This window comes from Centrocercus urophasianus, unplaced genomic scaffold, assembly GCF_019232065.1.
Source record: "Centrocercus urophasianus isolate 14NV4802_14NV808 unplaced genomic scaffold, USGS_Curo_1.0 seq_43, whole genome shotgun sequence".
Taxonomy (NCBI): domain Eukaryota; kingdom Metazoa; phylum Chordata; class Aves; order Galliformes; family Phasianidae; genus Centrocercus; species Centrocercus urophasianus.
In genome coordinates, this window is record NW_024885011.1 from 633,881 (window position 1) to 700,988 (window position 67,108).

The 67,108-nt window shown below is 55.0% G+C and overlaps 5 protein-coding genes across 8 annotated transcripts in view; 2 read left to right on the forward strand and 3 right to left on the reverse strand.

The window, feature by feature from the left end:
* Positions 1-5,488, forward strand: part of HDAC1 (histone deacetylase 1) — a 12,113-nt gene extending 6,625 nt beyond the window's left edge. The window contains exons 5-14 of the mRNA XM_042834035.1: positions 888-1,026; positions 1,596-1,737; positions 2,309-2,401; positions 2,695-2,803; positions 2,980-3,120; positions 3,590-3,698; positions 3,778-3,908; positions 4,636-4,782; positions 4,897-4,945; positions 5,325-5,488. Of these exons, the coding sequence (XP_042689969.1) occupies positions 888-1,026; positions 1,596-1,737; positions 2,309-2,401; positions 2,695-2,803; positions 2,980-3,120; positions 3,590-3,698; positions 3,778-3,908; positions 4,636-4,782; positions 4,897-4,945; positions 5,325-5,352 (1,088 nt within the window). The 3' untranslated portion in view covers positions 5,353-5,488. The remainder of the gene's footprint in view (positions 1-887; positions 1,027-1,595; positions 1,738-2,308; positions 2,402-2,694; positions 2,804-2,979; positions 3,121-3,589; positions 3,699-3,777; positions 3,909-4,635; positions 4,783-4,896; positions 4,946-5,324) is intronic.
* A 3,002-nt stretch (positions 5,489-8,490) lies between these two features.
* MARCKSL1 (MARCKS like 1) lies at positions 8,491-10,173 on the reverse strand. The gene is given in 3 exon segments (XM_042834029.1): positions 8,491-9,609; positions 9,611-9,697; positions 10,066-10,173. Coding segments are annotated over 3 exon segments (645 nt in total). The 5' UTR covers positions 10,162-10,173; the 3' UTR covers positions 8,491-9,147.
* A 10,471-nt stretch (positions 10,174-20,644) lies between these two features.
* Positions 20,645-27,328, reverse strand: TMEM39B (transmembrane protein 39B). Its single transcript, XM_042834144.1, has 9 exons — positions 27,243-27,328; positions 26,253-26,461; positions 24,337-24,556; positions 23,972-24,055; positions 23,308-23,462; positions 22,308-22,644; positions 21,817-22,004; positions 21,294-21,414; positions 20,645-20,986 (listed from the first exon to the last, which is right to left on the reverse strand). Exons 2-9 carry the CDS (start codon positions 26,378-26,380, stop codon positions 20,750-20,752), a joined length of 1,470 nt encoding a protein of 489 aa, XP_042690078.1. The 5' UTR covers positions 26,381-26,461; positions 27,243-27,328; the 3' UTR covers positions 20,645-20,749.
* A 305-nt stretch (positions 27,329-27,633) lies between these two features.
* KHDRBS1 (KH RNA binding domain containing, signal transduction associated 1) lies at positions 27,634-48,209 on the reverse strand. Of its 4 annotated transcripts, none has more exons than XR_006171279.1 (11): positions 47,777-48,209; positions 42,058-42,185; positions 41,404-41,520; positions 40,228-40,374; positions 38,318-38,520; positions 37,312-37,531; positions 36,633-36,700; positions 36,296-36,354; positions 33,994-34,186; positions 31,378-31,430; positions 27,634-28,373 (listed from the first exon to the last, which is right to left on the reverse strand). XR_006171279.1 is itself a non-coding variant. In XM_042833962.1 (9 exons), exons 1-9 carry the CDS (start codon positions 48,207-48,209, stop codon positions 34,089-34,091), a joined length of 1,473 nt encoding a protein of 490 aa, XP_042689896.1. In that variant the 3' UTR covers positions 32,895-34,088. The 4 variants fall into 4 exon arrangements, 2 of the variants coding, with proteins under 2 accessions (XP_042689896.1, XP_042689897.1); XR_006171278.1 differs by having other exon boundaries at positions 27,634-30,339; XM_042833962.1 differs by lacking the exons at positions 27,634-28,373; positions 31,378-31,430 and having other exon boundaries at positions 32,895-34,186.
* Positions 48,210-50,338: 2,129 nt separating this feature from the next.
* The window catches only part of PTP4A2 (protein tyrosine phosphatase 4A2), a 16,950-nt gene continuing 180 nt past the window's right edge, over positions 50,339-67,108 (forward strand). Inside the window, exons 1-6 of the mRNA XM_042833959.1 lie at positions 50,339-50,424; positions 57,929-58,599; positions 60,062-60,154; positions 64,764-64,894; positions 65,715-65,789; positions 66,884-67,108. The exon at positions 66,884-67,108 is cut by the window's right edge and continues 180 nt beyond it. Of these exons, the coding sequence (XP_042689893.1) occupies positions 58,504-58,599; positions 60,062-60,154; positions 64,764-64,894; positions 65,715-65,789; positions 66,884-66,992 (504 nt within the window). The 5' untranslated portion in view covers positions 50,339-50,424; positions 57,929-58,503 and the 3' untranslated portion in view covers positions 66,993-67,108. The remainder of the gene's footprint in view (positions 50,425-57,928; positions 58,600-60,061; positions 60,155-64,763; positions 64,895-65,714; positions 65,790-66,883) is intronic.

Below are 67,108 nucleotides of genomic sequence, written 5' to 3' on the forward strand. Positions count from 1 at the left end.
TCTTTATTGCTCTGAGCTACTTTGATGACGCTGAATAGGTGATAGATAGACCTAATGATTAAAAAAATGATGTGAGCTGCACAGAAAAAAGAAAAAAAAAAAGATAAAAAGTGTTGCTTTGTGTGGGTGCAAACTAAAAAGCCAAAAAAGTTACTTTTTCTTTCTTTTTAACAGAAAGCCAATTGTCTCTGGCCCTGAGGCAAGAGCTGGGACATTTAAAGTACTTTGTTGCAAGAAGTCGTGGTGCTGCAGGGCTGTGTTACTGTGCATCTACATAGAGCTGTGTGGCTACTGCTCCCACAGTGACATCTAAAATCTCCATTTCCTGTCACAGCTCAGCAGTACCTACAAGTGCTGACTGCAGCACTCTTATGTTGTTTCTTGACATAGCTGTGCTTTGTGATCCCAAGATTGTATACAACAGAATGTATCCCTTGTTTTGATCCTTGGAGACTTGCAGAATTGCAGAAAGTTTATGAAGGAGGCAGGGGGAGAGGATGCTCTTTGTCTGAATGCATATTCAGTGACAGCCCTAAGTATACATTGGGTAAAAGCTTTCCTTGAAGTTCTGTTGTTTGGCACCTTGGGAATTCTAGGCTGCCCTCAGGTGTGGCCTGGGTTAGAAAGCAGTGCATTGTTTGTGCAGATTTCGTGCTCTCAGGCGTGAGTGGGGGAAGCAGTCAGAAGTGTGTGCATGGAAACAGAGGCTGCGTTTCTCTTCCCTTTCCTTTGTTTGTTTGTTGAGACATCCAGTGTTTAAATGCTGGGACTTGGGCTGGTGCCCAAAAGCACAATGATGGGATGACAGGAGACCTGTGCTTCACCCCGAGGCTCTGCCGTTGGTCCTTTGCCCTCGTGCTGACATTCTGTGATTCTTCTCCCACCAGCCAGCGCTGTGAAGCTGAACAAGCAGCAGACAGATATTGCTGTGAACTGGGCAGGAGGCCTTCACCACGCTAAGAAGTCGGAGGCTTCTGGCTTCTGTTACGTCAACGATATTGTCCTGGCTATCTTGGAGCTCTTGAAGTAGGTGCAGTCCTCTGAGTCTTTGTCACTTCCCAGTCTGTTGTTATGGTTGCTTTTTTTTAGCTGTATTTTCCAGGGAGGTCTTAATCAGCCGTATTTTTGGGTTGCAGTAGCTCTGTGCAGAGGGGTTTGTCTAACCATGGCACTGTGCAGGAAGCAGAAGGCTTGGAGCATTTTGTAGTTGCTCTTTGGCCCTTCTCCTCCCTCAAGAGAAGGGTGCACAGCTGTAAGATGTGTCTGTCTGCTGCTTACCACCCTGGTGGCTGTTGGCTCCAGGGAGACCTCAGTGAGAGGCTTGGACATAAAGATGTAGACTCCATTGGCTGGATCCGAATAAACTGAGTCAAGCCTGCCTTCAGAGATCAGCTGCAGCAGTAAAAGGTGCTTTGTGGCGCAGGGATTCTGTTCCACTGCTGAGCAAAGCATGTGTCCATTCTCCACGCTTCTTTTGCACCAGAAAGACAACTACTGTGCAGCCTGGGAACCTGTGCAGGGTTCTTTGCCCACTTCCCATTTGCTCTGGGCACGCTCTGAAGAAATGCAGCATTTTGACTCCTTTCTGATCCTAGGTATCACCAGAGGGTCCTGTATATCGACATTGATATTCACCATGGAGATGGTGTGGAGGAAGCCTTCTACACCACCGACCGAGTGATGACAGTGTCCTTTCACAAGTATGGAGAGTACTTCCCTGGAACAGGGGACCTGCGGGTGAGAGCGAAACCTTAGCAGAAATGTGATCACTTTCTTCTATTTGCTGTCATGCTAATTGAGCTAAATCCACCGCTCTGTAGCTCCTTTTAGAGGGTGAAAGTATATGTGGCAACTGGCTTGGCTCTTAGAGAGGATGCTTTGTTCCTATGAGCTTGGCCTGTGCAGTAATAAAATAGTAATAGATCTGTGGTAATAAAATCAAGGCTTAGATATCAGCCTTCTGATGGCATCTCGGTCACTTCAGTTACTTCCAGTGTACACAGGCTTTCTGGTGAAAGTTAATCAGCAGTTTATCTGCTCTAGTATGTGTTGGTGCATCTTGTTGACGTTTCCAACAGTGATGGTAGTGGGTTCTTCTTCCCTGAGCAGAGGCCAAATGCTTCCACTTCTGCCAAATACGTCGCTGTTGGACTCAGCTGGCTCTTGCCTTCTTACACCATGGCAGCATCCAGCCACGAGAGCTTATGCTTACGTTCAGATTACACCAACAGACTCCTGGACTTCCGTTCATAGTTTGCAGTGCAGTTTGTGGTGACCTTGTGCTCTGTCCTGTCTTTCCCTCTAACAGGACATTGGTGCAGGCAAAGGCAAGTACTATGCTGTCAACTATCCCCTCCGGGATGGGATTGATGATGAGTCCTATGAGGCAATATTCAAGCCGGTGAGTGCTGAGTGATTCTTTGTGCATCGTGCTTTGTTGCTGGGTGGCTCGTGGAGCCGTTCTTCAGGGAGACTCAGGCTGCTGTTGTAAGATTCCTCAGTGGCTGTGTTCCTCCCTTACAATTGCAGCCTGTCATCAGTAAGTTTTTCTTGGTGAGAGCCTCAGTGTCACCAGTATGTGAGAGCCAGCAGCTGTGGGAACACTGGGGATGTCTTCGTGTCACTTGCTGGATGTTACTGTGTTGCTGTGACGCTGTCCTGTGGAGAAAGCGTAACAATGGGTTTCTTGTTTAGGTGATATCTAAAGTGATGGAGACATTCCAGCCTAGTGCAGTTGTCCTGCAGTGTGGGTCAGATTCTCTGTCCGGAGACAGGCTGGGTTGTTTTAATCTGACCATCAAAGGTAAGAATACAGTGTTTCCATCAAAGCAGTGGGGCTGGGGCTGTGATGCCGAGTAGCCAGAGCTGTACAGCAGAGTTCCTGTGTTAAATTGGCGTAAATCATCTTAGTGCTCTTCATTGAAAAGTTTTCTCTGTGCCTTGGGGCTCTCACCTTTTTCCCCGCTGCCTTTGCTGCAGGTCATGCCAAGTGCGTGGAGTTTGTCAAAAGTTTTAATTTGCCCATGCTGATGCTGGGGGGAGGCGGCTACACGATCCGCAACGTGGCCAGGTGCTGGACCTACGAGACTGCTGTGGCTTTGGACACTGAGATCCCAAATGGTAACTTTCCCCTGGAGCCTTTGAGGCAAGATAAGGGACAGTGACTGCCTAGCGACAGGGCTGAGGGAGGTGGAGTCAGGAACCATTAGATGTTTCATTAGCTTTTGACTGTTATTGTGGAAGAGCTTTTTGGGCCCATGGTTTGCAGTAGTTGCTCTTGTTTGTGTTGTAGCCCTGTAGTTTTCTCCTCCATCAGGAGATGCCCACAGTCCTGCTGTGTGCTGAGACGAGGCGACCTTCTGCTGCAAACTTTTGTGCACACTGATAGCATTTAACTGCCACGTAAGCTCAGACTGCCCTGTTGCTAAGCCGTCCGTTTTGATCTGAGTCTGGCTATGAAATGGGCAGCTCCTGCCCGCAGGAAAATGCAGCTGTGCTCTTATTTAGCTCTGAAATCAGCTGTGTATGAGGCATTTCATTGCTGGTCCAGAGGTGATTTGATTTTTGTTTTATTTCAACTTGTCTGCAGAACTCCCATATAACGACTATTTTGAGTACTTCGGACCAGACTTCAAGCTGCACATCAGTCCCTCAAACATGACGAACCAGAATACCAATGAGTATCTCGAGAAGATCAAGTAAGCCTTTGCCCTTCCCCACAAGGCTGGCGCCCTTTACTGGCTAAACACAAACGATTCCTTTCCTGGCTGGCTCTAGGCAGCGTCTCTTTGAGAACCTGCGCATGCTGCCTCACGCCCCTGGCGTCCAGATGCAGCCAATTCCTGAGGATGCTGTTCAGGAAGACAGTGGAGATGAAGAGGAAGAGGATCCTGAGAAGCGCATTTCAAGTACGTGCTTGCCTCTGGTGTGGCTGCCTTGCACTGCTGGGAAGTGTGCTGTGCAGGGCCTGTGCCAAAGCTGAACGGGGTCGGATTGCTGGAGAGGCATGGAGGCACTGAACTGAAATGCCTTATGAAAGAGAGAAGGATGTTTGACTGAGATGGACCTCAGTTCAGGGGTTCTTCAGTTTGAACCTGAGCGTAGTTCGGATGGGTTTTGTAAGATCAGGCAATGATGTGAGCTGCAGGACTGGTGGAGTTCTTCTGCCTGGGAGCGTTTTTGCCAGTTTCCATAAGGAAGAACACAGGCATTCGTGTGAGGATTTAAACAGTTCTGTGGCACGGGTGCTGTGATGGATTACCTTCTGGGAGGCTATCAGGTGTCCCAGAAGTTGCTGCCTCAGTGAAAATGCTGGTCGTTATCCAGATTGGCCGATGGCCCTCAGGTCTGGCAGTCAGATTCTCTCAGTGCGAGGTTGGTTAACCTGCTCCTGCTGTCAAGTCTAAACATCACACTGCCTCTGATCCGCGTCCCACACGTGAGCTTAGAGGAAGCAAAAGCAGTCAGGAGCAGTGAGTCAAAAGGCACGGCAGGTAGATGAGGCGTTTGTTGCGATCTCACTGTGAGTTATGTGGGTTTATTGGCTCCTTCCCGTGTGTGTGGATGTGCACAGAGGGTTCATCTCCAAGCATTCGTGTGCACTGTCTTCTGACCTCTTCTCCCCTTTGCTCTCAGTCCGCAATTCTGATAAGAGAATATCCTGTGATGAAGAATTCTCTGACTCTGAAGATGAAGGGGAAGGAGGGCGCAAAAATGTTGCTAACTTTAAGAAGGCCAAGCGTGTGAAAACAGAAGAGGAAAAGGAGGAGGAGGAGAAGAAGGGTGAGCACGAGAGCTGTGGCTGGAAGCCCTCCTGGCTCTGTAGAGCGCTGCCTGATGTACGATTTCCTACTGCTCTTCCATGCCTTCTTTTTTTCTTTTTTTTTTTTTTCTTAGATGAGAAAGAAGAGGAAAAAGCAAAAGAGGAGAAAGCCGAACCCAAGGGGTGAGCCCACGTCCCTTGGCTTGGCAGTTAACTGCCTGAGTTTGTATTTCCCTGTGCATTTCCCCCTGCCCCTGGTGGGGTGCTGCACAGCTTCTGGGGTTGGAGAAGAGCTGGTTTGGATGGCTTGTCATGGGCTCTTAACAGGGGGAGTCAGCGTGGCAGGGGCAGCACTCCTGATACAGCTCTGAGAGCCTCCAAAGAATAGGGCTGAAAATACTACGTATTCTGTAAGGTGTCACTGCTCTTAGAGGCAGGTTGACACCAGAGCACGTGGAGTGTTCCCAGGGTGGAGCATCTCAGTGGCATTTTTATGCCTACAGCTTGTGGTGCAGCCTGAGCTGCTTGTTTCAACCGAATTTTCCACTGCTTCCTCCCACAGGGTGAAGGAAGAGACAAAATCCACCTAAGATGGCTGCAGCTGGACAGTGCCTGTCAGTGCACAGTTATCGTAGGCTAGCTTCTCGGGTTGCCTCCCATTCCACAGGATTTATATTTTATATATGTTTCTGTATATATTTCTATATAAATATATAAATGACTCGAGGACTGTAAATTATTCCTTGCTGCACTCTGCTGGGAGCAGACAGGGAGGACTCTGCAGAGTAGAGAGACCTGCACTGCCCAGGATTGGTGACTGGGAAGCTTCACTCTTTGCCTTCCACTGCCTCCTTAGTGTGTCTTTAAAAAAGAATCCCTTCCTTTCTTTGCTCTCCTCTGAAGTAACCACCCTTGAAAATGAGTAATTTAAGTAGAAGTAGTATCTGCATTTCAGGTTAGGTGGAAGGATGGCCATGAAACTTTTTTTCCCTTCTTTTCCTTTCTCTTTCATTTTATTTTATATTTTTTTTTGTGGGAGATACGAATTCCCAAATTAAGCCTGTGAGAGACTGAGTGTTCCTTTGGTCTTCAGTCTGATTCCACCATGGCAAGTAACTGCAAGCTGGTGCCGCTTCTCAGGGTCAAATAGTGCAGTTTTTGAGCAGAGTTGGCCACCTCCCTGCAGCAAACCTGTGGAAGGAGGCGAAGCAGCTTACAAGCAGATCAGAAAATGGCATGAGCGAATCTGCCCCAGAGCCCTGCAGGTTTAGAGCTGGGAAATGCAGAGTGCAAATCAGCTGCTGTGGAGGCGGACGCTTTCCAGGACGCGGCAGATCTCGGATCTCCTGCAAGCAGGAGAAGGGACGGCATCTCTGTGCGCTTGTTTCCTACAGCTGTGCCCCTCGTTGCAGGGGGAGGTGAGTTTCTGCCCCCCTGGCTGCCTGCTTCACTCCGCTTCTGCCCTCAGCTCCACGTGCTGTAATTGCTTCTCAGTACGGATCTGTGAGCGAGCTGAAAGCACAGCAGGACGGGACAGACGGACAGAGCCCAGCTGCTGCCTCTGCTCCTCTGTGTCACTCACAGGAACTCTGAAGCAGGCGTGTTTTCAAGGAACCTTTCCTCTCTTTGCTCTCAAGGCCAGCGAATGCGGAGAACCTTTTTATCAGCAGTCTGAGCTGTTATCTGTACGAGGAAACAGCAGATGGGGCTCTGCACATTTTTATAACTACTCCTCTTCCTACTCCCACACGTTATCTCACACCCAAAGGTCCTTTGTGATCAGAGCTGGCCTTTCTCACACCTCGCTTTGTACGGCTGAGCGTGAGAGGAGCGTTCCGTGAGGTGCTGCGCTGAGCTCCAGCTTTGCAGAAGTTTTGCAGGCAGTTCTGACTGCTGCTCTCCTTTCTCAGGGGGATTCCTCTGTCCATCAGAGGGTCTGTACCTCCCACGGAGCGCTGCAGGTGGTTTCAACTCTAATAATGCTGCTAACTTAACACAGGTTATTTTTAAAATGTTTTATTTTTTTAAGTGCTTCTTTTTCCCCCCTTTTCCACCGTAAGTTTTGTAGTCTCTTGGAACCTGAGTGACATCTCACTCCTGCTCTTCAGTGTTTGTATGTGAAGCGAGAGAGATCAGTGTATCTTTGTGTCTCGGGGAGGGGGGGGGGGAATACATTGTGGTTTTTTAAAGATGCTTTTATTTTAAATTTTGAGAATCTTTGTAATAAAACGTACATTTCTACGGTTGGTCTGAGTTTGCACTGCTTTCTGCACGGGGTAATTCACAGTGTGGGGCAGGAGGAGCCTCCCCTTCCTTCAGGAGGGCCGTGGATGTTGCGCTGAAGCGCTGAAGCGTTGTGCAGAGCGCTGCACGCGGCTCCTTTTGGAGGTGCTGACATTGCCTTTTGATTTCCCTGACTTCCATACCAGCCTTCAGCCCTCCCCACCCCTCTGCACTGAAGTCCTGCACGTTCTCTGCTCGCTCCCAGCGCTCTGGGCCGTTCATCGCTCGGTTCCCCCCCGCGGTGCTTTGTGTGCTGCCAGCGCTGCGCTGCCTGCTGCTCTGAAGGCGACGTTGATCTGGAGGGGGAATCCTAGGTTAAGGAAAAGGAGCTGTGTGTTTTCTTCTTGCATGAGCCTGTTTGGGTTTTGGGTTTTGTAATCTGTTGTTTAGTTAATTAGAAAAAAATCATTAAACGAGCAGCGTGATTTTGCGTCGCGTGCTGAAACGCACGGGAAAGGTTCGAGAGCCCAAGCTGCTGTGAGGAGAGGAGGAAAAGCCTCGAGTGCCGCAGCCCCTCGCTGCCGCAGCGCTGCCCCAGAGGCCGCAGCTCGCGCTCAGCCCCCCTGCGCGCAGCCGCTTCCCCTCGCGCTCGTCGCTCCGCGCTCCACGCCGACGCGCGGCTGCAGCCCTTCTCCCTCCCGGGCTGCCTTAAAATGGCTGCCACGGCTGCACGGCCGCAGCTCCCGCAGCCCCGCGGCTCGGCCGGGCGCACGGAGCGCAGCGGAAACAGCGGCTGACAAAGCGCAGCGCCCGCACGGCACGCGCCCGGCTCTCATCCCTCCCTCCGCCATCGGCGGGGATGAATCCCTCCTGCGCGCAGCGTCTGCTGCCGATAGGAGGACGCGCTGCACGCAGACATTTTGGCTCTTATCTCTACTCGAGGGCTGCGGCTCGGCACCGCCATCCCTTCCCTGCCGGCGAACCCCGCTCCTCGCTTCCCCCCGGCCCCTCGCCCCCCGTAGGGCAGGATTTGGAGCAGGGCCTTTGGAGCCGCGGGATGCGGAGCACAGGAGCTGCTGCCTTTGGGCTGCGGCATTGGGGCAGAGCGCGGCTCCGTGGCGCGGAGCTCGGCAGCACCCGCTGCGCCCCATCGGGCGGAGATGTCGGCACGTCACTCCCGTCACCCTCGGACACGGTTTGGGATCTCACACCCGAAGAGCTCACCGGAATTCACAGCAGGGAATTCCTCCAGCAGCCCGCCTGGGTTGCCCTGACGAGAAGGGGCCCCTCCGCCCCCAGCAGAGCCCATCCAGCCCCGCGATCGCAGCACGGAGCCACGAGCCCCCAGAGGCAGCGATCGGAGCTGAGGAAATCCTTTGTGACCACAGCTCTGCATCTGCTGTGAGTCAATTAGCGAGAGCAGGGCAATTAATGCAGCAGCTGCTGAGCTCCATAAGCAACTGCTGCCCTCCCCGTGTGGGACAAGAAGGACTCGAGCTCCCCCGTGAAGGGATCACCATTTATTCCTTTCAAATGTTACAATAGAACCCATACAGCCTTTTTTTTTTTTTTTTTTTTTTTTCTTCCTTCAGAAGTTAGAAAATCGCAAATCGTGTGTTTTGGCCATTAAAAAAATTATTTACAGAGGAAACAGCATCGCTTCACATTATACAGCGGGCAGCGCCCCCCCTCCACCCGGCCCCAGCAGTTCCCCCCTGGAAGCAGAATTAAACACAGCGGACTTACAAAGCGTTACGGATTTTAAGCCAAAAGTAAAGACTTTATAAAAAAACAAAACCAACCCAACCAACAACCAACCTAAGCAGATTAGCTCTTAAACCATTCGGTTTCTATAAAAAGCGAGAAATACTTTAAACGAAGGCAGAACCGGGGATGTAAACGGAGAGAAAGGATCCGAGCAGCCCGCGGTGTGGGGCTCCGGGCTCCTACAGACTGTAAATTCCAGTTCTGGCCACGGGCGGTGGATGCGGGCTGCAGCTGTCGGGGCTCGGCAGCTCCGAGCGGCGCCGGGGGCGGGGAGGAGGGGCCTGGCGGGGGGAGCGCTGTCAGTTGAGCGTCGGCTGGGCGGTGCGGGAACGGCAGAGTCCGTGCGCGGGGTCGCAGGGCCGAAGGGACAAGAAGTCTTAGGGGAGCGCGGGGCTCTACTCCTCCTTCTGCTCCGCCGCCGCCGCGGGCTCAGCTGCCGTGGTCTCGGGGGGCTGCTGGGCGGCGGCCGCGTCCCCCCGGTTCTCCGCGGGCGGCTTCTCCTCCTCCGCGCCGTGCCCTCCGTCGGGCCCCTTGGGCTCGGCCCCGCTCTGCCCCTCGCCGCTCCGCTCCTCCTGGGGGGCGGCTCCGCCCGCGGGGTCCTCCTCGGCTTTGGGCTCCGCTTTGCTCTGCTCCTCCGTGGGTGAGGACGCGGCGGAGTCCCCGTCGTCTTTCTTGTTCTTCCGAAAGGAGATCCCGCTCAGCTTGAAGGATTTCTTGAAGGAGAACTTCTTCTTCTTCTTGGGGGTGTCTTTGGGGGCCGCGGCGCCTTCGGGCTTCGCCTCCCCGCCGTCCGCGGGCGGTGCCGGCTCGATGGTGTCCTCACCGCCCGCCCCGCCCGTGCCGTCCTCCCGGGGGGGGTTCGGCGGAGCCGGCGCCGTTGAGGGGCGTCGGGTCACCCCCCGCTTTGGGCGTCATGTCCCCGTTGAGCCGCACGTGGCCGTTCTCCTGCGGGAGCAGCGCGGCGTTAGGCACGGCCGGGACCCCCAGCCCGCATCCCTCAGCCGCCGAACCGATGCGCGGGGGGAAATGGGGTCCCACCGGGAGGGGGTCCCCGCGCTGCCACCGGGCGGCGCCCGCGCTCCGTCCCCGCTCGTTCCCACCCCCGGGGCGCGGCCGCGGACGGAGCCCCGCGCGGTACCGGGGCGCGGCTCGGGGGCGGCGGGCGGCGCCGCATCGCTCGGTGCCCCCCCGGGCTCACAACCTCCCCCTCCCCTCCTCTCCATCCTTCCTTTCTTCCTTCTTTCCTCCCTCCCCCCTCCCCACCGCTGCCGCCTTTGTCCGCCCGCCCCCACGGGGCCCCCGCCGCTCCCTACCTGCCCGTTGGCTTTGGAGGGCTCGGTGACGGCTGCGTGCCCCCCCGGCGGGTCGCTGCCCTCCGTCTTGGCCGCCTTCGAGCCCTGGCTGCCCATGGTGCGGCGCGGACCCCCCCACCCCCCGCCGCAGCGGTGCGAGCGGCGCCGAGAGGCAGTGGGCAGAGCCCCCCGCCGCCGCCGTAATAAAGAGCGGGGAGAGGGCGGGACGCTGCGCCGAGACCGCCCCGGGGGCGGGAGACACGGCTGAGCCACCGCCCCGGTGGGGTCGGAGGTGCTTGACGGCCGCCAGCAGCCCCCGACGGGGGGGGGGGGGGGGGGGGAGGGGGGGGGGGGGGGGGGGGGGGGGCGGGGGGGAGGGGGAGCGGGGGTGACTCTTGGAGGGTGCCCTCTTGTCACAGCTCCATCGCCCCCCAGGACGGCCCCATCACCTTCTTGTCGTGTCCCCACCGTCCCGGGGCGCCGCTTCCCCCCCCGGCCCCATCTGCCCCTCCGGAAGTTCCCTCTGGGACGGTACCAGAAGTTACACCCCAGCTCCCCCCATACGACCCGGTGGTTTTATTTTTTGCTTTCTTTTCTTTTTCTCGTTTCCCGGAAAGGGGCAGTTTAGGAGAAGAGTGACGAAAGTGATGTCCACCAGGTCAGTGCCCTGCAGTGCACCGTGGCCACAATCAAAGCACCAGAGCAGAACTGGGCTGGCACAGATTGGGGCCCTGCAGTGCTTTGGGCAGGGCACCCCGGGGCGCTCAGCTCGCTTGGCATGCAGGCACTGTGGTTCTGACAGGGGGTCCCCAAAGTGTGATGGTGGGGCCACAGCTGTGTGGTGAACCGAAGCTGCACCAGAGCCCCCAGAGACGGGGAGAGCCCCTGGCACCAAGATGCAAGAAACAGACCCAGCACCCAACCCCAGCTCCCAGTCCCAACCCCAGCACCCAATCCCAGTCCTGAGACCCCAGCCCCCAACCACAGCACCCAGCACCCGGTTCCAGCCCCCAACCCCAGCTGCACCCCGCAGCATCAAGGCCACCATCTCCAGGGGGTGGAAAAGAAAACAATGTGCCGCTGTTGCCTCCACCAACAAGGTCATGTTTTGTCTCCAGCCTCCCTCCTCCCCCCAGTGCACATCATCTCTGTGCAAATTTTCTCTGTTCATTAAAACAGGCAGCATCTTCCTGATTGACTTTTGGGTGCCAGTTGATGAAGCCTTCAGCCAGTCACCGGGCAGCTGCTGCTGCTGGAGCCATCTGGGGGCTGCAGGGAACGCAGGAAGCCTCAAAGGGGCTGCACAGCATTCCAATTCTTGGGTTTTGAGCCCAGGGAGGCTGCTTGCTTTGGGCTGAGCCCGTTGAATCAGAGCCTGAACACATTGAGCCTCGTGGCGTTTGTTCTCCAGCTCCAGCTCAGTCCCCATCAGGGAGCACAGCCCCCAAATGGAGCACCCCGGTCCTGACCTGTCTGCTCCCACCATGGAGGGTTGGAGGAGCTGTGAGGCCGTTCTGGGGGTGACCAGGATGGGGTCCCAGGGTTGGGGCTGCTGACCATCTCTGCTGTGTTTTGGTGGAGGGAAGGAAACGCTTCTCAGCGCCGCTGCCCTGCCATCGGAGCGCGGAGCTGAAGGGGTGGGAGGTGATGCTCAGTGTGACCGCAGGTCGCAGCGCAGCCCCCCTTCAGCACCAGAAGAAAGGCAGAAAATCCCACCTGTGCTTTCCTGGTGGCTTTCATCTCAGCAGCACACGTTGCTCCCAGCCCCATCCCTCCTTGAAATCCTCCTTCTCCTGCAAAGCTGTGGCACAAACTGAGCCCGAGAGCCCCGTGCCACCTCCTGGGCTTCGGGAAGCAGTGAGGATTTGCAGATTATGGGGCAGTTTGCTCCCCAGCAGATGGACAGGCAGCCAAATCTGTCTGCTCCTGCCCAGAGGGCCTCGGGAAGGAGAGATCTTCACTGATGTTATTTTCCACTTTCCAGACCTACTTAAACCTCTTGCTGGTTATTAATTTAGGTGCTAAGCACTGACAGCCGCAGGAGGGGGCATCCCCACCCCACAGAGTGCCCCCACCCCGCTCACCCCAACACCAACTGTCACGGACCGATGGATCAGGGAGCACTCGCTCACCCTGCGGCCCTTAGTGGGGCCCCTCCAACAGGGGCAGCCAATGGTGCTGGGAATCAAGCAGAGGGATTTCCATATTGATTTATAAATAGTGAAGGAATTAGCTAATTAGAGCTCTTCTGGGGGGAGAATTCCAGCAGGCAGAGCGCAGAGGGACGGGGATGGCTGCTGTCAGTGCTGTGCATCCCATGGCTGCAGTGAGTTCGTGGGGTGGGCTGTGGGCTGCTGCACCGTGTGTCACCTCGTGTCACTGCGTGTCACCACGTCTGTGTGCTCCCCAGCAAACACTGCCCGGCCCACAGGGCTGTATGCAGATACAGGAGAAAAAGCTGCCTGGTGTGGATCAGGGGACTTCAGGGGGAAGGGGTCAGCATGGACAAGAGGGGGAGGTGGTGATGAGGGCTTTTCTGTCCGTCCTATGAGCAGACATCTGCCACCTCCAAACCTGTGACCTGCTGCTGGGTCACTGCCGAGCCCCTGCCTGCTGCCTGCAGGGAATAGGGGTCCTGGGCCCCAGCAGGGGTCTGCTCAGGGCCTTCCATTACTCTCGTCCCACCCTGGGGGACCGCATCCCCTTGTTCTGTGCTGTGGGGACGGGTCCCTGCTGCTCTCCCAGAGCCGGTTCCGAATCTGTCCTGCCCTGGGAAATGCTCCAGCCCTGGAGGCTGCAGCGAGGTGCTGACTTCCCATAGAAACACATAAAAGGGCCCGTTCTTGTATTTGCCAGAGGCCCGTCATTTTTGGTTGTGAAGATCCCATGGCAACCAGTGCCTTGTGTAACTGCGTCTTCTATTTCTGGGGCTGCTTTTCACTTTGCTGACATCCTCCTCTCATCCCCCCGTCCTCCCCGTACCCCATTTCCCATTTCCCATTTCCCACTCCCCATTTCCTGGGATCGCAGCTCTGGACGGGCAGCACAGCTGTGCCCATCACAGCCCCCTGTGTCCCCACAGCCACCCCTCTCACGTCCCAACCATTCGGGGCAGATTAAGGGCTCACCGACCCTGAGCCACGGGTGCCCATTTGGCCATGCGATGAGCGCAGGGTGCCACCAGCTTTGTGTGGAGGGGAAAGGCTGAGTCCCGATGGAGGGTGGCTGAGAGTAGGGCCTGAGCCGAGAGTGCGCTTTGGAGCTCTGTCCTCACTGGAAGGGAAGTTTATAATGGAAACAAAAGCATCTCTCTGTCCAAGCGCAGCTTTTCCCATCCCGTTTCCTCCGGAGGTGCCCGCAGCCAGCAGTGCGGTGAGGAAGCTGGAGGTGGTTCTGGGTCCAACCCCGCCACGGGGACCAGAGTGGGGTTGTGGTGCAGCCCCCAGCTGGGCTCAGCTCCCCATCTCTCCCCACCTGTGCCCGAAGGGATCCTGGAGTGGGGTGGTGATGCCCACAGTGCCACCATCCCTATGGATCCCTATGGGGTCCTGCATGCAACTGGCGTGGACTGAGCACAGGCACAGCAGCACAGGTCCTGTGCATCCCATACAAACGCAGCCCCCTTTCCCATCCTGCCACCACCAGTGCAGACCCCAAGGCCGACCCTCGGTCCCGGCAGATGGCTGCTGCACCCCCGGGGATGGACGGCGGCGACCGGGCCGGGGACAGGAAAGCAGCGCTGGGATGCTGCAGTCCCTGCCCCCAGCGCTGGCGATGTATGGGCCCCTTTCTCCCGGGCAGTCAATGTGTCTTTTTGTTGCGCTGCTGGGTTTTGATGCCTGCGAGCAGGGACAGACAATACGTCGCATTGTTCCCTTTCAGCAACATCTGACGGCCGGGCAGAGAGAGGCCGGGGAGGCGTGGGGGAAGGGCTGCGGGGCTGCGGGGCTGTAAGATGTGGGGCTGCGGGGCTGCTCGCAGCGAGGGACGGGCAGCTGCAGCGCTGTAATGCGGCTGTCGGTGCATTTCTTGGTGCAGCCCCGGGTGCAATTCCCAGCACAGCAGCACTGGGGGAGATGGGAGCTCGATCCTCTGGGCAGCTGCGGGAGGAGCGCGGTGGGAAAACACAAGGGCAGCTGGGATCGTCCGCAACTTTCCATCAGAAATCCCCTCCTTCCCCGATCCCCCACTGTCCCCGCCTGGATTGCTTCATTGCCAGGAGCAGAATTCCCCTCCGCCACAGAGCAGAACCGATAGAGCTCCCGGGGCCGCGGATCGGGCTCTGCCCGTGGGCCCGCGGCATCCGGAGACCCCGGTGTGAGGCGGGGGGGGGGGGGGGGGGGGGGCAGCGGGGGCTCGGAGCCCATCGGGGCGCTCAGTCTGCCGACGCCCCCCGCGCCCCCCGCCCACCGCCACGGCTCCGAACAAAGACGCCGGGATGGGGCCGGCGGCCGCGGGCCGGGGTAGGGTGTCGGGTGGGGGCCGCGGCGGTGCCGGGGGCTGCAGGGTCCTCCCCGCCCCCACCCGCGCTGCACCGCAGATGCATTTCGCCCAGACTTGCATGGCCGTAACCATGGCAACCGCTGCTCGGCGGCGGCGGCATCCCAACGGGGATGGGGGCGGAGGGCTGAGCGGGGACGGGGGGGAGGAGAACGGGGACGGGGTTGTGGCGCTGTGACGGCTCTGCTGCTGCGGGGCGGGCGTCCCGCTGGGTTGCATCGCTGGGACAGGAGCAGGGGACACAGAGCCGTCGCGACTGTACAGCGTGGCGCGGGTTCGCCCCGCGATCGGGTTCAGCCCATCCCGGCGGGGCTGCCGGCACCCGTCCCGCTGCAAACCCCGCGTGTCCGTCCCGCGGCACAGTGCGCAGCGGCGGCGCGGTGGGGAGCGGCCCCATTCCCCCCTTTATCGGCCCCGGCTGTTTGCAGTCTCGCAGCCGTCCCATCCCGCCTTTGTCCCCACGTTAACCTTTAACCACGCGGCCCTCCTGCAGCCGCACCCGCAGCCCCGCACACCGCGATCCCGCAGCTCAGTGCTGCACGCGGGCAGCGCCATCAGGGCGCGCAGCGCGGTGGGGGTGGGGTGGGTCTGCCTGCATCCCTCCGATTTCAGCTGCAACCAATTCCCGGAGCTGCTGGGGTCGGAGGGGACGCTGAGCTCCGGTGACGCTGCACGGTTTGGCCCCTCGCGCTGCTCCACACCCCGCGCAGCTCCGCCGCTCCCACGGCTTTGGCAGCGGAGCAGCTCAGCTGGAGAAAAGCCTCCAGTGCTGGAGTGACCCACTAACCTCTTCTCCTGAAAAATGCATGAAATGCAGCCCGCTGCCTCCAGGGACACGCGCACACGCTCACGTGCACTGGGGCGTCGCAGCATCGCAGCGCTCACTGTGCGCACCGGGGAGGGCTGAGCACCTCCCGGCCCCACTCTGCATTCGGGGTGCCTGTGGGGCGTCTGCTCACCCTCCCTTTGCTGCTGCCAGGCACCCTGAGCAGCCCCACTCTGCAGAGCAGCAGGACGGCTGCAGTGCTGGGATGGCTCAGCTGCAATAACCCAAATCCTGCACTGCCATCCCCAGCAGCGGTGCTTGGAGCAGAGCCGTGCCGGATCCCACAGCAGAACAACGAGCCCAGCCACCGCTGCAGACCTGACCTCATTTCTTCTCCTCTGCATTAATACAGCACGGCCAGATGGCTGCGAGCCCCGGCGTGTGGGAGCTGGGGGCTGTGGGGTGGGGGACGGCTTGGGGTTTGCCTGTGGTCCCACTGCTGCAGGTGCTGTGAGGTCAGCGGATTCCTGCTTCGTTTGGCTGATTTAAATTTGGTGCATTTGCACAGCTGATGTGGTGCATTAAAGGCACACGGTGTTGGGCAGCACCTGCACAGCACTGCGCTGCGTCCGGCTCTGCTCCTATTGTAGGTGCAGCCCTGCAGCAGAGCAGCACGGTGGGGTCACTGCAGGGCTGGGGCTGCTCCCACCTGTGGTGTCACTGCATTTTCTTGTAAAATGACACAAATCTGCAGGCACTGCCCCCCCAGAGCACCCAGACAGCAGCAACGGTGCCCCACAGAGCTGTGCCTGCCAGCGTGTGCAGCTCCCCTGTGTTGGAGGGGCTTGGGAAGGGCCGAAAGCTGAGCAGGATGAGGAGCCAAAGCCCCGGCTGTGCCTGATGTGGCTGCAGGGCGAAGGGCAGCAGCACGGGGCGGTGCTCACGGCTCTGTGTTGGGCTGCAGCTGTGGGTGGGGGCCATGGGAACGCAGCCGAGGTGCAGAGTGGTGGTGGGAGGGGGGCTGCAGCCAGATCCTGCGGCGCCGGGAGGGCCAGAAGGATCTCTTTGGGTGCGGGATGGGGAGAGGAAGCAGCAGTGAGGCCAGAACACTTCTGAGTCCTTTTGGAAATCCCTGTGGCTTCCTGTGTGGTGCAGCCCATGGTTGTAGGGCAGTAAAGTGGAGGAAGAGCGTGAATCATCCGCAGGAAACCTCATGGCTGCACTCCAGCGTGGCTGCCCCACACCGTGCCCCTGTCCTGCTCACCCCTCCCACGTCATCCCTCCCCCCTCCCCTTCCCGGGGCTCACAGCAATGTGAGCTCAGCTTCCTGCAGCTGTGTGTGCACAGGGGCATGGCTGCATCTTGTGCTTGGCTGCATGAGTGCATTTGTGTGCGGGTGCACAGGTGGGTGAGAAAAGGATGTCTGCACTTCCAGCATGGCCTCTCCCCAGCGCTGGGCACACAGAGCTCCGGGGCAGCACTGCAGCCTTTTCCTTAGCCCGATTCCTGGTTTTGTTTTGCAGCAGCCCGGTGCTCCGGTGCCAGCCAGGTGGCAGAGGAATCAGTCTCTCAACTCCTTCAGCTAATTAACATAAATTGACACTGACTAATTAACCATCCCAGCTCATTAGAGCCTGCATTGCTGTGGTGCCGGAGCAGCCGAGCCTTCACCGCCCCGGGGGTGAGTGGAAGCTGCACAGCTGTGCTCTGCCCTGCATTGAGCGCCCCTCCCCATCCCCTTGGAGCACCGCAGCCCCATCCTGCAGCCCTCTCTGGGGCGGCAGTAACGAGCCCAAATCCCCTATCTGGAGGCAGCCTGGTGCTGTCAGCTGGGGGTGGGTGCACAGGTGGGGTTGGGCCTTGGATTGGCATAAGGGTGGCCGGGTTACGGGCTGTGGGCTGATGGACCATTGCACCCCCTCCTGGGAGCTCAGCGCTGCGACCCCTGGGGAGGGCTGAGCCCGTGATGGGAGGCGACACCGCCAGCGTCACCTGCACTGCGATGGGCGGCCCCGGTGAGCAAAGCCTGCGTCAGCACAGTGTGATACAGAGCTGCGCCCTGGGATGGGGCTGCGGGCAGCGCCCCAGCAGAGCCGTGCACTGACAGCCACGCGGCTCTGCAGGGAAGGAAAAGGAAGTTCCGCGCTTCCCTCCTTGCTCGGGGTTTTGGCTGCCCAGGAAGCGGGGCCCCGGCAGGTCCCATCCTGCGCTGCTACGCGATGCCACGGCCCCCCCAGCCCAGCCCCACACTGCGCTTCCCGGTGGCTGAATCACAGCGCTGGTTTGTGGGAACGGCCCTGCGGGGCAGCGGCGCCACCCCAGCGCTGTGCGGCATGTGGGGCTGTTGGGATCGGGGGGGAATGGGGGGGTGGATGGGGCTGTGCTGCTGCCCCCTGCCCTGCTTACTGCTCCCCTCCCATCAGCATCAGTCCCTGCTCGGTGGATTAACAACTGGGTCAGTAGGAGATCCCCCAAAGTGATTGCAATCAGGAGCTGCCACCATCCAGGCGCACGCCTGGGGGAGCCGCGCTGCGGTCGATGTCTTTATCACTGATCTGGAAGGAAGCAGTGAATGCTGCTGGTGAAACCTGGGGACCCGGCGCTGCCCAGCTGAGCTGTGAGCTCCTGTGGTGGATGAGCCATGCTCCGGGTGGGGACCGACCACCCATCCGTCCATCCAACCACCTCTCCATCCTTGTCTCCCCTGTTTCCTCCGTCTGTCTGCCCACTCATCCCTCAACCCACCTATCCATCCATGGAGGGACCTGGGGACACCACCGTGGGGCTGCTGGTGGCAGAGGTGCCACACATCCACAGCCAGGGCTCCAGATTGGGGACAGCCAGCAATGGGGAACGTGGCTGCTGGGACCAGAGAAGGACAAACAAAATGTGCTCAGGAGTGGGGTGGAATCTGGGGAGAAGGAGCTGCCACGCACCTGGCTGTGAGCTCAGCAGCAGCGCAGAGGATGGAGCTGTTAAATATTTATAGGTGGTTGGGTAAAATGGCAGTGTAACAGGGAGGGGGGGCGCGTCGCTGCTCTCCTTGCAGCCCATCTGGCCCTGAAGAGCTGCAAATCACCATCTGCTCCCAGGGCAGCCCTGAGCCCTGCCCAGCCCCATCCCACCACTCATTGCTGGGGTGGTGGCTGTGCTCCCTCGCAGCCTTGCTGTGCCCATCCTGCTGCTGAGCTCCCTGCTCACCCATCACCAGCCCCTGCTTGGGGCTTGGGGTGCACAGCATCCATCCCCGCTCTTCCCCACGCTCACCGCTCCACAGCGTGAACTTGTTCAGATCTAAAAATGAGGGCGTATGTGCGTGTGTGTATAATTGCTAACGGGGACCACACGCTAATTCAGGGCTGCCAATTAAGGCAGGTCCCGCTGGCTCAGGATGGCACCTCGTGGGCCGTGTCCTGCCCTGCTTTTGGCCAGGTGAGCCCTGGGCAAGGTCAGCTGTGAGGGCAGCAGTGGATGGCACAGCTCAGCTGCCCGGTGCAGCCCGGCTCAGCGCTGCTGGCACTGGGTGCCCAGGACCCCCGCAGCCCCCACACCTCGGCTCTCCACATCGCGGCCCTGCTGCAGCACTGCTGGGCACTGATGTCATCTCTGCGTTAGAGCCACTCCTGTAACTGCTGCCAGAGAGCCCTGAGCCAGAAGGGGCCGAATGGGGCCTGGGGATGGGACTGGGACGGCAGTGATTCCCCCAGGGTGGATGGGCTCTGTGGGAACGTGGCCGTGCTGAGGGGGGATTCCAGCAGGCAGCCAACGCTCCGTCACTGCACTGCATGTGTGCCACATCCTGCTCTGTCGGAGGGGCAGCTCTGTGACCCCATAACAGCTGTTGTCGTTGAGGCCAAACCAGCACTGTGGAGTCCCGTGGGCCGGCCCAGGACAGCTCTCCAATGCCCGCGGTTTCCCCGGTTCCCAATTAGGCACGGGTGCGGGATTAGCCCTAATTGCCCGTGCCTGGACATCCACAGCCGCTCCCCGAGGGATCCTTGTTACCTGCAGCAAACCTGCGCCGGGCAGCTGGGCCTAATCCCGGGATTAGGGGGCGGCAGATGGAGCCCCGGGTCACCGGGACAGAGGGGACAAAGTCCCCACCCCGGGCTGGCAGCGGGAGGAGCCTCTGCTGCTCTCAGGGGAATTCCCACCCGGGATCTCCCGGGGACATCGTGGGGAAAACCCCACCGCTCGCAGCGCCCCGTGATTCAGAGGAAAGGAGAAGCGCTCCCCACGCTCGGCCCTTCCCCGCTGGGGGGACAGCGCTCGGAACGCGCCCAACCCCGCCGCTCCCGCACGGATAACGCGGTCGGGACGCAGCGTAACGCCGGGCGGACGTCGCGTTGCCGAACCCGCGCTGCTCGGGAACCCGAATCGCGGTTTTGGAGGATGCGGCTCCGCTCGGGCCGAGCAGAGGGCGGCGGGCGGCCGTTCCCCATCCCCCACCCGTAGGGCGGCTCCGGGGGTCGCGGCCGACGGGGGGATAAAAGGGGGTCCGGGCGGAGCCGTGCGCCGGGAGGGGGGGAGGTGGACGCGTCCTGCACGGCGAGAGCCCCACGGCTGCGTGCTAACCCCAGGGCAGCGCTCAATGGGAGGAAGGAAATCCTCATCCTCGGGAAAGGCCGAGCGCGGCCGCTTCCGCGCCGTGGGGAGGGGGCTGCGGGCGGTGCGGCGGACACGGAGAGCCGCGCCGGGCCGGGCTCAGCCCCGCACCCTCCTTTCCCCGCTCCCTCCTCCTCCCCACGCCGCCCTTCGCCCCGCAGCGGCCGGCAGCGGCCCGCCCAGTGCCGCCCTCCGCCCCGCAGCTCTGCTCTCCTGGCGCCCCCTGGCGGCGGCTGCGGAGCGGTGCGGCGGCTCGGGTTCCGTCCCGGAGCGCCGAGGGCCCCGGAATTTCTCCGGGCCGGAGCCGCGGGACGCGGAAACACCGCCGAGAGCCGCGAGCATCGCAGGGCCGACCCCAAAGCGGCGCTTCGGCCCCGCGTCCAACCCAAATCCAGCAGCTCAGAACTGCCTCAATAACGCGGCCAACCGCCGCAGGGTGTTAAAGGAATTCCTCCGGGCTGCCGGGAAAACGCAGAGCAACACGCGTCCCATCCTAAAGGCACCGAGCTGGGAGCTGGGAGATGTGCTGCATCTGATCCCCCTCCCCAGTCGGGGCAGCTGCAGCTCTGCGACGAGCAGCTTCTCCACGTCCCAAAACAAAGTGCTGTTAATAAAGGGCTCCTCGCAGCCCAGCAGGAGGAGCTCCTCCCATGGGACCTTATTAAACAAACACACCGACAGCTGGTGGGAGTAAAAAAATATGTTTTTTCCTTTTAATTACATCAGTTATCAAAGAAAAAAAAAAAAAAAAAAGCAGTGGTAACAAAAATACAAAGCTCTGAGGGTTCCTTGTTCTGTTTGTTCTGTAATAAGTTGAGCATCAGTGCAATTGTTTTAATTTAACTTCTGCTCTGAGTCCCTGCTGGCAGAGTACGAGTAGGCTTTGCCCAGCACCAGACGGTCACGCAGCAGCTTGAAGAAGGCGTAGTAATTGCTGAAGAGGATCAGAGCCAACGAGATGGTCTGGTGCCACTTTTCGGAAGAAATCAGCGAGTAAAGCTGGTAGAAGATGACAGCTCCTTCCAGCAGGATCAGGATGTTGAGGATTCTCAGCGGTTTGCTGAAAAAGAACTGCAGGAGAGGCGCAGTGAGGCACGGAGCGACGGCAGAGCTCCCAGGGCTGCTTTCTGGGCAGGCAGCGAGGCAGAGCCCCGAGCGCCGCCCTGCCAGGACTCCCCTGGGCACGCAGCCCCCGCTCAGGCCCAGCTCTGCACAGAGGAAGGGACGGGGCACAGCCTCCCTCCTGGCAGCACCGAAGCACGGTGGGCACCGCGCGTCCCAGCAGCCCGCAGCCGGCTCTGGGGCTGAGGACAAAGAGCTGCCGCTGCCATCCCTCCTGGTGCCACAGCTCAGCTCCCAAAAGGAGACGCGATCTTACGTGAAAGCGGAAGTGCGAGACGTCCGAGGGCACGGCCACGTTGTAGTGCCCCACAGCTTTGTACACATTCTTGCTGTGTTTCACCAGCACTCCCTGCGGCCACATGCACTCCTCTGTCCACCTGCAGAAGACAAGCAGAGGGCTCCAATATCTGCTGACAGAGAAGGACACGGGCTGAGGGGGATCTGCTGCCTTCCCACTTCAGCTAGGGGAACATTTGAGCTTTGTGCTGCAGTGAGCTGTGGGCATTCGTGAGGGCAGAGCTCAGCTCGCCACGGCAGGGAACGACTGCAGCCACCTGTGGGCAGAAGCAGCACCTTGCCCAAATCACACCTGCTTGCTGCGCTTGGAAGTGGGCAACGCAGCCAGCAGTGTGCCAGCCAACAGCCCTGCTCTTGTTCTTCTCTTATTTCTTTTTGAGCAGAAAGAGACAAAGCTGGAATGCTGAGCTCCCTACTCAGCCTCCAGATAGGGAAGGAAAAAAAGAGAAAGCTCCAGCCCTCGCCCCTGGAGAGCGCCTTACTGGTGCTGCAGCACGTTGGAGCACAGGGCCGGATCCACCTTCTGCCAGCAGCCCAGGTGTGCTGCAGCTTTGTGCAGCAGGTCGCAGTAGCGCGCAGGTAGGAGGTACTGCATGAGAATGACAGATGTGCTGATGGAAACCAGCAGGAAGAGCTCACAGGACCAGCGTTTGTCGTAGTACTGAGTGTTCTGTGGGGGGACGAGAAGGAGGTGTGACTGACTGTGTTTGGACAGGCTCACCCAACGCAGCCATCAAAACACGAAGCGCTCCGGCAGGTGAAGCAAGGGCTTCTCACACTGCTATGAATGCTGCTTCCAAAACAGGCACCCACGCAGCTGCGCAGCTCCAGCACAAACCACGCTACCCATCACCAAAAATGGGTGACGTGCTCACAGAACGGCCCTCCGACCTTCCCACGTCCTCCCCAACCCGGCATCCCCCCGTCCTCCCCAGCCAGACCCACACTGGGGGGGGGTGACGCCCCGGCTCACCTTCACAAACCAGACGGGCACGAAGGCCACATAGTAGGCACTGAGCATGGAGCTCACCAGCACCTCCTTCATCCGCCAGTTGAAATCCATTTTCAGGTATTCCACCTCGTTTCGGATGAGGTCTGGGGAGAGGCAGCAGGCGTGAGTGGGCATCGCCTCCACGCCGTACATCTGCCGAGTGTGCTGCTTCCAGGTTTCCTTCAGCACGGTCAGGTAGTCTCTGCCCCTGAAGTTCACCTCGCCGGTCTCCCTGGGGCCGATGTTGGCCACCTGGGAGAAGAGGTTTGTCTTCCGCAGGTCGCAGTTCAGCTGGAGGAAGGGGATGTACATGCCAAACCTGCGGCAGCACAGGCAGAAGGGCGCTCAGTTCCTGCAAAGCCTGAGTGCTGCAGCCAGCACGACCACACTGCCACCAGCACGAGGGCTGCAGCCCATCCCATCACACGAGTGCCCACGTGGGTCCAGATAACAGCTCACCAATACAGCTCAACCTGGGTACAACCCAGGGCAGCCTTACCCACAGCAGCACCGAATCTCACATCTTTATGAGAGATTATGTGAGATTATCTTTCCTCTTGCATCTACCAGAGGGAAGGGATCAACTCCACAAACTGATGGGTAATTCAACTGGCTTTCTTCTGCTGGTTAACACAAAGCAGGGAAGCTGCTTGATCCTCTCCACCTGGCAGAGGCACCTAAGGACTAAGGCAAACTGAAGGAGTGGGCTGGAACGCCAAGAGGAAACCAGACAACCCTTTTCACGTGACACGAGCAACCTAAGAACTGTAATTAATGCTTGTATTGAACCTGAAATACGGCTGAGTGGGAAAGATAAGCCTGGAACCAAGCAGAAATGTGACAGGAGGGAAAAGGGCTCTGAAAAGTTCTGTTATCCTGTCATCAAGTGCTTCTCTACACCCAAGCTTTGTGTCACCTGAGCAACGCCCAGCCACTGAGGCAACATCAGAATCCACACACAAACGTCAGAAGAGATGCTTACGGGTAACACAGGAACAGGAGATTGAGGAAGGAGTAGGTTCTGAAGAGGTGGATGATCGATCGGCACAAACTCCAGCCTGTGCCAGTGAGAACAGCAAAGCGAGTGACCACCAGGAACACGGAGCGCGGCAGGGAGACTTTGCCACTCTGGGAAGCCTGCAGGGAGAGCAGAAAGAACAGGGCAGAAGGGAGGCATCCAGTGCTCCTCCAGAAGCACGCAGGTGGCAGCACTCTGTGCAGTCAGTCTCGTATGCATGAAGGAAGGGTGAAGGGAAAGGCTTCGTGTGACCCCACCAAAACGCTCATCTGCGCCACCATCCCGCTCAGCACAGCGCAGCTCTGCAGTCAGCAGAAGCCAAACCACAGCAGCTCCTCCTTGCAGAAAGCTGCAGTCATTAAGAGAACAAGAGCCCAACCTGGTTCTTTGCAAGGACTCGAGCAGAAGCTGGGCTTGCTGAGCAGCCTCATTGAGAGAGCAACTCAGAAATGATCACAGAAGGGCAGTGAGAGCAGTGATGTGAGGTGCTCACTCCTGTTCTTCCCATTAGAAAACATGCCCTCGTTTCTGGCTTAGACGCAGCCTGACATTCTTTGGGAAAGGGACACAGAGCTTCACGTTCTGCCCACGAGGAAAGAACGGTTCTGAGATGTGCATCAGACTTTACCTCCTTCACAATAGCAACAATCAAGCGGCGCGCCAGGACGATGGTTGTCACTGTCAGCACGTTGAAGTCAATAAGATGGAAATTCTGCAGTGACAAGAAGAAAATGGTTTCACTTTCCACCAGGCAGCAGAAATCCACATCAAGCAGAGAAGCTCCCAAGGTCCTCTTTTCTCTTTGCACTCTCTCTTCCAAGATCAGGAAGAGAACGCCAGCAGCCAGCCAGCGCCCCAGGTTTGCCAGCTGAAAGCCACGAGAGCAGAACCTCGCAGGCTGCGGAGCCACGTGCAGTTTGCACAAAGCAGAGACAGAAACATTCACGCCTCGCAACCCCACAGAGCTGCAAGCAGCAGCAGGCAGCAGCTTACCAAAGACGTGTGTGAGGGCGGGTGGGACGGCGGGTACCACCACACGGTTTTGTAGATGTTGATGTAGTGGACAAACAGAGCAACGAGATGACAGAAGAAGAGCTGGAGCTCAAACAGCACGCTCCTCTCCACGGGCAGCTCTGGGATCTTACAGTGCCGCAGGGGAACGACTGCCTGAGTTGCCAGAGGTGGGCTGGAAAGCCCCGTACCTGAACCGCTCCTACGAGGAAACAGGAGGCAGCAGTCACTGCAGGAGCCCCAGCACTGCCCTCCTGCAGAAGCAGCTGGGCCCAACGCTGGCTGAGGAAGCTGTGCTGGGTCAATGGCTGCCACAAACTACAGAGGTCAGCACCCCGAGGATTTGCAAACCATCGCTGCAGCGCAGGGAGAGCGGGAATCTCCCCAGGGAAAGCAATATTTGGAGCCAGGCCAGCCTGCAGCATCGGCTCATTCCACATTAAAGCCTTCGTAGAGAGTGGGGTTGGAAAGCCACGGCTGTGCTGTGCAACGGGCAATCGGTAGCCATTGAATTAACTGCAAGTGTTCAGACCTTGAGTTGCCATTTACATTTCTGAGAGTGCTTGAACATGAAATACAGAGCAATTAAACGCGAGCCCTTTCTCATTCTTTAACTTCTATTCCACAACTGTGGAGGAAAAACAAGTTTCGTCAGAGGTGCATATTCCTGTGTGAGCATGCACACAGTTCCAGACACCAGCTCCTTCAATCAAAGGGAAGGGAACTAACATGCACCAGATGCATCTCTCCTGATTTGCAACCTCTACATAACAGCACTCACAGGAATCTGGGTGTGGGTTCAAAGGAACCACAGAGCACAAGGTGCCAATCTCCTGCTGAAAACCCCATAAAGAAATCCTGGTCGTGTCAGTGTGACTGCAGAAAGACTTCTGGCACAGGGTTAGCACAGGCCCTGCTGTTTGTTTGAGTCAGAAGGCTGAGAGCATAAAACAAGTGTGTGAGGACAACTTCAGGAACCTCAGCTGTGTCTCCAAAAGTGCTGGATCCCAACTTGACAAGACTGATTCGGCTCCTCAGGACTGAGGAATCTGCCAATAACTCAGAGCAGCTGCTCCTGCTCCAAATCCTCTCTAACTACAGACACGAAGCCTCTTCAACCCTGAGCAGCCACACAAAACCAAAGGCTGATTCTGCGAGAGCAGCAGCACTACCTACCACAACAGAACAGCTCTCATAGGTTCTAAGAGCATAAGGCTGCACAGACTAATTAGTTGGGGTGTGGCTTGGGACTTCATTACCTACTCAGCGATAAGGACCTTTGTGCACGCTCACAGTGGTGCAGGCACTCGGTGGATTGCTCCACTTTCGGTGGCCTTGCAGTAACTTGTTTGAATAACTGTATCCATGTGCATTCCTTGGCCTAAGCTCACCAGCAGGGAGTAGGTTAAAACGGGTCTAACATTTGCTAAGCAGACAGTTCATAAGGTACCTCCTGCTCATGTATTTCTGCTGGCACAGAGCTTCTCTTTCCACCTCTCTACCTCAGAAGCAGAAAGGCAACAAACCAGTCAGGCTAGAACCTGGAAAAAAACCTGAAACGCAGCCTATACAACATCTGAGGAGCTGATCTCTACCCTAGAAACACCTCACCTGGCACAGGAGACACAACAACCAGAACTCCACAGACAGGCGCTGGATGCACCGTGATCTGTTCTCTTTCCCCAGTTGACCCCTACATGCTTTTGAACACTCCTGGAAGCCTGCCGAGGTCTGACAAAGCACTTGAGCACAGCAGAACCCACCTATTCCGAGTGGAACGCGCAGCACAGACGCTGCTGCACACAGGAGTTAACGAATCCCTGAGCTGCAGGGCAGCTGAGCTGTGTGTGAGACAGGAGGCACAGGCGACCTCACGGCTGCCTCGGGTCGGGCCGTACCTGGTGCGGGAGCGAACGCCTGTGACAGAGGAACTCGTGGAGTGGCCGGAGCCGCCAGCAGCCCCGGGCTCACAGAGGGGATTTCGGCAGTAGGAGGTGCGGTTGGGGCCCCGCCTTCCCCCTGCCATAACAACAGAGGCTGCGGAGGGCTGTTCTTTGGGGCGGCTTCTTGGTTGCTCACTGCACTGTTACGCCTTCAGTCCTTAAAACTGGAAAGAGAAAGTTTATGAGCGAGGCTCACCCGCAGGGAAGCAGCTCTGCTCAGCCCTTCTCACCGCGGTGCTGAAGCTCAGTGTGAGCAGCAGGGAGCAGCTCCCTGCACCCCAACCCAGGAACGCATCCCAAGGAGCGCAGCCCTGCTGCAGTGTTACCCCACTGCTTCCAGGCCTGTACTCAATGCGCCCAAAGGACTCGGTGCACTGGGGGCACCTTCGTGCAGTTCTGTGTTTGCGTGGGACACCCGCAGCTCTTGAGAGCGGTGCCACAAAAGCACGGAAATCGTTTTCTCCTTCTGCAAGGTGGGAAAAGAAGCAGCCGAAGCGCGTTTGGGGCATCGCCGGGGCCGCAGCCGACGGTGCGAGGCTGCACGAAACGCGCCGTGCGGCTGCAGCTCGGAGGGTGTCAGCGGGGGCACCGCGCCCACCGCCCCACGCCCACCACGGCAACGAGGGGCACCAAGGGCGCAGGGCCAGCAGCACCGCGGGTCGCGGAGGTCCCAAGGGCCGCGGAGCTCGGGAGCCGCGCCGTGCAGAGCGGAGGCCAGGGGGCCGCGGGCAGCGCGGATCGGCCCGGAGGAGCGCGGATCGGCCCGGGCCCGGCGCGGAGCCGCCCCTCAGCGCGTGTGGGCGGGGCTGACGGCGCCTCTCGGCCCCGCCCGCCTCGGCCCTCTCCTCGCCCCCAGCTCGGCCGCCGCTCCCTCCGCCCGTCCCGGTCCCCGCCGCTCCGCTCCGCCCCGCTCCGCCCCGTCCCGCTGCCCGCGCCCGCCCTCACCCATCTCCGGCCGCCGTTCGGCCCGTGCCGGGGCGCAATATGGCGGGCGGGGCCGGACGGACGGCGGCCGTTAGCGGACAATCCTCCTCGGGCCCGCGCCGTGCGCCCCGCCCCCCCCAGCCCCCCCCCCCCTCCGTCCTGGCCCCGCCCTCCGCCCCGCCCCGCCGTTCATTCGGGAGCCGCGCGGGAAGCGGAGCGGAGATGCGGGACCCCGGCACTGAGGAGCCGCGCGTCCGCCGCCCCATCCCTGCGGTGACACCGCGCTGTCAGGGCGCTGAGAAACCCGTAGGGAACCTCCGCTGTCCTGAGCCCCCCGCCACCCGCCCTGCCCCACTCTCCTTAATAACAGCCCCGACAAACGGCACCACCGCACGCGTTTGGAAGCCAAAAGGTCCGCGTTCAATCTTTATTAAGAATGACAAATCATTTCCAGCATCAGCTGAACGCCAGCTGTGTCGCACCGTGCCAGCTTCCCGCACAACCAGCTTAACGCCACCATTCACCTCGGCCAACATTGACCTCCATCAGCGCTGGATGGAGCCACTGCAGCGCTTTGCACTGAGTTCCCCAACTCGGGGCGGCTCAGGCTGTGGTTCAGATGGAGCAGTGCACAACCCTGCCCAGGCTGCAGGCAAAGCCACTTCCAAAATTAACGGCCTTTCATGGACCAATCTTCTCTTCCTTATTGGTTTTGGAATCTGTGCAGCCACCGAAGCCCAGCAGCATCCCGGCAGCGGCAGCAGAACCAGGTCCTCCAGCCCGGCAGCAGCACCGGCGCTCCACAGCAGCAGGGCAGGGTGGAACGCTGCAGGCTTTCGCTCGTGCTGGGTTCCAGAGGCAGCAGTAACAGCTCCATGGGGAAGGCCGTGCTTCGATGCTGCCTCTCTCCAGCTCTGGAGGTGGCTGAAGGAGCTCCGCCGTTCAGCAGAGCCGGCTGCTTCCACCTTGCAGTAAAGCAAAGGGCTCCCGGACTGCATTCCTTCGTCATCTGAAAGCAACGCATCCCATCTCCGTCCCGCATCTCAAAAGGAGCAAAGTGAGCGTGGAAACAAACATTTCTATTGGAACATATGGCTCAGCTGAGCAACGACAGCAAAGGGTTCTGCTCTGTGCTCTGGGGATCTGAGCTTCCTGAGAAGAGGAATAAGATCTACATTGGAGACGGCAGTTCCCCACAGGCACCAACCGGCTGCAGAAATTCCTCCCCCTCAAAGCTCACCAACAGGGCTGGTGTCCAACATCTCGCCCGGGAGGCTGCAGGTTTCTCAGTTAAGGCAGGATTTCCCTAAGCTGTGCCACACTCCCCACAAGCACCATCTGCACTCACAGCCCTCACGGCAGGGCTGTGCTAACGGCACCTCCTGCTCTGCTCAGCTCCCTGCAGGCAGGCACAGCTGCTGCCCCCCCCTGGGTCTGTGCCAGCTGCCCCCTGCCCACGTGGGCCCTTCAGGAGCAGCGGTGTGGGGCAGGGAGGAAGAGGTGCACATCTCAATTGCTTTTCTTGGCTCTGTCCGTGACAGATGCTCTCATACAAATTTGAAAACTCATTCTGTACAAGAGGAATCATCTGCTCTAAGAGCCAAGCAAGGAATGCAGCTGTGCTCCTAAACCTCAGCTGGATCCAACTTGCCAAAGATGGAGTTTTACAGAGGGCCATGCTAAATAAAAATTACCATCAATAAATTATGAAATAAAGCTCGCAGTCATTTGCTTTATCTAATAATCTAAACAGCAACTTGAAACCAGGGGTAAGGAATACACGCAGTACAACAGTCTCCTTCCAGGAAGAACTGCTCGGGACATCTCTGCAGTCCCAGCTGGAGCTCAGCTGCTGCTCGATGCTGGGAACCACGACACGTGGTGACTTCCCACTGAAGGAGGACAGAGTCCAGCTGTGTAACGGCTCCAAGCAAGGCAGCCTGAGTACCAAATGCTGGACCAGAGGCTGAAGCAGCAGCAGCCTCCCAGAGCAGGAGCCAGAGAAGATGGACTGCTGAGCAGGGAGAGCTCTGTAGCAGAGGGTGTCCTAAAGCCAAGCCTACAAACAGCACTGCTGGGAAACACTTCCACAGGGAGATGTGACTGCTGCTGGACACCACGCTGTGCGGGCTTTTATCTTGTGTATGGACTTGGCCACCATCCCACAAACAATGAGATTAGTTCTACGGACAAGTCCAGAGGTGAAATGTCATCTGCACTCGTTTGCTAACAGCCAGCAGAACCAGTGCCATCTCCAGCGGCTGTGAGCAGAAAAGGGGAGGTTACTGGGTGACTCGGCCTCCAGCACTCCGAGGAATCTCCACCCTCACATATTTCTGTGAGCCCTGCATCACCCCGGACCGTGGCTCATTACAGCATCTCAAAGACACATCCGATGCTGACGGCTATTCTGGGATCTCCAATTAGCTTCTGCAGACTCTCGGCTACAATCTGCGTGGAGCGATGCTTTGAGAGGGAGGAAGCTATCTGATGCAGAACATGTTTTTGAAATATTTTTAGCGTATGCAGTTATTTTCAATATATTAAGATTTACATTCCCCCATAACATTCAACATTTTCACATAAACATGCAATAAATGTGATGCACAAGCAAGCTGTACAACTCCAAAGGCGGTGCCACAAGATCCTACTGGTAAAAAACTGCATCATAATAGATGATCTCTATCAAATCTTTTCCATTTGATATAAAAGTTGTGCCTATTAAGAAAGAAATGGCAAAGACTGGAACACCAGCGCATGAACTGATGTTTCAGTTACGTTGTAATGGAGATGCATTACACAAACAGCCCCCCGAATTCCAGATGCGACGTCTTTCCCTAACAGAATTACGGCTCCAATTTTCAAGTTAAAGGCAAAGGATTGAGGCTAATCTCATTGTGCTGCACCATTTCCACATATAACCATCTTCTCGTTCCTAACGCTCTTAAGAGAAGCTCGTTGGGTAGCTCTGCATTTCCATATAAAATCAGTCTCATGTCCTTCCACGTCCCGCTCCCGGGGCTTTGCGCAGCAGTCTTTTGAAGCCGTTACACTCCTCCAGCAGCACAAAGGCTTATTTCTTTGTTCTCTGATTTCTGGAGCTCAGGCTTCCAGCGATCTCAAGATACGAGAGAAGCCAATTAGCCGCCCCCAGGGGACGCGCTCGGGGCTGCTGCCTTCGGGGCCGCAGGGGAGACGCGTCCTTGCTGCGCGCCCAGGTCAGCGCCGCGTGACGCCGGAGCTCAGCGTCCCCAGGCACAGCCCGCACGGTCCGCAAGCACGTGCCGCGCCGTGAAGGCGGCTGCAGAGCAAATATTTCACTGCGGCCGCTGCAGCCACCAGAGGGAGCCCCACCACCGCCGCTGCTGAGCAGCACCAGGGAGCGGGGCTCCTCCAGCCCAGAGCTCCGAGCTGCGCTCGTCCCAACCCAGGAACGCCGGCTGACCGGCGCACGGCACCCGGGAGCTTATAAAGCGGGGAGAGAGCGCGACTGTTTATATGGTCTGACAGCAACACGACAAGAGGGAAAGGCTTTAAGGAGGGGAGATTTCGGTGAGATGTGAGGATGAAATTCTCTCCCCAGAGGGCTGCGAGACCCAGTGGTTCTGCCCAGAGCTGCGGGTGCCCCATCCCTGGAGGAGCCCTGAGCAGCCTGAGCTGGGGGCAGCCAGTCCACAGCAGGGGTTGGGACTGCGTGGACTGTAAGGTCCCTTCCAACCCAACCATCCCGTGCTTCTATGATGCCATTGCATCTCTACAGATTCCTGCTTGGACCGCTCTGATCCTAGAGCACGGGGTAACAACAACTTCAGTGCTACCCTGCAGCTGCGGGCGCTCACATGAAAGCCAGCATCTCAGCCAGGCACCAGCCCCGGGAAACAGATCGTATCCCAATCCCCTCTCCTCAAACCCACTAAGCCTCCTTCTCCACAGGATCTCGCCGGGAGAGCTGTAAGCATGCACCCAGCAAAGCCTCCTCCGCACCACGACCTCTGCAGGAGCCTCACTGCTGGAGCCGGCCTTCGGCAGCACCGATTTATTTGTGGGTATGTGAAGAACGGCTCCAATGTAACAGCTCAGATGGTGCCGCCCTCTCTGCCCACACGAACGTGTTCACAGCTTGCTGCAAGTTGCAAAAATAAGCAGACAGACTCACCCAATGAGCGCTGCCCCTCCTCGCCTTCAGCCCTCGTCCGCCGCTCCGCGCTCCTGCAAATTGAAGGCATCCGTCAGTCTCCTCAACGTGAGCACAAGCCAACAGAACAGAGTCCTGCATGCAATTACACAGGAAGGAAAACATGCAACTTAAGCTGAGCTTGGAGCATTTCACAGCCGGTATCAATAGTGGGGTCTACAAAGGGCCATCGCTTTACGTTTTGAAACAACTGAGCAGAATGTTTTGGCAGTAGCAGCACTATCTACATCGTTGTCACTTTACATCTTTTGATACTTAAGCTTGCCGATTCCCTTTTGCCCACATTCCATTACAGTGCATTTTCAAAGGGCACGGTATTAAAGTTATTGCTAATTATGCATTACCACGTGGTTGGTCGGTTGCTGTTTTTTTTTTTTTTAATGTTTATTTTAAACATTTTTTTGTGTGCAAATTTTTTTACATTAAAATTAACACTTGAAGAATCGTCTCAATAAAGTTTATGCAAGTTGCCGTCACGGTTTATGTAAAAGAGAAATGTGCTATTAAAATCAGACATTTAGGTTACCTTTTGGGTTTTGCGATGCATGTTAGCTTTACACATCCTGATTCTCCTGCGATAATTTTCCTTTAAAAGGGGGGCATAGGGTGATCTTTTCATCAAGCAAGACATTATGCCCTGAAAGCTGACTCCAAACCATTGTTGAAAATTCAGTTATTTGCACTTTAATAACAATCTACAAACACAACTGTTTGTTTTAAAGTACTCCCCTCAGTCATGCACTGCTACGAGCAGCCTGCTTCCTGATGCTCTATTTTTCACCCCCGAGCAGTTTTGTTCTCTCCCCCTACGATGCCAGATCGCTTTGCGCTGGGCAGCACAGTTTGTCAGTCTCTCTGAGCAGGTTTCAACGTTTGTAGGTGTGTGCACAGAAATACACGCAGACCCTCGGGTTGGATACAAGGAGCAACTGCAGCACCCTCCTCAAAGGGGGACGTTTGTAAGGCTGTCCCAGTAAAGGCTGCCTGCGAGTCGGAGGGGCATCGTCCCGGCCAAGTGGGTCAGGGCCGTTAGGTGCACAGAAAGCAAGCTCCCTCCTCCTCGGCTTTCTCAGCACTTGTCACGTTACTTTACAGCAGCCATCTCAGCCTCAGCCTGGAGCCTGCAGCCTGCCTTGCTCTGAGGCCACCTGCAATCTGAATCAGTAATTCAGCAGAGCCCCTTTTCAGCAGACACAAGTCAGCTTGCTGCCACAGTCCAGGATCAAACTGCTTTCAAAGAACTTCCAGGGGGTGAAAAACAAGATTTTCCCTTTTTTTTTTTTTTTTTCCCCTTTAAATTAAGCTTGTTCGATGAACTTGATCAACTTTTGGTAAGAATTGCAAAAAAACACCACTTTTAGAATGCCTCCATATTTTAAAAAGACAATTAGCTTTAGCATTAATTTAAAATTATTTGAAAAAGAAAAAGAACAGCTATTTTACTGCTCAACAAAAAAATGACAATTCATCACATTTACTTTGATTAAAAAAGGACTAAACTTTATTGACAAACTGCGGCAGACATGTTGACAAGTTTTAGCTACCTATTTAGGCAGACTTACACATGTAGCATTTAATCTTCCAGAACAGTGGGAGGACCATGTACAAATCCCATTAGGACTTTAACCTATGTACAGAGTGAAAATTTTCCTCATTTTTTCAGCTGCAGCGTCCCTTTTTATGCAGAGCTAGTGTTGAGATGCACTTGAACAAGTCAATGGGGTTGCTAATACTGATCATTTGGTCAGTTTTAAGCTTGCACTGTATTATGCGCCACCAATGCTAGAAAAATGAGAAGACTGTAATTTTATAGAATTCAGACCTAGTCACTGAATGCTCTGTTTTCTAATACCAAACGCTGGGCAATTAGAGCCGTGCTTTAATTTGTTTCCCTCTCGTAAGTTCTCCATGCAGGACCGAACCACGGAGCCCTGGCAGTGGGACATCACTTCCCAAGCATCTCTCAACACCGCACGTTTGGGGCTAGATTTCAAAACCCACGTCGTGAAAGTCAATTTTACAAACCTAATTTTTTGGTTTTTTTTTCTTTTAGATCAATTACCTTTTAAAAAAATGCTATTTAATTTGCTTGAGGATCCTTCATGTTAAATTTTAAACTTAAGATTCACCAGCAATCTGCTTTTAAGGACAGTTTGACGTCTGAGGTTACTTCTAAACGGTGGCAACCACTACCGTTACATTATGATTTTAATTCTTAAAAACAGCCCTGAATTTTGAAATGTAGCCTACTTTGGGATTCTGCAACTACAACTTTTATGGGTTTCTTAAAACCGAACTTAAAGGTTAACAAAACCTTAGTTTCATATCTGCTAAGCAAGCATGTCACTTTTGAAACTAACATTTTAAACTTCTTTTCTTTTATGAAAAAGGTACAGTTTTATTTATCTAAACAACAAAGAAAGAAAAGCCATCTACACACTCAAAAAAAAAAAAAATTAAAACTGGTGCTCTACGTCTATTTAACTCATTTTAAAATACTACGTACAGAAGCCAGAATGCAGGGTGAGGATGGAGTGGGAGAAAAAGGGCCACGAAGAAAAACAGTTAGACAATTACTTGTCTGGTGTGGGCAAAGCAACAGGAATCCTGGGAGATACAAGAATCAGTAACAACTGTTTGCTCATAACTGCTATTTTTCCCTCATTTTGTTTTTAGTAACGTCCGTATGGGTGCTCCCTGTAGGCGCCCTTCACCGGCCGGGCTGGGGGGGCCTTCAGGGAGGGCCTGGTGCCGTTCCAGTCATCTTGGCCTGCGGAAGAGAGAGCGACAGATCAACGCCGGCAGCGAGCAGCGCGCTCAGGGCCCGGCGCGGCCCCGACAGGCCGCTGTGCTGCAGCCCTCGCCCCCCAGTGCTACAGGAATCTCTGCAGGACGCCGCTGGCCTTGGGAAAAGCTGCTGGCAGGGATTCCCCGCTCAGCCCAGGCTTGGACAAACCCAGTGCCTTTGATGAGCAATTTCAGCAGCGCTGCAGCCAGCTCTCAAGGCGGCCGTGGCAGCCAGCCCCACGCAGGCCCACATCGCAGCCTCAGCCATCAGCGCCGACCTCCAGGCCCAACACGGCTGCAGGTCGCGTTCCTCCTCGCGGAGCACCAGGCCGGGCCGCTCCTGTGCCCCAACACATCCACACCAGGGGCCATTTGCAGCCGTGCAGCATCTGCTGGGCTGCAGACCTGCATTCCAGCACTGCACCAGCACCGCTGGGACAACACACAGGCAGGACAGCCACAAACTGCTGCCGTGCACAACTGCCACTGAAGCAGAGTTTGCTCCCCGCTGTTCCTGAGCTGCTTCACGCCCCAAACAACTGAGCTCAGCTTTCCGTTCGGTGCTTGCAGCACCCATACTGCTGTGCCTGCTGCTCTCTGCAGTCCCCACTTCAGCAAAGCAACCTCCTGGACCCCGAGGCCAGCCGGCCGCTATTCCTGCTGCCATGGAACATGCTCTGATTCTCACAAGTCTCCAGCCTGGCTCGACAATTTATTCTTCTGATTTTGTTTTCATGAAAGCAGAGACCAAAGGAAATTACTGCGGATAAACAGATTAACTGTGGCAACTTCATGCCAAGTGTGCAACGAGCGTTTTGGCCTTCAGACCCCAGACAACACCGCTCTCCTACCAAGCAGGAGGCACAAAAGCCTCTTTGTGCTGCACGACTGACACAGGCAGCAACCCAAGCCATCCCAGAGCCATTCTGCACAGAGGCACGGAGATACCCAGCACTGCTGACAGCAGCTGTCTATTCACACCCACCTCAGACTGGAAAAGCAGCCCTGATAAGCACCTGAATTTGCCCTTCTCACAGCTCACGCCCAGGGCACACCCAGAGGCAGGTCTGGCTTTGCTCACAGCTCCCAACAACAGCAGGGAGGAGGGATTCCCTGCTTCTGAGAACACCAGAAGCCTCTCTGTGCAAAGACTGATGGTCATTACCATTGCTGGCTCAGTTTGCTCACAGCCTCAGGCGACTGATGGAAGCTTTGCTGCAGGCACTGCCTTCCATCCTGCATATTTCCACACCACTGAGCAGCTCACTGAGAGCCTTTTGCTGCTTACAGAGAAAGGAAAACGAGTCCTCCTTCTCGCCATATGCAGATGCCACTCATAAGCTCAGATATCTGAACTAGCTTAAAAAACAACGCAGTCACCTAATCCTTTATTGCCTGCACCTCAGAAGGCCTATGGCTTTCGACAGTCTGTGATTTACATTGCTGTGCTTAAATTGGCCTCCCACACTCCTCAGTCTAGCCTAAGTTGATGGCCTCAGGTAATGCACATTAGCCAAACTTCACAGACTACCTGCAAGTCATAGCAAAGAACATTTTTCCAGCTAGTCAAGGAACAGGCCTTAATATGACATTTAAAACCATTTTTAAAGCCAACGTGTAGTGCAGTCAGCTGGAAGGGTTTGGAGGATAAGGAAGCAGATGGAGCCACGCATTCACGCAGCTCAACAAAATATAATTCATGAAACCAGACTGCAGCAAAAGCAGTGCTGTGGGTGGAAATCCATAGCTCTTAAAATACTCTAAAGCTACCAGGAAATGGAAAGATATTTCCACAGTTAAAAATGGAATTTTTCATCACCTTTGAGACAATCGAGCTACATAAGAATCTAAAAAAACACATAATGCCTTCAGTTGCTCTGATCTGGGTAATGTGTAGAGTAAAGAAGTTCTGCCATGAAAACTATTTGAGGTCCTCCTCAGTGTCAGAAGTTTCTGCTCAGAGTGTGGAGCAGCACTGGAGAACAGCTGACCGACTACAAGCAATTCCCAACCACACACAGCTGCTATGTGCAGGCAACTCCCAGCTACGTGCAGCCCCTTCCCTACAGAAAAACAGGATTCCCAGACATACCATAAGCTTCATAGGTTTCCTGTGCCTCCCCGTGTCCATAATCATAGTATTCTGTGTCCCTGGAAGAGTAATCATGCTGGTTACACACAGTGCAGAAATGGTATTCCTGAGCTGACACAACCTCACAAACACCTCTGTGAGCATTTTTGCTCTTTGTGCTGTGGTGGCGTTCGTTGCTTCGAACTGGGACACTCCCAAAAGTTATTTCCCAGGGACTCCAGGATTGTAGCAGAAGAGGGCACTTTCCCTACAGCTCACACGCAGAAATAAGTGTTTCTGTTCTCTTAAAAGAAAAAAAGATCATGCATAATTTTCCCAGTAACCGGTGGAGACTTACCCTTGGCCCTGGCTGTAGTAGCCTTCATAGCCCTCATAGCTCTGGTCTGCATATGCATCATCGTAACCCTGAAACAGATGACACAAATGGCATCAACGGAAAGATGGAAGGTTAACGACTGACCAAAGGTAGCAGCAGAAGTGAATTCAGGTTACAGCAGTTTTTGGAGCAGCTCATGAGTCCCTGCCTGCCACAGGGAAGGGACTGAGCAGAAAACACGAGTGGGCAACTAAAAACTGCTTGTGTGCGAGGAATGAACCACACTGATCTTTACAATGAGTGGATTAGAAAGTGACTTACATGTCCAAGGCTACAGCTTGTCTACAGTACAAACCCACGCACTGGGAAGTCTGTAACTGTGATACCCAATACACAGATTCACAGACAGCCAAAAAAACACCACAAGTTTTACTGGGACGAAGAGCGGGATTTTTCAAGTTGCCTTATCTGTGACGGCTCCCCAAAATGCTGCTGGGCCCATTTCAGCTTTACGCTATTCACGACACCAGCAGCTCCTTGGGAAGCAGGCAGCGCAGGCCGCCCAGCACCATACCAGCGTTTGCACTACTGCTCACTGCTTGGTGCAGCGCTCGCGGTGCAGCCTTTACATCCACAGCGTCCAATAACTGACACGTGCCCAGCTAGCAGGAATGACACCCGACGGCAGGCGGCTCCTTACGTATTCCTCGTAGGTTTCTGGTGCTGGAGGAGGAGGAAGCGGTATCCGCTGGATGCCGGCCGCACGCGCTCTGGGGGCAGGAGCTCCCCGCACTGCTGGGGGGGGCGGAACTCCACGGGCTACAGCTGCTCCCCTGGCAATGGCACCCCGCACCGGGGCTCCTCGCACCAGGGCCCCCCGGGGAGGAGGCGGCGGAGGGGGAGGCCCAACACCGCGCCCCCTGCAAGGAGAGGAGAACGGCTGTGAGCTGCAACCTGACGACACGAGCGCTCGACAAGTAAATTCGGTTACCGTTCGTTAAGCTACGGATTGTTGGTCAAGAATGAATTGTTAAGATTGCATCGCTTCAAAAAAAGCCTCTTATGGGATGGGGGACAGTGCGCATAACGCGCTGCGCGGGGATAAACCCAACACGGGACGTCAGCCGAGGCGCCTCTCAGCTCCTTCCTACTGCCCTCTGTCACTGACCAGCAGCGACTGCCACCCCTCAGCACTGTAAAACCACCGCTGAGGGGAGCGGGGACATTGCTGGGCTGAACGGTCAGACAGAAGTGAAGGCTGCCCCTGTGAAATATGTCGCGAAGCAACACAGCAACAGTGTTACACCAATTTATCTCAACGCCTTGACAGCAGTGACAGAGTAACACCCCCCTGTGACTTTCAAAGGAAGGTCGGTTTAATCTGAAAATATGTATTCTGCTGGAGGTTGTAGAAGCAAACACAAAACATCTGCGCGTGGTTTTGCAGGCAGATTTTCTTTTTAAAAAACAATTTTCTAGCTATCCTTTCCATTTTTTTAATGGCTATTTTGTGATGCTAATGATTTCAGACAGCAAAGACAATAAAGAAAACATCCATTGAGCAAAACTATAACTACTGCAACTCAAAACATACAGAATATTTGATGTCAGCTTGCTAAAGGAAGCCTGCAAAACAAGGCTAGAAAGCTTTGGCCAAAAGCCAAGGTCACAGTCAACAGCTGATGTACAAGAATAAGCAGCTTAACCTGATCTCGCAGCACCACTCTGAGCAAGATGCAGCATTTCCAGGTCCATGCTTTTGGGAAAGGTACCTTGGAACAGGTGGAGGCGGTGGTGGAGCTGCTCCCCTTCCCCGCACAGGGCCTCCTCGGCCACGAGTTGGCTCTGGTACACCGTTCAGATAGGAGAGCTCCAAGAATTGCTCCTGACAGATATCATCCATCATATCCTAAAGAGGGGAGAGAGTCAGCTCCAAAGAGCAGCTAACTAGAGCCTCTGCTCCAGGGTACCATAAGCCACCGTGCTAGAATAAAAATGACCCAACGGTGCTCAATGAAAGCCTGCTGGTTGGTTTTCCCGGGATCTTCTCAGCAGACAGCAGCACACGAGTGCCAGCTTACTCCAAAGCAGCTGAGAAGAGCACAGCACTCTGTGTGCTGCAGATGCTCCCTGGGGAGAGGACCTGCTTGCGGGAGCTCTGGAGGCATCCGATACTCAGCACCCCAGGGACACTGGCAAGTTTTATTTGCAAATGTTGGAGAGTTCAGAGGTTAAGTCAGGCAAGATATATCTCCCCTCAAGCACCTTACGCCTCTATTTAAAGGCAGGCAGGTGGCAACGAGCCCACGTAAGGTAACAGCACACTGCTGTGCTCCTGACACGCTGAAGGAACAGGAGAAGAGTAAATACCAGTGTGCAAATGCAGGCTGCCTTCTGCAGTCTCACAAACACAGAACGCCTCTGCTTTGTGCGTTTCTATCTCCCCAGGGGATCCAGCTTCAGCAATGCGCCGAGTCCCCTGAGCCCCATGAGCCGTCAGAGGGCCTCGGCCGCCCCTCCCTGAGCACAGAGGGGATCTTTGTGCTGCCATGGCAACTCCACAAAGCAAGGAGTCTCCTACCAGCTGCGTCTTCACAGCGCTGCTGGCTTCCATAGTGACTGCTCTGTCAGTTTTCACAAGTTTAACACGTTGTTTGAAGGCACCGATAGATCAGACACTTTAAAAAGCAAGGCTGCACGCTCGCCTTAGCGAGGCAGAGTTCTGTACATCCAAGGGTCTCCCTGAAGATGACCTCTTTCCTTCAAACAAGCTCTTCACACAGTCATCTCTCTGTGTCAGACTGACGGAAACCACCCAGCCACCACAAGCTCTGCCACACTTCCCCACTACCTGCAGCTCTTGGATTCCACCCGCCCTTTTTGTTTCAGACAGAACATCTGAGCTCTCCATCTCAGCCGAGCTCCATGCAGCACGGTGCTGCGCTCAGCTCCCTGCCTGCTCGGGCTCTGAATCACAGGCTGGGCCAGCCAGAATCCGGGAGCACTGCGTGCTTCATCCCCAATTTGTTTTCTTCCCAGTTTGGTGAGCAATACCTCCATTTCAATAATGCATGTGAGACTCCTCCACATTCTGCAATTCCAGGGGCGATGCTCTAGCTTTGTTATGCTACATTCTGTAAGACTAACGTCCAGTTGAACATGAAGGTCTCAGAAACTTCACCAGCAGAAATCCCCAAAAGGACAAGAAATGTCAGTTGTGTAAATGCCCCAGTAGCAAGAACAGGTCCCTTCACATCTCACCAATTTGAGGTCACAGAAATACTGGTGTAACAGCTGTGTCTCAGAACTGCCTACAACACCAGCACACCACCACCAAGCTCCTGGGCAGCCACCCTCCTCACCCTCATGTCACAGCAAACTCTTCTGTGTACAGAGCTTCTGACCTGACCAATTCTATGGAAATCTCTTCAGACATTCAGACACAGACATTATTCACCTGCTGACACTGACATATGGAGCTGGACAAGTTCTCCACCCCCTGTGTCCACAGCTAATAGTGGAAAGAAATACCTATCCCAAGTTTGTTGTGCACCACTTTGAGATGAACACTGCACATCTACCTCCTCAAACAAGGAAAGAGCATCAGTATACATACTGGGACAAGGAACTTCTTGACTTCTTCCATGGCATGAGCCATCAGAGCATATGCTTCACAAGGGGGTCCAAACACTTCAATGAAGACATGCAAATCCATATTTAGATGAGCATATTTAGGATCTCCCCCTTTACGCAGCTCTTCCTCCTGAAAAAAAGTGTATCAGAGAGTCCTAAAACTGAACAAGATGCAGCAAAACTGCTTTTCTTTTCCTGTTTCCCGAGCCTCAGTAGGCTTACAAGGCATTTCAGCTGTGTCTGATCACATCGATCACGTTAACATCCCATGCACAGAGCACGCAGTTTTACAAGAAGCCCCAAGCACAACCTGCAAGCCCACACCCCCAGCTTTTCACAGCTGCCTTTCCAGCTGGCTGTGATATCAGTGTGAAGGCGGTGATGCCAGAAACTTTTCCCACTAAGCACATGGAAGCGATGTTCTGCTGTTCTGCACCCCTACTGCCTCAGGTGTTCTCACAGTGGAAGTGAAGTCTGACATCTCAAACACTCGTGCTCTCATTCTGCTCTTGGATACCTGCATTATTCAGCTGGCTTTAAGAAGCTATAAATAAACTGGAGCGTAAAAACTTCTCAGGCTGCTGAAGTAAAAGCGGAATGAAGTTACAGCCCCGCCGATTGATTGTCAGCTCAATTTTAGGAGCAAGCAAATAAAAAAAAATCCATTTTTTTTCTGCCCAGAAAGCCTTCGGGCTCTCTGTGATTCACTAAGGATCACCAGCAGCACGCTGCTCCAGAGCGTTCCGTAAAGCACGAGGATTTACAGACCTCGGAGGGGACTGCTGGAAATGGGAAATGCTGGGGTTTTTCTGAAGGGGAAACGTATGACTTCAGCAAATGACTGCTCACCAAGCAGCAGAATTGGTTCGTACTTTAAAGACCTTGTACATCACCTTCCATATAAGCTATCTGTACACCTGAGGTGCAGTACATCAGAAGATGACGGGTTTCTGCAAGTATCACTTATGGAGAAAGCATCCATCACAGCGTGCTCTCAATTGAGAATGCTCCCAGCAAGCACAGCACAATTTCAGAAAGGTGACTTCCTACTGCCTTCGCTTTTCAGTGCTGATTTATACAATGCTTTGGGAACATCTGCTTTTCACATCAGATTGAAAGGCATTAATGCATGTGTATGGTCCCAAGGGGGGGACGTTACCTTTGCCTTATCTCGCATTGAACCCTTCCCAAGCACAGAGATCTTAGCACCAGTTTCTTCCTGAAGCCTCTTGATGGTGTTACCTTGAGGTCCCAAAATCTTTCCAACAAAGTTGAACTGAAAATAAAAAAGAAACATTTAGCCCCAAAACTCCGCAACCTTAACGAAAGCTTCTCTTAATGTTAACCTGGATTACAAATCTAGTCACACCAAAAGTAATTAGACCAAAAACACACAGGAAAAATTAAATTCCAAATTAAAAAGCTCCACCAGCAAATCAAGCTAAATTAACTCACGGAAAACGAGCTTAATTCTAACTACTACTCTCTAGCAGATTTACAGGCAGTCTTAAGAGTTAAGTGTGGTCTTAACTGTAAAACACAGAGCTCTGCATATGAGTCTATTCTTGTAGAGAAACATCACAGCTACACAGCACCATTTAGCTTTATCCCTAGACATTCTAGAAATGTAATGCATGTAATATGTTAGAAATGAGATCCTGCAAGCTTGCACAGAAGAATTCCACAGCGATAGCGGCACCCTGGCGTAACTCCTGCTGACACACTGACAGCCACTATCTCCAACATTCTGCCATAACATCCATAGAAAACAAGCAAATCACAGAGATTCAGGAAGCTGTTTTCTGGCCCTCACCTTGGGGTACTGTTTGACAGGGATCAGAACTCGTTCTTTCAGTTTCATATTCTTGTGAGAAAATAAATCCAGGTAGTTCTCTTCCTCATCCTTCTTTGTTGTTTCACCCTTCTGAATTTTTTCAATTTCTAAACAAGATAAAAATAGGGCTGCTTATATTCCTCAAACAAGCATCATTTCAGCGTTGGAAGCGCACAGGACGTACCACCCTCATCCTCTGTCCGCACACCAACATCGATCCGGTTACTTTGCACAAATGGGATCTGCTTTGCAGGACAGCCTGGACGCCAGCCCAGCTCGCCTCTCCTTCCCTTCACACCTGAGGATTCCAGAAGGCCAAATCCAGGACAATGAGGGGGACACGAGAGCAGCAGGGAACGCCCTACAGTCACCTCATCGCTCAGGGGAGGAAACTGGAGCAGCTCTGTGCATCACTTGTGCTGTGCCTCCATGTGAGTGCAGTTCCCACAGCAGAGCCCTGAGCCACACGGGCTGCACCCCTCCACCTCAGTGCAGCAGAGACCAGCAAAGCAGGCAAACCTTCGACTGATTTTTGAAGCTGATGCACTATTCTGAATCTGTCACTTACGTAGCGGCAGCAGCACAGACCGACACTGTGAATCCCAGTAATGCTGACAACATTCTTCATAACCAGAACTCTGTCAGAGGCAGCCTGCAGTCAGACTGGCTTCTGGAACTGACAGTTCTCCTGCCAGAGACGCACCTTTATCACCAGCAGTTCAGGGCTTCAAGCTGTGAGCCTCAGACACACGAGCCCTAGAGATGCCCCAACCTGATTCAGCCAACATAACCACAAATGCTGACTGTCACAGCAAGATTCTGAGTTCTAATTGAATGCTAGGAGCTGTGGGGGCTGGGCTGAGTGATGTGGAGGCAAACTGCAGCCTGGGGGGTCTGAGGAAAGGCCTCATCACCTCTTGGAAGTGGGTCATTAAGGAAGGTCAATTAGGAGGCAGCAACACCTCCTCTGGTCTGGCTGGAAATTAAACCTGCACTGAAACGCAGGAGGGGACGCCACAAGACACCAAGAGCCACCCTCCATGCTCCCAGCCATCCCTGCTGTAACACTCCTGCCCTCGAGGGAGGCAAACCCTCAGTGCTCTGCCAAAGCTACAGCGGAGCTTTTTCTCCTCCAAGCTCTCTGGTCACACCTGAGTTTTATTTAATGGCCAACAATGAGATCTCAGGTGCCCCCAGATTCACAGTCAGTGCAGCAATATTAACCCCAAGTGCTGACAGAACGCCACGCGCTCCTCGGTGCAGCCCTGCCCCCCTGATTACTTTGGATGCTGAGCGAGGACCCCTCCTTAAAGCTGAAGCACGCCATTTCACCAGCAAACCCAGGAGCTGTAAATATCTCTTCTGAGTCCAACGTGCTCCAGATACAACTGCTCACATCTCAGGGGGGCAGAGACACTTTCCCAAGACCACACAGAACTGCATTAGAGCTGCAGGACAGCCTGCTCAGCTCCCGGGAATTGCAGAAGCAGCCGCGCTGCCTCACGTTTCCTGCAGTTTCTGCCCATGTCACCACCTATATGCTCTGCATTCAACGTCCGTGTTTATGAAGACTGGCTGCCATCAGATGCTTGGCACGTTGTCCACCCAGTAACACTCTCAGACTCCAAACCCAGACAGGCACAGCAGGTTACAGTTGTGCAGCCTGCATGGAGGCACCTGGCACCTTCCAGCAGCCCCAAGGATGGGGGCTATACATATATATTCACATTTAGTTCACAGATCTAACCACATAACTTGGCTATTACATTGCATAATTATGACAAAAGCCCCATTTTTCAAATTTTCACTTGGAACAGCTCTTTGGATCACTTACAAGAGTGTTACCATGACTCCTCAGTTAAAAAAAACAAAGACGGGATACAACTGGCTTTGAGGAAGATGAGCTGATTTTTGCTTTGCAAAGAAATGATCTCCTGAGGACAGTATGCAAATGCAGTTGGAGCTCTGTCAAATCTACAAAACAGACCAAGGAGATGCCTGGGTCAGCTTTACGCACAGCCTGTTAATGTTAGCTGTAAGAACACAGCAGAGAATCGGGACGTGGGACACAAGGAGCGCTCAGTGTTGGTTAAGCACAGCTTCACATCCTACAGCACAGTTGGATTCTCTCTCCAACACTTTGGTTTTCCAAAACCAGTGAGAATATTTGTAAGAGTACTCTGCATATTAACAAACAGGACTTTCAACACACACACAAGAAGAAAAGCACCCTTAGGCTGCCTTGCCAGAACATCACCATCAGACATAAGCCTCTGAAAAGCAGAGAAGGGCCTCCACAGCACACAGTGAACCTAATCTGCCTGATGCAACAGCAGCAACGCCTGGGAGTGAGGCTGGGGGAGCAACAAACAGTTAAAGCTTTGCTGAGAGAAGCCTCAGGTCCAGCATCACTAATTCTGCAAGTGAAACCCAAAACCAGAGAGAAGAAAAAACCCCAACCCAAAAAGCAACCCGCAAAGCTCCTTCGGGTCAATGCAGGTGGCCTCACGGTCTCCGTCACAGCACAGAAGGAACCCAAGCCTCAAACTGGCGCGAGGAAGGAGCAGCCCTGCATCACCTGAGACGTGTCCCACTGCTCTCGTCCTCCTGCCCTGTGAGCTACGAACTCAAAGCAGCGCTGGCTGAGCTGACAGCAGCAGCAGTTTGTTGAACCGCTCAGTGACATGCAGGAGGAGCGCAGTAACGCCTGAGGGATTAAGCACGCCTCACTTCAGCGCTGATTCTTTAAGGCACAGCAGCAGGTAACCTTCCTGCCACCAGCGACGTCAGCAGGCTGGCAGCACACATGGCAGTGGCTTCCCGGACTTCATGTGGGGCAGCGATTGCTTTGTCTCAGAAGGAATCCTGCAGGGCAGGTGAAGGGGGCTTGGTGACGCTGCTGCATTGCACGCAGGAGGCTCAGCAGCCACAGTGCCACTCCTGATCTCAGCCCAGGCTCTTCCCTAGCAAAACCGCCCTGAAGGTGGTCCTGCGGCCCATCTGTGCTCTGCCCTCCTCACCGCCCCGCATTGCCGGGAGCACGAAGGGCTTCAAGATGCTACAGGTTGAGGTGCAAGCGGAGCGGAGAGGCGGCTCACTTGTGTAGCACAGGAAGCTCGGAGGTTAAGCTCAGATTAAAGCAAGAACTTGCAGAACACCTCCACCTGACTGACACGGCACGGGATGCCGCCCGACTCCCCAGCGCATGGAAGCAGGGCTGCGCCTCACAGCGCCTCCAGCCCTGCGCCCACAGCAGGCAGAGCATAAATCGAAGCAAGAAAAGGGGTTTCCTTCTTCCTATGGAAAAGGAAGCTCATGCAGACCCTGAGCCGTGGGAGTGAGGAACCTCATGCCAAGGTGCAAGAATCCCAGTTTGCAACGTCTGTTCAGGGTGCTGTGTAACAGAATCCCACAGTCCACCCACTTTGGTGCTGTTGTATCACACAGCGCATTGTTTCAGAATCAGCATTACGTCACTGTACGGCCTTTCATCTCGATCCCAAACAATGCTGATTTTTCTTCAGAAACACTAAACAGCTCCAGAATTACAGAGGTACTTTAAGGCTACTTTTAGACACTATTTTAAACAAGACGTCTCAGTTACAATGCAAAAAACCTCCCTGTGGTTTCCCTCCAGAAAGAGGCAGGACAAGCAACCTGCACTCCTGAAACGAGGAGGAATGGGGCTGACATTCAATAATCACCCTTTTTGTGAATCTGAAAACCACCGTGCTTCAGGTGTGCTGCACGGATGCACTACAATCACTGGCCCAAGTTCCCAAGCAAGCTCTACAGCAAGCCCTCCAACATGACTTCCCCAGGGGCTGCCATGGCAATGGAGAAATTCTGAGCACTCCAGATGAGTTGGGGAGCAGTCGGCCAGCTGTGCAAAGCTGTGCTTTGAGGCACTTTATTTCAGGAACTCTTTCATCAGCTTCTTGCTCTGGTTGAATTTGGTTTGCTGCTGAACGCTCCCCCAGAACCCCGATTTTCAAAATACCCAAAGCAAGCAGGAAGCACCCGGCGTTCCTCCAATCTGACACCTCACAAAGCTGCAGTTTACCAGTAGCAGATTTTAAATTAATAGAAAAACTCATAAATCCTTGTTACACCGCTCTGCAAACAAAGCTGTGTGAAGCGGGCTGAGAATGCTGCTCTTTCTTTGGGAATCAGCACACTCCTCCATCCTTGGGTTTCGTGTTGCTGGCAAGCATTGCCACAGAGCTGCGAGCATCAGCTGGCCAAATGCTTTTATTAATGAAAAACATTCAATTGATGGCAAATCGGATTATAAAACTGATTTATTTAGATGGAGGTGTCCACAAGTGATGCCAAGTTACCCATGATGATGTACCTCAGCTATTTGCATAACAGGAGACAGCAATTCTTAAGAATTATTTCCCACATTAAAGGAGGAATGAAAAAAGCCCTGAGTGCTGCGACAACTACAGCAATATACAGCAGTAAAAAGACCTTAAAAAATCATTTCTGAGCGGAATGACAGACGGCAGAGCATGGAGCTCTGTGCTGCTTCAGTCTGCCGTGTCCCTGTGCCGGCACCACCTGCTCGGCACTGCACGCGGATTAAGCTCAAAGTGGCAGCCAATATTTTAAGCTGTTCCTGTTTTAAGCTGATTCTGGAGTCTGCAGGTGTCACTGAAATCCAGGAATGAAAGTTGCCAACCCCAGGGCAGGTCAGCAAGCCGACATCGCCGTAGTGCAGCGCTGGGTGCAGGGAGGACGGCACCTCTGAGCGCACATCCAGCAGCTTCAGCACACAGATCTGACATATTTTAGGCACGTAAATATTGATACATAACCACAACGTGGCTTATTAAAACCTAACGTTAAGCACGCGCTGTGTTAACGTGGCATTCTTGGAAAGGGGTCTGTGGTGGCCGTGGGGTTCCACTGGGAGATGCCATCCAGGCAAGAGGCTGGGTGTGACAAAGGCCAGGTCCCTTATGCTGTCAAGACTTTTTTTTTTTCTTTTTACAAAAAACACGGCTGTTGACTGCATTCCCAATTAGTACTCCAACCTGTCATGCTGCCCATACTCTCAACCCCAGCAGGGTACCTCCCCGCAGCTCGTGAAATGTTGAAACTCTGCTTTTAGCAGCTGTCCTGCTTATCTGGGAAAAACAACCTTCCCGACACAGAAGGTCAGTTTGCTGAAGAGTCTGAGTTAAATGCTGAAGGCTCTGATTTTATTGCCAGGTATCGGAGGCAGCTGAGCCCACCCCGCACGGCGCGGAGCAGCAGCTGCACGGGGAGATGGGGAGGAATGAGAGGCGGCAGGCGATTGGACAGCGGCGACGAGGAAGGAGAAGGCTGCTCCGGGCACAGAACAAAGACTGCCATTTCCATTCCCTATTGAGGTTCAGCAGCAGCGAAACGAGCTCTCTACGGATTACCCGAGTGGAAAATCAGAGCTCGCAGTCCCGACGCACGCACCTCGAGCGGCGGTTGATGGAAATCTCAGCTCGGACCGCCCCCCCCCTGCGGACCCCCTCATCCCCGGGGCTGACAGCGGCCAGGCTCACCACGTCCCGCTTTAAAACGAACCCTCAGCTCCGAGCTTCACCCGCCCCGTGTCTCACATCGAACACGAGCCCACCGTTCGACAAACAGCCACCCCAGCCCTCGGCACCCCGCAACGGGGCCGGGCCGCCCCGCCCCGCCGAGCCCCGCGCGGTACCTGCGCTGAGGAGCTGCATGGCGTGCGTGAAGGACGGGTCCAGGCTGTCCTTCTCAGCCATCAGCTCGGGCAGGTATTTGTTCTCGGGCTCCATCTTGCCGGCACCCCCGGGCAGCAGCGGGGCAGGGGAGGCGGCGGCGGGGCCCTGCGCGCCCGAGGAGCCGGCGGCCGCTCCGCCGGTCAGCAGCGGCTGCGGCTGCTGGGCCCCGGCCCCACGGCCCCCCCCGCCTCGGGGCGACCGCCGCTGATTGGGCCCCCCTTGGCGGGCGCCTCCGGGCCCCCCCGGACCCCGGCCCATGCGGGCGGAGGGGTCGTCGCGGCGCTGCATGCGGGCGGAGGGGCGGGCGCGGTGCGGAACGGGCCCGAACGGCGCTGCCACACCGACCGCCGCAGCGCTGGGGCCGGAAGTGAGGGGCCGGAAGTACCGCCCCATCCCTCACAGCGCTCCCCCCACCCCCTCCCCAGCGGTTCCCGCGCGACCACCCCACGCGGCTTTGCGCCTGCGCCGGCACGCCGCCTCACTCCTGGCGGCACGCCGCCCCGCCGCCCCGCGGTACGCATGCGCGTAACGCCGTGAGCGGGCGGAGACAGAAACGTTCTGCTCGAGCGCATGCGTAGTGCTAAGTATGTGATAGGGAGACGAGCACGTGCGTAGGAGGGGCTTATCGCCCCCTTCGCCGTGAGTGCGCACGCGCAGCTCTGTGGCGCCAGACTTGAGAGGTTGTGCGCATGCGCTCAGAGCAGTTCTGGAGAGGAGGTGTGAAGGGCCGCTGCGGTCTGATGGGTGCGGTGCCATGCGGTGCGGTGCCCGGTCCTGGGCTGTGCGTGGCCCTGCCGTGCGGTGCCTGGTCCTGGTGTGTTTGTGCTGTGGGGCTCTGCTCCGAGCGATTGGCGGCTGCCTGGTGTGGGCTGGCCGCTGCCCACTGCTGGAGCAAGAAGAAAAAGACAGGTGGGCCGGGCTGGGCTGGTCTGGGCTGTGTGGGGGCGGCTGGGTTTGATACCTGGTGATAAAATCAGTGTTTTAGCAATTAATTCAAACTCTTCAGCAAACTGACCTTCTGTCCAGGGCAGGTCGTTTTTTCCTGGCTGAGCAGGACGGCCGGAGCCCATCAGCTGTGGCTCAGCACCTCTTGGGCTGGGGGGAGGTGTGCTGTGCCCTGTTGAGGTGTCTGATCTGCTTGGGGTGCCGAGGAGCTGGGATGTTCCTTTGTTACAAGCTTGTGGAGCCTACAGAACAACGCAGTGCAGCCCTGGGCTTGGCCAGAGCCTCCAGATGCCACTGAAACAGCGCCCGGGTGTTAAAATGGATGTGGTGCTCTTCCAGACAGCGCTGGCTGGCAGGCAGAGGAGCAATGGGCTTTTCTCTGGCTGAAGATAGGAGCTGGACTGCTTTGGGGCTGGGCGTGCTGCCATCCCTGCTCCCAGCGTTTGCTCCTCTGCCAGGAGCAGAGTGTAGCTGGTGTGGATGTGATCACCGCCCCTCTTACCCCCTGCTACTGAGATAACGGGGTGTTAATCAGTGAGCTCTCTGATAAAAAGCTTTTGTTTAGCTCCAGAAGGGGCCTGGTGGGCTGGAAGGCTCGATGTTGTGCGATGTGCAGATGGACGTGCGGCGGAAGGGCAGCGAGGGGCCCCGCTGGAGCTCCCTGCAGGCAGAGCACAGAGGCGCTCTTGTTCCCGTTCCAGGGTGGTCGCACCCGGCCCAAAGTAACGAGGCGCGTGGCTGCATCCCTGCCCCGGGCCGGGGCTCGTGGCGTGGCTTCTGTTCCTCCTGGCGATAGGAGCGCAGTGAGCGAGGCTTAGGCACCCATGCCGGGTTGCTGCACGAGGCTGAGACGCTTTCTAGACATTTTTTAATTGTTAACGCCGTGCTTGTTGCCAGGTGCCGTCGCGGCTCCGAGCCGCGGGAGCCGTGGGAACCACCGTGCGGACAGAACCACCGGGCGGGGGGGGGAGGGCTGTTCCACCGCCCCTGGGCGCGGGGGGGTGCCGGCGTGAAAGGCCGCGCCGCACGTGGTGCGGGAGGACCGGTCCAAGTACAGCGAGGGGAAGCGGGGCGTTCCAAAGGCGGCCCCGCGCAGCTCGGCCGCCCTGGACGGGCCGCAGCGACGCCCCAGGGGGAGAAACGGGCAGTACCAACGCCGGCTACCGAGCGGAGAGGGTGCGCGGCGTTCCGACGGCGGAGGGATGGGAGCGGCGGTTCCCCGAGGCACGGGAAGGGGCTCGGCTTGCGCGGACCCGCGGCATGGAGCTCGGCGGCGCTCCTCTCACGGCCCGGGCGGGCGCGGGACCCCCCCGCGACGGCACCGAGTGAGCGCTACCGGGAGGGGCGGTGGGAGGGGGCAGACCGTACCAACGCCGGGCGCGGGTGTGCGGCGCGCCGTGCCAATCAGCGCCGGGCGGGCCGAACCACGCGGCAGGGCGGGGAGGGAGCGGCCCGTGCGCGGGGAGCCTTGTGGCGGCGCGGGGGCTCTCGGGTGTCTTCGCCGCTCGGGCCGCAGCGGGTCGCGCGCAGCCCAGCCCCGTCCCGGGCCCCGCCGCTCCGCGCCGCCGCCGCCGCCCCTTCCTGCCCCCGTCGCGCCCCCCGGCCCGCGGTGTGGGAGGCGCCGGGCCCGGTCGGAAGAACGGCGCCGCGCTCAATGCCCGGGGTGAGGAGCTGGGGGGGCTGCGGGTGAGGAGGAGGCCGCGTGCGGACCGAGACCCGCCCCGGGGCGGGCCTGGCCGGGGGGGACCGCGGGCCGGGGGGCTCCTCGGGGCGCCCCTGGTCGCTGGGGCTGCTCGGGGGGCGGAGGCGGCCAGGGGCCTCGCGTAGCGCGGCCTTTGTGCGCCGCGGGACCCCGCCCGGCCGGGGCGGTTCGGCGTTCCGAGGGCTGCGGCCGCCGCGGGGCTTCTCTGCCCGGCCCGGGCCTCCGCCGTACCGTGCGGCTCCTCCCGGCGGTGCTGCTGCGGTTCGCGGTGCCGGGAGCTGGGCACGGCTGGGGAGGGCGGCCCGTGGGACGTGGTGCTGTGCGGTGCTGCCCCCCCCCCCCCCCCCCCCCTTCCCGGGGATGTCAGCGGCCGGGGGGGTCCCGCTTCATCTGTGAGTCTGCGTAAGGGTAACGGCCTGGGCTCAGGGTGCTCGGTGTGTGCGGGGCGGCAGTTAGTGGGAAGGGGGTGGGGGTGTTGGTGAATGGGGTCTTGGCTCGAGATAGCAGTGCCCGAGAGAAGGTGGTCTGTGGTTATTGTTATGTTTGTGCACGGGTGGGTGAGGATTTGTTTGGGAGGGGGTGGGAAGCCCCCAGACTGTGGCGGAAGGGGCTGTCCTGCGCTTGGCCTGGAGGTGGGCTGTAAAAGATGAGATTTTCCGGGATCCCAGCTGGATGTGGAGAGTAGAAAGCTGGGAGCGGTGCTGGGGGTTCCCTTCGGGCCGGGGGTGGAGCTGGGGAGGAAGGGTGTCCGGGATGTGGTGGCTCTCATGGGGCTTGGCGGAGGGCAGGATTTTCTGTGTAATAGAGGGACAGCCCTGTGAGGCCCGGGGAGGGGGGACGGGGCAGGGGCTGCGGGGAGTGCTGAGGGCGACTGTGGGGTGCTCTGAAGCAAGGAACGCTGTCTGCAGGGTCTGCTGCTTGGGGCACGTGTTGGGGGGAGGTAACACGGTGGTGGAGGGTGGAGGTGGCTGCTGTGGGGGTGTCACCATGTGGGGCCATGGCAGGGGTGGCCCCTGCTGGGCGGTGGCCGTGGCTCCTTGGCGTGGTTGGCCGTGAGCTGTGTCCTCCCGGGGCGGCTGTGTGCTCATTGCTCACAGCATGAGGAGGCAGAAAGTTGGCTTTTAAAGCCTGCTGTATAAATGGAAACCGGCTTCGAAACTCCCCAGATGAGCCAGTCGGGTTCTGACTCAGAACTGCAGTTAGTATTTAAAGAAGAAAAAATGATAAAACCACCACTGGCAACAGCCTAAAAACTCTATCTTCTTATGACTCAACGTGTAGAAATACTTTGCTGAACTCAATTATTGGAAAGAAAGGATCAGCCTTAATCTGAATTAAAGTAGGAGGCGGCGTCTGTGCGTGTGTGGCTGCACGGCTCTGCTGGCGACCCCTTCGTGTTCGGCTCTGAGGACGCAGCCCCTGCCCTCGGGCTCAGTTACCTGCGCTGCTGCCCTGGCTGTGGGTGCAGCTGTGACGCCGCACTTTGCCCCTGAGCAGCGGCCTTGGCCCGGAGCCGGCTGGGCCCTGCCTGCCCTTGGCTGCAATGCGCAGCTGAAGGCAGCACCCAGGCTGTGGGTCGGCGCTGTGAGTGGCACGGATTGTGGGTTTTGATAAAGTCTTTGGAGGAGTCTCGTCAGCGATGCACCGTGCTGAGCCAGCAGAGGAGCGCAGGGCTCTGGGGCTCGGATGAATGAGGCGGTGTTGGCTCTTAAAGGTGTGGAACGGCTCTGTGTGAGCACTGAGGGGCAGAGCCCTGGGCTGAGGTGTGGGGTGGCTCCCTGTGATGCATGGTGACAGGCTGCATGGCACAGACCTGCTGCTGTGTGCCTGCAGCCCCGTCCCCGTCAGGTTGTGAGGCTGAAGCAGCCTTCGGTCTCTTGATGCCTTCTCTGTGCTGACACTTGAGGTGCCGAACTGCTGCCTCTATTCAGGTCGCTTTCAGCTGTGCCTTTGTTTTGTTACCCCTCCTTTCTCTTTTCTGTGCTACAGTTACGTTCCTTCTGGTGACTTGCGCTGGAAGTCGGGCACTGCTTGAAATAATGGACCCTGCGTTTGAACAATTGCAACTTTGTGTGCATGCGGTGAAATTTATCTGCTTAAGTTTCAGTTGTGGGGCCCGATGTGAGTCCTGCAGGAGCGCCGAGGCTCTGCGCTGTCATTCTGCCTGCAGAGGTGTCTGACAAATTCAAAGCAGTGAGATGAGTAAGGTGCAAGTAATTCAACTCTGTAGCTTCATAGAATAATATCCCTGCTGCTGTGTGGTTTGAAGTTGCTTTCAAGTCCTGCTTGACTTGTTAATGCTTTTTTTTTTTTTGAGATGTTTCATCCCAAAGTGTGAGAATATTTCCTCAGCTGCCAGGGATGCTGACATGGAGGAGTCCAGATAGATGCTGACTCTGGTGGAGCTGTGTTCAGACCCCAGCAGGTGCTGCACCTGAACTCGCTGTGCTGAGTTTTAGGATCAGTTTAACATCACACAGTGGTGGGCTGTTGTCGAAGTTCCTTCTGATTGTGTGTATTTCAAGTTAAGTGGGATTTTATGGCTGGAAGGGTAAAGCAGTAACTTGAATTCCTTTTTCTTGGGGGAGGGGGCACTTCTGGCTTTCACTTCACTTTCAGGAACACCGAACTTTTCGGATGCGCTATGCAAATAATATTCAAATGTTTTCTGAAGTATTTTTTCTTTTTAAGCTCGATGGTGGGTGGGGAAGGCGCTCAGAAAATCCCGAGTGGCAGAGCTGTGCTGTGAGCTGCAGGGAGGAGCAGCGTGCAGCTCTGTGCAGTGCAGGTGGTGGTGAAGCTCTGCGTGGCACCCAGCCTTGGGTTCTGGTTTGGAGCTGTGCTTTTGCTGTGCAGCATTACGTGCTACCTGTGACAGTTCTCGCTGTTTCCTGATGCGTCACTTCTTAGCTGAGGTGGGTTTTTTTCTTCTCAATCTTGCTGGGGCAGATTGATATCTGCTGCTGCTCGCAGTCCTGCGTTCGAGCAAAGGAAATGCATGAGTCACTGCAGCGCGGGGCTGTGCTGCTGCAGGCTGTGCTGTGTCAGAGTGCAGCCCTCAGGCACGTGTCTGCCCCAGCAGCTCAGGCACAGGGACCTCATCCAGGAATGCTGCTTCTGGAGTCTGTGTGCAGCAGAGCACGTGAGAGGAGAGGTGTCGTGTCGGGGTCACTGAGGTGCCCTTCTGCTGAGGGTCTCGCTGAAGTCTTGCGCTTTAAAGCACCTCACGCTTTCAAGAAACCCATCTCGAGGATGCTTCCGAGCATCTGTTGGTGGGATGTGGGTTGTTCAGAGGTGTGGCGTGGGATGGGGAAGTGGAACGTAGCAGGAAAAGTCTCGCAGCACTGCAGTGTTGTTCAGAACAGAAATTTTCTGGGAGTTGAGCTTTGTGCTGGCAGTGCTGTGGGTGCTGAGTGCACGCTGCAGGGAAGGCCTTGCAGAGAGGGAAATAAAAGCTGCAGTTACCAACTCATTAACACTGAACGTGAATTCCCACTTATGGGGACAAAGTGAGTTGAGATGGTTTCACAATGCAGACCTTCAGTATCCTCACACAGTGACGGCTCAGCTTTGTGCCACATCCTGCACTCCAGCTCATTTTGGAAGGTGATCCCAGTGACCTTTCGGAGGTATCTGCGTTTTGCAATGGGTGGAAGCTGCAGCTGTTGCAAGCTGTTGATCTGTGCAGAGAAGGAAGCACTTCCAACTGCGTGCTTTGGAGTGAGGAATGCCTGGTGCTGTGCCTTGTTTCTCGCCAGCTCTCTCCCTGGACGTGCTGATGTGCAATTCAGAAGAGCGAGCTGCTGGCTGGTTCAGGAGTTGCTCTGCTGCTGCGCAGGGCAGCTGCTGGAGGTGGTTTTGTTGGTGCCTTGGTTTTACTCAGGGCAACCTCAGGTGAAATGTCTTTCATGGCAGGAATCCATGGAAGCGTTCTTTCTCAATTAGTTAACTAGCCTAAATAAACAGGCAGAGGCGATGAACAGGTCTGCCCCTTGCTTACATTTCAATCATATTTGTGCATGTTTGTAGTATCTTGAAAAACATTCCTCTCAAATTGGCCTCCTTGGGCTTCCTCAAACTTTGTCAGTGTCTGGAGCTGAGCACGAGGGGTGGGAGCCCAGGGGGCCTCAGTTGTAACTCACATCAGTCGCTGTAGGTGCAGAGACTGCGGCCGCGCACTCAGCCTGGCTGTGAGTTGGGCATCTTGACGGATTGTTGCTCCCTGCTAATGAAGTTAAATGACACCAGGTGCCAACCGACTCGCAGGCGTGCCCAGTGCCTTTCAGATGCATGAGCTGCTGCTGCCTGGGCTCATCCTGCTGGGTCCCACTGGGCTGCTGCTCCCCATTCTCAGCACTGGGTGCTCCCCGTCCCAGCGGCCATGTAAGACATGTCATTGTTCTTTGGTTTCCATCTCGCTTTCCAAGTACAAAAAGCTGAAGGTTAATTGGCTGAAAAGCTGTTTCTTGTCTCCTATGTTGTAGATAAACTTTGCTGCTGTTTACTGTCATCAATTTGATGGTGCTCAGGTCTTAGAAGTGCAAATTGCTGACATGAGGAGGGAGAAATCTGACAGCACTACCGGGGGAGTTCAGGAGGCTTAGGCAAGGGGTTTTTCTGGATTTGCTAATTAAAAGCCCGATCTTCCTTGCTGAACTTCAGCAAAATGCAGTTGGAAGTCACAGGAGGAAGGGATGCATGTGTCAGTAATGAAGCTGTTTTAAAAATGGGAGCGGGTGCTGCATAAACTACTTATCCTTCTGGAAATCATTTTTCAGACTTAAATACAGCGCTTCACGTTCTTAATCACTCCCGAGCCATTAGCTAATTAACGCCGTGCCTCGTGCAGCTGCCATCGCTGCACCGCAGGCTGAGCTGCAGGTCAGGCTGTGCGGCCGGGGCTGCTGAGGTGACAGGAGGAGCCACCTGAATGCCTGGGTAAACAGTGCTTCTAAAACGCCTTTCAGGTAATTGTGTTGAAGTTCTCTCGCTGATTTGCTCAGGGGAGGAGAAGTGTAACTGCAGCGACACGATCTGTTGGGACGCGCGGCTCCGGTGATGCTCTTCCAATGCCATGATGGTGCTGCAGAGAAAAACGTCCTTGGGTTTGTTTAAATATGGCACTTGTGCCTCGGACGGCAGCGCTCTGTAATGCTGCGAGCCTCTGCTACTCCAATCCAATCCTCGTCTCCCGTGCCAAGGTCTGCTGGCGGCTGTTTGTGTTTTAAGTGACCCTGCTGGGGCCTCGGGTGGTTTTGGAGCTGTTCTGTGATGTGAGGCTTCAGGCCAGGATGTGCCAGGTGATGTCAGGGGGTGCTGGGATGGGGCACCCCTTGCAGTACCTGTCAGCAAGGCCTCCCTGCGTGGCGCTGTGCGGTGCCTGGGCACTGTGGGTGCTTGGCTCAGCACCCTGGCAGACTGCTGTGCTCTGAGAAGTCTGAGATGTGGTGGAACGCGTGGTAAAGTTGGGACAGATTGCAGGAACTGGCACTTAAGGACTCACATGTTGTGAGTTCAGAGGGACTCTGCCAGCGGGGTGAGCCCTGATCCCGCAGTCACTGTGCTGATAAATTATCCCTGGATTCCTCTCTAAAATTTATATTTGAGTCCCTCGGAGGAAGAACTGCTTTGAGATGGGGGGAGGTTATTGAAAACATCTTTGTTCTTGCCTCTGGCAACCTAATTAATGCATTTTTTTGGCATTGAGAGCTGTTCTTTAAGGAAATAATTGCTGTTCTCTGGGTGATTTTTGACTTGGTGTCAGTGAAAGAGGTAATTCTGCCATCCTTAATTTGTCTGTTTTGAGATGAGGGTCTCATTAAAGGGCTGAGTGCTGCTGAGGTTTGGGGTGGAGCTTCCCTGCGTGTCCCTCATTGCAGAATGGCAGGGCGCTGCTCTGACCTCCATCGGGCACGGAGCGGCTCCAGGGCGCAGCTCTGCCTGCCTGCAGCTGTTTGCTGCTGTCCTTAGCACAAGTCTCGGTGATTCTTTGGCTTTACGCTTTCTCTTATCGAGTTTAAGGGTCTGTTTCGGTATTCCAAAATAGCCGATGCCATTTGGTGAAGTTTTTCTACCCAGCAGAGCTGTTTTCCTTCTCTGAGGACCCACAGGCAGTGCTCTGCGTTCTCTGTGCCCCGGGAGGTGATGGAGCTCTTTGTTCCACGCCTTTGGATGTGACACATTACTGACCTACTTAGGTTTGCTGTCACCAGATCCAGGAGGGCTGCATTGCGAAACAGCAGGAAGTGAGACGTGGAATGTTCTGCCTGCAGTTAAACTTCAACCTGCTGTGATGTCACATCGGAGCCTCCTGAGCTGTGCTGCAGGGAGAGCGCGGTCCCACGCGGCTCAGCTGCGTGCGCGGAAAGCTGCTCTGGGTGCTGGGTCAGCTCTGGGTCTCCAGTATTGAGCTAGCATCAGTTTGCTCTGCTTCCATTCCCCTAAGGGCTGGGGTAGAGCTGCACCGTTGTGGCTTTTCTTGCTGTTGCTAAACCAGCTGTGCTTTGAATCCTCCGTGTTAAGGTTGGGAGCTGCTGCCTGGATGCCCTGGGCTGTAAACGGGTAGGGCTGCGAATAACTGGAAGTTGTTACTGTGAAATGAGCCCTGTGTTGCTTTGGAGATGACAGATTCTAGGGGTGTGTGCTGCTGCGGGGCGGCTGCTGGTGAGGCTGGAGGTGCTTCTGTGCCAGCAGCTCACACACATGGCACTCGCACCCTCCTTTCTTTTCTCGTTCCAAAAATGAAGCTGTAGCACAGCACAGTTCCAACGCGTGCTTTGTTAACAGCGTGCAGCAGAGCTGGGAAGGAGCTGGAACTGTCACCACATCCGTGATTGAAGTCGGGGCTGGGGAGCAGCAGTAACAGCAGCTGCTGGTTCTGCCTCTGTGACTGCAGCTCCTGTGTTGCTGTTTGGCCCTGGGATGTCCTCAGCTTTCTGCTGCACCTGGAGGTTTTTGGTTTGCCCCGTTCCGAGTGCTCTGAAGCAGTGACGTACAAAGCATTCACTCCTGTTTGCTTTCTGCTCGTTATTGCCTTGCTTGCTAAGGGTGGCAGTCACTGGAAACGTGGTTGGTTTTTTTTTCTGGGCAGTTTTAGTCATCCTTGTTTTCATAAATGGTTATAAATGGTACAAGCTCGATTCAAAGGTACAATTTGTTTGTGTAGGATTGGTCTGCTATTTTCTCTTATGAAATGTTTATGAGCATCAGATGCACAGAGGCTTCTTCTGAACAGTTTGTTTTCGGGGCTCTCAGGGCAATGGTTGATCAAAGTCTGAAATTGCATTTGATCAGAATCCTCCACAGGCGGGGAAGGAGCCCTGCTTTGTGCTGCGCTGACAGCGGAGCCGGCGTTGGCATCCCCTCATCTCCACCCGCACCGCTGCGAAGGTCTGGAGCCACAGCAGCGCCTGGTGCTGCCGCCAGGGCAGCTGCCCCCTCTGACCTGCTGTCCTTCTCTCCTCAGGTGTTCTGTTGGAATTTACGCCGCACATTTATGGCGATTCTGAGCGTGAGGGCAGAGTTCTGCCAGGCCCAGCACAGCGCCCTGGCCGACGAGTGAGCGCAGGGCCTTGGTGCCAGACCCGCATTGCCTCGAGGACTCCGGCACAGCGAGCACACGCAGATATATGGGATATCTCCTGCACCTGGGAAGCGTGTTCCTTTTACTGACTCTAGCAAAACTAAGCGTCAAGAAAACAAAGTGGAGAGAAAACCTGCCCTTACTTTTTTGCCTCACCAGTGCCTAAATGTAGAACAGGCTGCCTAGTCTTGCACGTGGAGCTGTGGAGTCTGAAGGAAACCACCTGCAGCAACCGAGGCCGAAGTTGAATTCGCGTGGATCCTGAAGCAAACCTGCTTTTGTAGAAGCGAGATCTTTAAGGAACAAACAAGCTCTGATCAATCCCAGCCATTTTAGTGGTCTTTTAATGTTTTCTGCTGTGAAACGTTTCCGAGGTTATTGATTTTTTTTTTTTTTTTCTTTTCCTTTTTTTTTTCTTTTTTTAAATTTTTTGGCCCCTCACACATTTTGCTGCCATTATGAACCGTCCAGCCCCCGTGGAGATCAGCTACGACGGCATGCGTTTCCTCATCACTCACAACCCCACCAATGCGACCCTCTGCAGGTTCATAGAGGTAAGGCGTCCATCAGCCTCGTCCTTCCTTCCTCCCTGACCCGCTCCTGCTTTCTGCACCGCTGTGCTGCATTCACACCTCTTGTTCACAAAGCTGTGCTATGCATTACATGCTGGCTTTTTCCCTGCATGTGGCAGGGGGTTGGAGATTCATGGTCTTTGAGGTCCCTTCCAACCGTGGCCATTCTGTGATTTTGTCCTTAATACATCATTGATGTTCTCTTGACAGTGCAAGAATTCACACAAGTGCAGGATTTGGAAAAAAGTAATCAGTCATTGAGAGATTGGAGGAGTTTCCATTTTAAGAATGCAGACCTGCATCTTTGCCACTGTTGTTGTCCTGGCTTGGAAAGGACTGCATGTTCTGTGACTCTAAACGTTAGTTTTCATTAAGTAATACATTGCTTCTAATATATTGCTGATCTTTTGGCTTTGAAAGTAGTAGCTGATGGAATTATAACTGGTTTATGATCTTTGTTATCCCTAAGATAGGATTCACGCAGTACTTATGCGGATGTTTTGGCTTGCAGGGTGTTTTCTCCAAACCCTTCTGCTCACAGAGTTGTCAGGTGTTTCAGGTCCCAGAATTTATCCCTGAGAAATGCCATCTGCCTGGTCCAGCGACAGGGAGCCATCTTTGATGGATGGTGGATCAGAGCATTATTGGCACAAAAGTCAGAAATAACACGAAATCGAATCCTTGGCTGTCTGGAAAATTAACAGGTGGTATAATGGAAAAACCAGTGGGGCAGCCTGCGCTCTGGTTTGCTCCAAATCTGCCCAATCTTTGTGCCCTTTGTAGGTCACTTCCATTGCAAAGCACTCCGTTCCATCAGGTGCTGCTGTCAGGCTGCGGCTCAGCACAGAGCACTCACATTGTAGTGCTTCATCCTGTCTGAATGCCGCGTGGCTTTTGGTCTCACTGTGGATTGCCTTCCTCCGTCAGGAGGCTTCTGCCTGAACAGATATTGCTGCTAATTGGCCCAGGTTACAGGGGCTCGGTGCAAACACGAGAGGAAATTGTGCTTGCTGTGTGAACCTTCAAAGTGAACTGGAGCGGCCTTTGTTTGATCTTCTGATTATTTATCAAGCACACTGTGCTGCTTACTGCGCGGTGGCGTGTTCTGCTCCTCCTGCCAGTGCTGGCTGAAGCCAACAGTCCCAGGCTTCTATTTAAAGAGAAAAAGAAGCTGTGTGGGGAGGATAAGCAGCTATTTTCATTTTGTTCTCACGTGCGTTCTTTGTTTCCAGCCTGACTTTTCCCTGGAAAGAAAGTTCTGAGAAGTTTCACGCTCGTTCCTGTCCCTTGTAACCATTCAGCAGGTCAGGGCTGCTCCTTTCAGGGCTGGCCCTCCCTCCCTCGCTGCGCAGTCACCTTTGATCCCTGTGAAAGTGTTTGGTTTTGGAGCTGCTCCGTTTCTCCCCCTCCTGCTGCACTCATTTGTTTTTCCTTCTTCTCAAAGGAGCTGAAGAAGTATGGAGTGACAACCTTGGTGCGAGTCTGTGATGCCACCTATGATAAAGCTCCTATCGAAAAGGAAGGAATCCAAGTTCTAGTGAGTTGCCTTTTAAAACTGTCTGACATTGGAAAGCACTTGCAGATGAGGGTGGGGATAGCCTCTGTGCCTTGGGAGGAGCTGGCTGTCCCAGACTGGCCAAAAGCTGTGTGATCCCTGCGTCAGGCAGAGCTGGCTTTGAGATACTTGCTGTGCCTGCCCGAAATGTACTTGCTGATTCATTTCTACAGCTTCACTTGGAATAGAAATGTCTATTCCTGGGTTTGTTGAGATATTTTGGGTTGCATTTTAGTGACTGGGCTGATACTAATCCAGTGTGAACTCACAGTTTGTGGTCTGTTCAGCCTTGTGTTTCATGCAGTTCATCTCAGTCCTTTTCCCCTGATGCAGCACTTGGCATTGCAGTTGGCCTTCTCAGGATGAAGATAAAGCTCTGCTCTCACACATTCAAACTGCTGCCTTATGAGACCACTGAGCAGTGAGAGGCTGCTTTTTGTGCAAACACGAGGCTCCCACAGCCCGCAGGAGCAGGTGCTGATGGCAGCACTTCCCTGCTCACCTCCACTGCAGTGCTGCCCTGAGCTGCTGCTCTCACTGTGAGCGTTGCACAGTGGCTGTGCTGTCTGCTCCTGCTTGGTGTTTAGGGCAGGATTTTTGTACAGCCGTGTGCTCACCCTGCACTTACAGGCAGTATTTTTCCAGGCACTTCTTCCGGGTTATGATAGGGCGTTAGATATAATCAGTTTATTATACTGGAGTAACGCTGTTGTGAGGCCAGAAATAGCACCTAACCTTCTTGCAGGTAGTCCCTATTGGTTGTGGGTGCTGGTGTTTTGCTTCTTGGATTTTAATGGCTCGATTGGAGGAAAACCTGCATGGTTTTCCATTAGGAGAAAAACTCGGACCCCGGCACAGCTGCAAAAGCTGGAAGCTCCACATGCAGGTCAGTCAGGTTCCTTGGCTCCAGGTCCCAGTGCACATTTACTCCGGTTCCAGGCAGCCACGTGTGCTGTGTTGTTGGAAAGATCAGCCGCTCAGGTTCCAGCGGCTGGATGTGGAACAGCGTTTCAGGACTCAGGCTGTGCTGTGTGTTCAGCACTCCAGCTGTGATACTCCTGGGGTTGCCAGAAAATGGAAGGATTAAAGGCGTGCTGTGTAAGCCATCAGAGCCCTGCCTTAAGCTGGGGCTTAAGTGTTTGCGTTGCTGTGGGAGAGCAGAGATGTGTGTCCCTCCTGAGGGCTGCTCCCCTGCTGTTCTGCTGCCCTCGGCCCCGCAGCCGGCGTGCAGCCCCCCTTGCCCTCAGCAGCAGGAGCCCGAGTGCTCTGAGCTGTGGAGCTTCTGAAAGGGGCCGGGGATTGCAGTTCCCAAGAAATAAACAAAACAAAACCCAACTTGTTGGCGAGGTTTGAACTGAAAGCCGCTTTTTGAGGAAGCTTTTCAAAAACTGGAAATGGTGTTTCCACCAGTTCTGCTAAGCATAATTCTCCTGAAGAGCCTCTCACTTTGAGTAACACACGCAGTCATGTGCCCGCGCACGTTTGCCTTCCCACGTTCAGCACAGCTCTTCTGAGTCTTTCTGTGCTGCAGGAGGCAGAACGGGAGGCTGTAAATCCAGCAGACATCTGTTGTGTGCAGCAGAAGGCAGGAGGAGATGGGAGGGTTTGCTGCCAGCGTCATTGCTGGTGCTGATGATCCCGGTCACGATGCTGCGTTGTAACTCACTGTACTGCAGTGGTGTTTTGGGATGTGAGATAAGTTTAGCTGGCTGCTGACATGGCCACCTCCTGCTTTTCCTTCCTGTTAATGCGTGCTTCTCCAAAACGGAGTCCTGTTGCTGTTCAGAAGCAGTGTTGAATTACTGGCTGAAAGCACAACAGGTCGTTACTTAGAGCTGATCTCTCAAAGAAGTCACGCAGATTGAGAACAGAGCCTGGGGGAGATTAGGGTCTGTTTTAAAACTGTTGAGGTCGGAAGCGCAGGGGAGCCCCAGAAAATGAGAGCATTTCAGCAAAGCCTGCTCTCGTGCCACGGTGCAGTGCTGTGTGCTGGCAGGAGGGGAGGAGCAGGGAGATGCTTTGGCAGATGGCATAGTGAGAAACCAGAGAATTAGAGGCTCTGTGCTTGGTGTAGCACTACTGCACACGTGTTTATCAACAGAGGTTAAATCCAGGAGGCAGGAGGTGGGGATGGGTTCAGTTCCTGTGGGTTTCTGTGCGGTTCTTACAGTTGTGTTGACATGTAAGGGCTCAGTGTAGAAATGGTACGTCAAGAAAAGCTTGTTGTTTTTTCCTGAAAGTGTTCTTACTGAGTAGCAGCCAACGAGTTTTGTTCTGTGGATCTGGGGCACATTTTGTTGTTGTGCTTCTGCCTGTCCTGCTCTGACTGTCTGCTCCTGGAGCAGAACTTGCTCCATAAGTGCCCTCAGGGGAGGTGGGGGGTGGCTTCCTGTCCAGCAGCTGCACGCAGCGTGGCCATGGGTTGCTGGTAAAGGTGAGAAGCTCCCACACCGGTGGCACAGTGTTACCCTGTTCTGGGAGCATTTGGGAAAAGGGATCTTTGTCACTTGAGTCCTGCTGCAGCTCCTCAGGCACCTCTGTTCTGCGCTGGCAGTCCTGTGGGTGCTGCAGGCTGTGCTGCTGAGCAGAGTCCTCCAGACAGAGGGTGAATAAAACCACCCCCTTCTTGCCTATCTTCCTTCCCAGCTGCTGCAGGGTGGCACAGCCGAGCTGCGTTTGCTGTTTGTGCAAACCCAGTGCATCATCCTGGTTACTAATGATTGTTTTGGTCGCAGAGCCTAGCAATTTGTTTTCTCTGCTGACTGACAGGAATTCAAAGGATTGCTGGCAGAACTCATAATTAGCAGAGAAAAACTTGCAGAACTTTGTTGCTATTACTCCTGTGGTCCCAGAATTATGCGTGTTTCTCATTCTGGGCAGCGTCCCTCCAGTGCTAATTTGATGTTGGTGCTGTGCTGTAACTGCAAAGGCGATGCTCTGTGAGGAAACGAGGGCTGTCATTAATTCAGACCAGCACAAGACGTGTGGACGTGAGGATTAACACGTAAACAAAAGCAAAATAACAGCAGCATCCCGTATTTGGTCTGCAGGAAAGGATTTCAATCCGACCCAGAGCCAGAGACATAAATCCTGTTCTCTGCTGTCAGCTTCGAAAGGAAGCATCCTGCAGTGGGGCAGTGGGTGACACTGGGCCTGAAATAACACCGCTCCCAGGGTGGGATTGAGTGGAACTTCTTGGAAAAGCCTTTGATTGGGACAAACAAGGTTTACTTTTCTTGTTTCTGTAACCTTTTATTTTGCCACGTTGTCCCAGGTAATTTCATTTTCCTGCTTCCTTTGTGAAGGAGTTTGCAGCACTCTGCAGCCTTTGTGTCTTTCAGCATTGATCACAAAGTTATTTCAGTAACCCGAAGCTTCTGTGTTTGTAGCTGTAAGGCAGAGCTGCTCCTCACAGCTTCTTGTTGCCTGCGAGGCGCTCCTGGGCTGCGCTCCTCGATGCTGCACGGCTATGCCTGCTCTGCAGGAGGCATTGGTGTGGCTGGAAGTGCATTTCAAGCTGAACAACAATGATTTTTCCACCCTCGTGCACGTTCAGTTTGCCCGTGTTCTTGCAGCTTCAGCGAACGTGTCTGGATGTGAAGCTGTCCTTAAGAAACTCCGTGAGAAGCTTGGCTCCAGGCAGCGAGGAGGAGGAGGGCTCCTTTCAAAGCCGTTTCCTTTCCATCTGAAGAGTTCCTCAGATAATACGAAGCTCTGGTTATGAGCCTTTTGTCAGATTGCCTTGCAGACTGCCCATGAAAGTGCCAAACGGCTGGGAAGTCTTCCTTCCCCTGCTCAGAGCAGCGCTTTGCAGCCCCGCTGCGGTGGAGGAGGTGGCAGCGCTGGGCTGTGCTGGGGATGTGCAGCACTGCTCTTAGCACAGCGTCCAGGAGAGCTGTGACCTGCAGGCCGTGGGGAGCTTCTGTGTGCAGTTCTGATGTGCAGCCGTGCTGATGGCGCTGCGTGCGGCCTAGAGGGTTTAAATGTTGGCAACTCCTTTTATGGGCAGAAGTGAAGTTTGAAATGCTGTTTAGCTGCTGTTTTTGCCCTTCTCCAAGCACTTCTTTTTTCCTATTTGTGAGATGTTTGATTATTTATTTATTTTTAATTTGGAAATACCTGGGCAGCTTTGAGCCTCACTGGTGGGATGCTGTGCAGGCAGGCAGGCTGTGTGTGGGGCTGCTGTGGAGGACCTTCTCACACCGTCTGTAGTACAAATAGGGCTATAAAAGGTGGTCACAACCACAGGCAAGTCTACAGAGTTTTCATCTTTCAGATATTTATTGGAAACGTCTATTGATTTTCACACATTCATAATGCAGTGAGATTTTAAAGGCAGCTATTTCTCTAAGAATTCTATACTATGAGGAAGCTAACGTAGGGTTTTATTGAAATTGTATTGAAAAGTCTAATTAGCGGCGCATTACGATATCGACTGGTCAACTTCTAACTAGAAAGAGAGCCCCAGAACGGCCAGCGTGCCGTGGAGTGCCCTGCTTTCCCCATTAGTTACCTTGCTGGTAAGCACGTGTTGAAAACTGCGTGCATCTGCCTGCGGTGCCCCAGGAGCTGACCTGTGCTTCCCTTCCAGGACTGGCCGTTCGATGACGGAGCGCCACCCCCCAGTCAGATCGTTGACGACTGGCTCAACCTGTTGAAAACCAAATTCCGTGAAGAGAGCGGATGTTGTGTTGCTGTTCACTGTGTTGCAGGGTTGGGAAGGTCGGTGTCGCGTAGCAGAGCGTTAAACCTCAGCTGTAGGAGGTTGATACGTCTGTGTTTTTAAAGTGACTCCTGAGATTTCAGGTTGTTCCCCTTGGAGAGAGAATCGCTGTTTATTTGTGTGCAGGATGGCGGTGGCAGTTTTCTGCTGAACCCCCTTTCTGTGTGGCTCTAAGCACAAGCCGTCCAACTGCTGACACCTGCTTAATCCCTCCCTGCTGTCAGGGCGCCTGCTGCACCTGTGTGTGCTTAGCAGAGTGAAATCCATCCAGGAGCAAGTCAGTGTGCTCCGTGACTCCAGCTTGTTTGTGAAGCCGGCTCTTTGCGCTTCACTGCTACCTGAGATGAGGATCCCAAAGTAGGGAACTTGACTTTATTGCTGCTGGGACACCCAGGTACGTGTGCAGCACGTGTTAAAGATTTATCTCTGGAGGTCGTCCGTTGAATGCTTTGTGCTGCTGTCCCACACACAGCTAAACCTGCGGTGTCATAAGAAGCAAAGTGCATCCCAGAGATACTGCAGGCTCCTTTTAGCCAAGTAGAAAACGAGGTTACGGTGAAATGAGAGAGCATAAAAATAGAGAATTATTGTTTTGTGCCCCAAACACTGAAGAGGCTGCAGATTTCTGTGTGCACACTGCAAGCAGAGCTATCTGCTGCAAAGTCCTGCATTAAATACTCAGCAGGCAAATGTCTTTCTGTAGATAACATTCAAACAGAAGATGTTTAAGCTGTTTGTTTATGGATAAACTCGATGTATTTGGAGGGATTCAGCGTAGTGTTTCCTTGGGTATTCCTTACGTACTGATTTCTCCTGCAGGGCTCCTGTCCTGGTTGCACTTGCTCTCCTTGAATGTGGAATGAAGTACGAAGATGCAGTTCAGTTTATAAGGCAGTAAGTTCAACTTCCTTTTCTCCGTTTGTTCTGTTTGGGCAGCATGCATCTTCAGCAGAGCTTATTTGATTTCTGACTCATTTTCTTCTTGCTATGAGCTAACAGTGGCAGACGTGACTTTGACACGGTTGCTGAGGCTTTGGCCCTTTCTGTCTGTTTACAGATGAGGTGTTTTCCCCCCACTCTCTTTTCTTTCTGATTTATTGTAAATCTTGGCTTACACATCGAGGTGCTGCACCGAGGACCCCAAAGCTTCTGGAGCTGGGGGAGGCCTGCAGGCAGGGCTGTGAGCTCTGTGGTTGGAGCTGGCTGTGAACCGGTTGCTCCTTGCCCAAAAAACCAGGGTGGTTTGGGTCCCCAGCAGCACCATTTTCCCAGCAAGTGAGCGAGGGCAGCACTGTGCAGGCGTTGTGCACGAGGGCAGCAGCCACTCAGGAGATGTCAGCAGCCCCTTATCTGGGAAATAGCAGAACTGGTAAAGGATGAGCCTGCGGAGCTCTGCTGGCTGATAGCATCGCATCTTGAAATGAAGCCCAGCGGGTATGATGATGCTGAATGAGCTTTGCCCAGAAAGCATTTTGTCTCCTTATGGATTCCCAGGGTCTTTGGTTATCTTTGTAAACTATATTGCTGTCAACAGATTTTTCTGAACTTTGCCCTTTCTTAAATTCCTTTTTTTCCTCTTCCTAGATACAGTACCTTTCACATTGAGAAGTTCTTTTCTGAGCATCTCTTACGTGTTTCTGTCTGGCTGCCTCGGGCTTGCCTGGCTAATCTCAGTAGCACATGCATCTGCAGGGAAGGGGTGACCTTGTGGTGCTCAGTGGCTGCTGCTGCTGCTGGAAATAAACTCTCCCAATGCAAGGAAACCTCCTGAAACTTGCTAACGGGGTTTTGATTGTAATATTGGCACGTGGGTAATGAAGTGCATGCGCTGGCCCAGCTCCTTTCCCTGGGTTGCCAGTGGGCTCACAGCTTATCGCAGACACTGTTTTATGGATACAGAAAGGCCTTGAAATATGCGAGCTTGAGTATCGCAGTGACTGAAGCAGTACTTTTGCCATTGATGTCAGCCTTCGTTCTGTTTGTTTTAGGAAAAGGAGGGGAGCTTTCAATTCCAAACAGCTGCTTTACCTTGAGAAATACCGACCTAAGATGCGATTACGCTTCAAAGATGCCAACAGTCACTGCTGTGTTCAGTAGAAAATCTCAGATGAAGATGGCACTGTTTTCTGGACTCTTGGCACCTGGAAATGTGAATCTGGAATCAAACTGCGTCATCAGATGAGCGGTGGAGTCAGTGCTCCTCAACCTCTGTC

Excerpts from the sequence above, each read along its gene's own strand:
- TMEM39B (XM_042834144.1), bottom strand. The coding sequence starts at position 26,380 with ATGGCAGGGGGAAGGCGGGGCCCCAACCGCACCTCCTACTGCCGAAAT. Across the intron at positions 24,056-24,336 it reads CGCCCTCACACACGTCTTTG|AATTTCCATCTTATTGACTT; the intron begins GTAAGCTGCTGC and ends TTGTCACTGCAG. Across the intron at positions 23,463-23,971 it reads TTGTTGCTATTGTGAAGGAG|GCTTCCCAGAGTGGCAAAGT; the intron begins GTAAAGTCTGAT and ends CTCTCCCTGCAG.
- KHDRBS1 (XM_042833962.1), bottom strand. The coding sequence starts at position 48,209 with ATGGGGCGGTACTTCCGGCCCCTCACTTCCGGCCCCAGCGCTGCGGCG. Across the intron at positions 40,375-41,403 it reads CAATGCGAGATAAGGCAAAG|GAGGAAGAGCTGCGTAAAGG; the intron begins GTAACGTCCCCC and ends ACTTTTTTTCAG. Across the intron at positions 37,532-38,317 it reads GAGTGGTGCTGCGAGATCAG|GGGGCGCGGTGTTGGGCCTC; the intron begins GTTAAGCTGCTT and ends CTCTCCTTGCAG.